Here is a 72,089-nt window from a genome sequence, read left to right as displayed (position 1 = left end):
GGAAAAGGGATTATCTGTACTAAGGAGCAGAGGAAGAAGGGCTACCACTACCAGGGAGCACTGGAAGAGGGACTATCACTATTGGGGAGCACAGGAAGAGGGACTACCACTATCAGGAAGCACAGGAAGAGGGACTTTAACTACTTGGGATCTCAGGAAGAGGGACTACCACTATCAGGGAGCACAGGAAGAGGGATTATCTGTACTAAGGAGCACAGGAATAGGGACAACCACTACCAGGGAGCACAGGAAGAGAGACTATCACTACTGGGGAGCACAGGAAGAGGGACTATCACTATCGGGGAGCACAGGAAGAGGAATTCTCTGTACTGGGGAGCAAAGGAAGTTGGATTATCTGTACTGGTAAGCACAGGAAGGGAGATTATCTGTACTAAGGAGCAAAGGAAGAGGGACTACCACTACCAGGGAGCACAGGAAGAGGGATTATCTGTGCTAAGGAGCACAGGAAGAGGGACTACCACTACCAGGGAGCACAGGAAGAGGGATTATCACTACCAGGGAGCACAGGAAGAGGAATTATCTGTACTGGGAGCAAAGAAAGTAGGATTATCTGTACTGGGGAGCACAGAAAGGGGGATTGTAACTACTGAGGAGCACAGGAAAAGGGAATATCACTACTTGGGAGCACAGGTAGAGGGGATTATCACATACTAGGGAGCATAGGAGTAGGGATTATTGCTATTTTTGGGCACAGAAGGGGGGTTATTACTACTTGGAGGCACAGGAGAGGGGATTGTCAGTACTTGGAGGAGGGGCCTGGAAACATGTGAAGCCTAAAATGCTTGTCTAATAGATGCTGTGGGGACAAGTCATGGCTGAAAGAAGTCTTGATGATGGCCTTGACTTAATGGAGAAGAAACGAGAACAACTGATGAGAGAAAACATCTCCTGTGAGTCATTGGATGTAACTGTAATGTAATCACTGTAGATACCTTGCCCAGCCTTCTATGAGATTCCGGCCGGAGTGTAAACACACAGTATACGCTCCGGCCAGGATCCCTCACGGCGCCGCAAATAACTGACATGTCAGTTTTCTGCGGCCACTATTCAGTGAATAGCGGTCGTAAAAAAAAAACCTGTCAGTGCACACTATGGAGCAAGCAGCTCCAGCCGAAGGGCTTCATAGTGTGCAGTGGAGAGTTCTGATGCGGGCACGCAGGGATGTGCCCACATCAGAACTCTGTGGCGTGAAAGATCATCCGGCCAGTACTGCAGTACCGACCAGGATGATCTTTTTAAAGACCAGCCGGTCTCTTACGCCATGTGAACATGGCCTTCATGTGCATGAGAGCTATTGGTTGAACTTTTCTTCTATTTGCTCTGTCCCACTATAAGGCTAGGTTCACACTGTGTAAAAATGACATCCATCTTTTTGTTACCATTTAAGCACAACCTGACAGTCTTTGTTTTTTGTTCTATGGAATAATTATCGATCAATAATTTAGTTCTTGCTGTCTCCAATTCTGGCAGTGGGGAAACTGTTTGAATCTCTGCAGCACTGTAATGACAGAGCCGCAGAGATACAAATATTTTTCCCTGCCCCAAATGCATTTAGTTATTTAACCAGTACAAATTAGACCAATAAAATAAACTCTCATTTTTCATTCGTATCATAAAGAATTGTTTACATAGGGGTTATGTTGAAAGGTAGGATATAGTAAAAATTTGCTTTTACAAATTGCAGCCATTTTCTCCTTTTGTTCCCATATTTATTTTATTTTCACAGTTGTGTATATATATATATATATATATATATATATATTATTATTATTTTTTTTTTTTAAATTTTATTTTATTTACTGTGTGTGAACGAATGGAAGCATATCCTAGTTTACAAAATGTGAACAAAATGTATTAAATAAAAAAGTAGTTTAGTGATTTTTATTCGGTTGCTCTTTTTTGGCAGTAACTCAAGGGTTAATTTCTATAAGACTTTACTGACCTCAATGAATATATACCAAATGTAATTATTATCTTCATGATCTGTTAAGCCAAACTACATTTGAACCCATGGATACTTTGAAGCTAAACTCCAGATGTCTATACCCCCAGAGGTTAAACCTTTTCACACATGAATGTTCTATATTGCAAATCAGTGGCTCCCTGCAGTTATGATACTGAACAATTTCTCTTTGATTCCTCTTTCAGCTACACAATGTCATTTTTGTTATCTTTTCATAGGTGTTCAAAGAACACCTATAAAAAGGAACAAATGGATCAATTCTAAAAACAAATGACAACAGAAGTAAGAGTGTATAAGGTGGACGCCTTTTTCTGCTCATGGTAGTATATATATATTTTTTACAGTATATTTTTATGTAATATAAACACACATGAAAACACATTGTTTTATATCATAATTTCTCACAAAAAAATAAAAACAAAACTTTAAGGGGTTATCTAGGCTTAGAAAAATATGGTAGCTTTCTTTCAAAAACAACACCCCTCCTGACCTCAGTTTGGGTGTGGTTTTGCAACTCATCAAAGTGAATGGAGCTGAACTCTAGTACTACACACAACCTGGGAACAGGAGTGGTGCTGTTTTACAGGAATGTAGCTGTGATTTTTCTAATCCTAGATAGCCCCTTAAATTTTTTTGTGAGATAGACATTTATTATGATATAAAACAATGTATTTGTATGTGTGTTTATATTACATAAAAATTTAATGTAAATTAAATGAGAAGGAGTGTCCCACTTTGTCTCTATAGCTCCCATCTCCAGTTAGAGACCCAACGCCATAGAATTAAATTGTGCAGGGTCTCTTACCGGAGACAATGGAGAAAGAGCAGAAAACTCCCACTTACTGTATAAGGTTCCACTGCATGTGGCAAGGAGAACAGGGACCTGGAAGCCTATGTTGGCACCAAATTTAAAATGCATTTAATATAGACAAAAACACTAGAGGTACTGGGTTCACACTACGTATATTTCAGTCAGTATTGTGGTCCTCATATTGCAACCAAAACCAGGAGTGGATTGAAAACACAGAAAGGCTCTGTTCACACAATGTTGAAATTGAGTGGATGGCCGCCATATAACGGTAAATAACTGCCATTATTTCAATACAACAGCCGTTGTTTTAAAATAACAGCAAATATTTGCCATTAAATGGCGGCCATCCACTCAATTTCAACATTGTGTGAACAGATCCTTTCTGTATTTTTAATCCACTCCTGGTTTTGGTTGCAATATGAGGACCACAATACTGACTGAAATATACGTAGTGTGAACCCAGGGCTGGGTTCACACTACGTTTTTGCAATCCGTTTTTTTCATCTTTTTTTTTTGCAAAAAAAGGGATGCATGTGTGTGCATTCAATTTGATTAGGGATGGTACGAACCGAGTTCGGTTCGGGTTCATACAAACCTGAACCCTCGGTAATAATTCCTGCTGTCTGCCCGCTCCGTGCAGCAGGCGGATCCAGTGGGAGGACCGCCTGGAAAACTGGGATACAGCCAAAGCCATAGGCTGTATCCCAGTTTTCCAGGTGGTCCTCCCGCTGTATCCACCCACTGCACAGACCGGGCAGACAGCGGGAATCCGATGCCGAGCGTTCGGGTTCGTCCGAACCCGAACCTCGGCGGGTTCGGACCATCCCTAAATTTGATCCATTTTCCATTGAATTTCATTATAAAAAAAAATGGATCAAAACGTATTTTTTTAACGTAAAGAAAAACGTAGTCAACCTCATTTTTGCGTGTATTAAAAAGAAAAATGGATCCGTTTTGATCCGTTTTTTTTTTACAATTTAATTCAATGTAAAAACGAATCAAAATGGATGCACATGCATGCATCTGGTTTTTTCCATTCATTTTTTTTTTTTTTTTAAAGAAATGGATAATAAAAAATGGATTGCAAAAACGTAGTGTGAATCCAGTCTAAGTGAAAAAAATTGAGATTCGCAGGGTTGAGAAGGGGTTAAAATTGTTTTCATTTGTTGCATTCTTCCCATATCCTAAACACCAGGATATCGCAATTAACATATCTCTCAAAGTCAGGTGTTGGCAGCCAAGCTCTTTAATAGATTTTTAAAAATTAATTCCGTATTTTTTTCTTCGAAATTAAATTGTTACAGGTTGTTTTGAAATATCTTTTTTAAATCCACATTGGACTACTGTATTTAACATTACAATTGACATTGACACAGTGCATGGTCTTGATCTTTAAACCTGTGCCAAAACAAGTGTATGGTTCCTCAAAAATTGTAATGGTATAAAAAAATTGGGGCTATTTAACCATCATTTGTGAAGTATTGTCAGAAAGGGTCTGGTTGTTTGGAGATTTGAAACCAGTGACAGGACCAACATTCTGATGAAGCTGGTTCTAGCAGCCATAGACAAAGGAAGACTACACAATGTATTTACATTATTTATGTTTTTTTCTTTTCCATTACAGGCTAGGGCTATGTTCCCACAACAGGAAAATGACACCCATGTTTCTTGACAGCTGTCATTTTAGTGTGGAATAATGATCAAGAACATTATTTGTGTCTGTCATTACCAAGAGACGGACGTCTTTTTGCGCTAAAATGACAGCTGTTCAGAAAGACCGCCATCATTTTCGCATTGCAGGAATACAGCCTATGTTCCCACAATGTAAACATAAGGGCATACAGTAAATCGGCCGTTATTGCAAAACAATGGTTTTTATTAACCCCTTAAGGACATTGGATTTTGGCCTTAAGGACTAGGCCAATTTTTGCAGTTTTGCTTTTTCCTCCTCACCTTCTAAGAGCCATAACTCTTTGATTTTATAATTAGATTGCATAAACTGTTCAATGTTATATCATTGATCAGTGTTATCAGCAATTGTCACATAGAGCCTGCCTGTGGCAGACTCTATGAGAAGATCGCTGAGCTTAATGCAGGAAGGTGTTAAACTTCCAGTAGTCAGTTTAAATTATCAGGGCCACTGCAGTCACACTGTGGGGGTCCCAATAGGACAGTGACAGGAGCACAGGAGTGATTGTGGTGGCCTGACATTAAAGGTGAGGAGCTGGCTGCTGATAGCAGCCGGTCCTTATCCTGAGTGAAGTGAGCTCAGCTCCTAAACTCACATCATAGCTCTATGCCCTGGGAGGGCATACATTACATTAAAGCCAAGCCTACGAGGGTGTAAATGTATGTCCTTGATCGTTAAGGGGTCAATGATCATGATCATTAATAACAGCCATTATTTTGCAACATTACCCATTATTTCCCTTTGTTTTCACATTGTGGGAACATAGCCTTAAGTTGATGTTCAAATACTTAAAACTATCAGATCGTTTCAGTGCTGCCAGGTTTCCCAAAGTATATTTATCTGATTCATGTAAAGGTAAAGAGTTGAGTTATTCAAATTATAGCGAAAACAGCAAATGTTCTAGTTTCATCTTAAAGCCTAATTACTTTACTGGCAGATTGTTGTGTATTATCCAGAAATAGTATCAGCCCTATAGAGTTATATTTTTTCAGCTTTTAGATCTATGTCTATACTCTTTCATACCTTTTCTCCTTTTCATCCTCTCTGGCAAAGGTTCTAGTGAAATAACAAAAAGTGGGGAGACAACCCAGTCTAGTTCGTTTTGTTAAAAAATGGTTCAGATAATGTAACATTTAGTTCTACACATGCCACTTGGTTTTTATAGTATAAGCTAATACATTTTATATAATTCTCACACAATCCCACCTGCTTTATTACTGTTAATAAGTACCCTGTCCTATTCAAAATCTTTATGGCATCTAATGAAAGAGTAACATTTTCTCACGGTTCTCATTCCCCATTTTAAATATTAGTATATATTATTTATTATAATGTGTTGATCACCATGCATCAATGATATTATGAATTTGCCAATATTTTGCCACCAGTTTGATATCTATGAGTAACCATATGGATGTTTTGGACTCTGAGGTCCTCTTCTCTGCTTACAGAAATTGTCCAAGGAAAACTTTGCTTATAGCCCTGTTGTTTCAGTTCTGCGATCTTCTGATCTTGTCCATGTTCTGTCAGGAATGTTCCTGTTGGGACCTTGGTGCAGTCCTCGGTTCGTAATATACGACCGAGACTGCGCTTTTGGCCATAATTTTGCACTTTTGTGTTTATTTATGTCTGAACCTGGTATGAACACCAGGTCTTATTCCAGCCCTTGCTGGGTGGTGATTAGCAGGGTTCCACCATACCCGTGTCCACCTGTTTAGTTCACTGGCAGGTTCAGAGTTTAGCTTTGTTGCTTTGGTTTCTCTGTGACTGAGGGATCTTCCATCCAGTCAGTTTCTTTGTTGTCAGCTGTGTATGCTCTGCAGTCAGGAGGCTGCTCCAATAGAATTCTGGACTGGGCTGTGGTTTACTATAAGTTGTTCTCAGTATCCCAGTTCATTGCTGGTTATTCAGTATAGCTTCCCTGTCCTGCATTCCAGCTCTCCCTGCATTTATCTGTGTGTTGCCTCTGGTTTTCTGTCCCTTGCTTTGTATTCTGACCATCCTTGCCTGCCACCTGCCCTGACAATTTGCCTGACTTTTGACTTCTCTTTTGTTTGGTGATTCTGTACTGTAACGCCTGGAGTAGTGGATCCACTGGACCGTCACCAGCGATGGCACTAACCTCACCAGGGAGCAGAGTCTAAGGGGCCGCTGGTATTCACCAGAGCCCGCCGTAAGGCGGGATGGACTTGCTGCGGCAGGCGACCCCCAGGTCGCTACCCCTGGCTTGGTTGCTGGTGACGGCAGGCGAGGCGTGGCAGGAGCAGTAGGCAGGAGATGGAACTGGCAGAGGTCTGTAGGCATGACCGCAGGTGACAGGCTGAACACAGGAACTAAAGTGTAACAGGGAAGCAGGAACCAGGAACAAGGAGTAGGGACCAGGTAGCGGACAGGAATCAGGAACAAGGACTAGGGACCAGGTAGCGGACAGGAATCAGGAACAACAGGGGGCTGGGCCAAACGCTATGGGAAGCATGTAGAGGCTCCATTACAAGGGACAGGGCAAACTGGGATTTATAGGGAGTGATTGGTGCAACTAACCAATTAAGGGCGGACTGGCCCTCTAAATCTGAGACAGCCGGCGCGCGCGCGCCCTAGGATGCGGGGACGCGCGCGCCGGCCGGCACAGACGGAGACAGGAGCGGAGGAGAGGTGAGGCGCCCCCAGGGGCTGAACTAGCAGCAGCGCCGGGTCCCTGCCCAAGGACCCCGGCGGCTGCATGGGACAGGAGGAGGTCGCGGCGGTGGCCCGGAACACGGGACGCCGCCGCGGCCGTGACATGTACCTTTGCTGCCCCCCCGTTATTACCTGGACTGTTGACCTTGCCTTATTGTGTTTGTTCGTCTTGTTTTGTCTTCTTGTTTCACGTATACAGGCCAGGGACTGCCGCCCAGTTGCCCCCTGCCACTTTTAGGGCAGATACAGCCAAGTAGGCTGAGCTTAGGGCTCACTGTCTCTGTGTGTTTGGTGTAACTGGTCCTGACATGTTCTCTTTCTTCCAGTTTCTGCTGACATCCTGCTTCTTCCTTAGCTCTGTGATTGGTTGTGCAGGAAGTGGGTTGTCAGCAGAAGCAGGGGACTGTAGACAAAGTTTACGTTTTCTCTGAATGTTCTCTTTAAATATCATTATAATTTTTTCTAGCATAGATTCAAATGGTTCATTCCAGCACAATTCAAATTATTCATTCAATTTTTATAATAGCATCTCAATTTCAATGGGATTTCCCATATTTTTGAAAACCATCAAATTTTGGAGCCCTACTACCTAGCATCATTTTAGTGCCTCTTGAAGTTCTTTTTTAAGTATAGGGATCTCCCAAATTATTTTGTTCTTTTGTGTAAGTTCTCCTCTCCTATGGGTGACCTCTGGTGTGTGGATTTTCTTATGTTTCAAAAAAGCTTCCATAATCCTTTCTTTTTTTGTTTTAATTTAGCTTTGATGCTTTATTGATGTGATGTTTCATGAATCTCTGAGCTGTATTCAGTCTAGCTATTCAGTTTGCATTTTGTCTTCTCACTACATTTGAAAACAAAATAGCCAATACTAAAAGCAGTTTGTCATACGTGTTCCCACTCACATTTCACATTCCCACATATCCCATTGGGCAATAACAATCTGGTCTATATTCCCAATATCTCTGTACCAATTCATGCTCTCTGTTTACACTTAACAATTATACTATACTGTTTACTTGAACTTACTTGCCCTTATTTTTCTCAAAAATATTTTTCCCCCATTTTGCAAAACAACCAGCAGTATATGAATTCTTGTAAAACTCCAGAAAAACTTCTTTGAGGTCAAAACCCCCAACCAACCATTTTTAAATAACATTTACATCAGTCTGACGATCTACAACCCTCACAAAACCAACAAATGTAAGATTAGATCTGAAGGTTCTGTCACCCAAAAGCATAATTCTTTTTTTACGCTTGTCAAATTAAAAATTTTCGCCGTTTCCCGCTGCTGGATTTATCAGTAGGCGCACGCATAGCGGAGACTGCTGTGCAGCAGGCTTAAAAATCTATGCCAGCTCAGAGCCTGCCTAAATTAAGACTTGTTTATTTTTATTTTTTTTGGCTAATCTGTGCGCAAAAATATATAAATTTTGAGAATGGGGAGGACATTCGCCCTGTAGAGAAAAATTGACAAACTGATTTCTCAAGCTAAAAATGAACCTTGTGAACAGAGATTTTGTATTGACTGTACTGTGCCTTTTAGAACTGCTACAGTGAAATTATTTGTTCTGCAAATACCTCTGAATATCTGAGTCTCGTACTATCGCACTGCGGGAGTGGGTAATAGGAACACTTAAATAGGCATATGTTGAGTCCCAGGGAAAGCTAACTACCACCCGATCCCTGTGACATGTGCTGCAGTAGCGGTACCACAACATTTATCACCTGCAACCCCTGGGTTACCACACTACTGTATGTGATATAATTAAGATGCAGCAGCACCCTAACTTTATCAGGGAAATCCATGCACCATTTCCAGAGTCCTCTGTGAGGTTCTACACTATAGCCTGTCTCTGCATACTTGCACATTGTAGCCTGTTATCTGTCACACACAGATCCAGCAGACAGCCTCAGCTCTCCAGACGAGAGGGAATTGCTGAAGGAGGGAAAGCTCTGAGACTTCCAAGTTCCACAGTTCCAGGAAGCTCCCTCACCCCCTCAAGACAAACAGATGAGCGTGAGTAAACTGCCAAAAGAGCAATGGTAAAGCAACCTCTGTTCCCTCATCCTGCAATGTGCCCTCGTGTAATTTGCTGCGCGTCTCCTCTCTCCGCAGCGCTCCGCTCAAAGAATTTACATGTCAATTCTGTGAGCAAGAACGCACAACAGATTACATTGGGTGATTGAGGCAGGCTGGATTCCGAGCAGAGTCCACGGTGTGGGTTCTGCTCGGAATTGCCTGTTTTACTCAGTGTGAACATATCCTTACAGGTCCCAGGTTGTGCGTACATATTTGTGGTATACAGTATGGTGACATGAATACTTGTCATGCCTTCATAAGAAGGTGCATCACCCCAATGCACTTCAAATTGCAAACTTCAGAAATCAATTCAAACATCTTTTTCGTGTAGTTCATTTGCTTAGTTTATTCTTTTTTCTGCATGTTTCTCAATTGCTATAAAATGAAGTAGCTGATAAATGCCTATAATAAAATGTAATTCAATAATTATTAATCTGTTGCGCTTCAATTGACTTTTAAAATAAAATCTGTTTTTTGTTTCCTATAAAGTGGTAGATTATGCATACAATTACCATTCTTACTGAAAAAAAGGGGAGATGGGCTTTCGCTGTATAATGCAGACATTCACAGCAAGCAGTAAATTGATCCCCAATTATAGACTCTGCATCTGCAGTCATTGCGTTTAAAAGGTAGACGCAGTTGCCCTTTTGTAATTTGACAGAGAATGCTTGGCAGATTCACAGTTTCAAACCACATGTACTGTATGAAACCACAGGCACGCTTACATACTAGAGCTCAGTGATCATCCTTAACCCCTTAAGGTCAAAGCCAATTTTCGTTTTTGCACTTTTGCTTTTTCCACTTTATGTTTAAAAGGCCATAGCGCTTGCATTTTTTCACCTAGAGACCACATAAGCCCTTATTTTTTGCGAAACCAATTGTACTTTGCAATGACAGGCATTATTTTTCCATAACATATGCTGCGAAACCGGAAAAAAATCATTTGCGCTGTCAAATTGAAAAAAAAGGAATTTGTTTTGATTTCGGGGAGTTTTGCATTTACGCCGTTCACCCTATGGTAAAACTGACTTGTTATGCATGTTCCTCAAGTCGTTACTATTACAACGATATGTAACATGTATAACTTTTATATTATCTGATGGCTTGTAAAAAATTCAAACCATTGTTAACAAATATATGTTCCTTAAAATCGCTCTATTCCTATGCTTATAGTGCTTTTATCCTTTGGTCTATGGGGCTGTGTGAGGTGTCATTTTTTGCGCCATGACATGTACTTTCTATCGGTACCTTGATTGCGCATATATGGCTTTTTGATCACTTTTTATTACATTTTTTATGGATTTGATGCGACCAAAAATGCGCAATTTTGCACTTTGGAATTTTTTTTACGCTTACGCCATTTACCGTGCGAGATCAGGAATGTTATTAATTAATAGTTTGGGCGATTACGCGCGCGGCGATATAAATATGTTTATTTGTTTATTTATTTATATTTATAAAATGGGAAAAGGGGGGTGATTTGGTCTTGGAGGGGATTTTTTATTAATAAAAAAACATTTTTACTTTTATTTTTACTTTAACTAGAAGTCCCCCTGGGGGACTTGTATATAAACAGAACTGATCTCTCATAGAGATCAATGCTGTGTATATACACAGCAAAGATCGATCAGATCGGTGATAGATTGCTATGGCCTGCTGCAGGCCATAGCAATCTATTGCCGAGTCGGGATCAGCGTCATTCCGACGCTGAGGCCCGGCCCGGCAGAAGAATCGATCGCATCGCGTGGGGGAGATCCGTCCCACTAGACACCAGGGATGCGCGGATCAAAGCCTCTAAGTGCAGCTGTCAGGTTTCAGCTGTCAGATTAGCCGGCGCGGCAACGGGACCCGCGCCGGCTAATATGTCATCCGGGATCAGCGCTGTTCAGAGCAGGGTCTCGGCGGCACCATAACGTATCAGATACATCATGGGTCGCTAAGGGGTTAAAGCAAGTGCACCATCAGTAACATTTGCTTTAAGTCTGGGCCATGGATAAAACAGAACTGGAGTGAGAAGGCCGGTGCCGCGGTCCTTTTTCAAAACCACGACCCGGTTCCCATGTATGGCGCCATTGTAGAATCTTATTGATTCTAAGTGTGGCGCGTCATAGTGTGCTGGGGGGTGTTTATCCCACTTGGGGCAGGTCAGCCAGGCTCCAGTGCTTCACTCCCGATCCGGTGCCCATGACAGCACCTTATATGGGAATTGGGCTGCGGTTCTAAGAAAAGGATCCATGGGCAAAACTTAAAGTGAATGTACTTGATGGTGCATCCGCTTTACGCATGATACTTTTTTTAATGCACTCCATAAATATACTAAATTTGCTGTAGCATTTGGACTGTCAGAGGGTTTAGCCCACAGCCTTGCCTTTGTGACACTGTGAAAGGATAGGCAAATGCACTTTTATAAAAATAAAAAAAGCCTGTAGTTTTAGATGTGCATAAGAAGTTTCCCTTTTAGAATGTTTATTGTTTTTGTTTTTTTTTAAATAGAAAATAATGCATTTTGTAAAACATTTTTCCTACTGACTTTACTTGCTGGAAAAACATTTTTTAAGAACACTTTAATGTGTGAATCTCATAAACACATTAAATATTTGGCTTCATAAGTTGGCTGTATTTATATTTTATCACAGAATCACTGATTCATTAGAATAGAAGTGAGAGGCAAAAACAGAGGCCTCAAATGGACTGTACCAAAAACTTTTACCCATTACTTTCATGTATCTAATACTTAAGGCTCCACACCAGTGTGATGGCCTTTCAGTACAATACTGTAGAAAAAAAGGGAACATTTGGCAGCACATCTATGACTCTGTTCACACTGCAGGTTGCACACTGCTAGTGGCTTAAATACAGACAAAAAAACAAAAATTGCAGCAGCAACCTACAGGTGCAAGGTCTTACCGTATATACTCCTCCCAGCGTACACACGATAAACACCTGCTTTGTAGATATTAAAAAGTGAGGATCTTAGCAAACTATTTGATCAAACAGAGTGTACCATGTCACCAACGTTAAGGTGTCCTCAGAGACATGGTCCCTACTCTAGCATTTTCACACTAGCAATGGCCTTTCCTGGGCTTTAATAAGCCTACAACTGGGCAGATAGGAGACAAATGATCTCTTTTATAGCACCCTTAGGAAATGGGTGGAGTGCAAGCCATTAGGAGGTAGCCACACACCCCACATTCAGCAGAAAAAAAGGGAAAATTTGGCAGCACATCTATGAGTCTGTTCACACTGCAGGTTGCATGCTGCTAGTGGCTTAAGTACAGACTTTTTTTTTTTTGTCTGTACCCCCCCCTCGACTGACCACTAAGCTGTCAAGTGTAGTCATAATCAAAAAGTGCCCATCAGGAGCGCTTGCAGTTAAAGAGGAACCCAGGAGGCCTGCATAACCACCTGGTGCTGCAAATGATGACAGCTCTAGGGGCCCAGTTTATTGCCGAAACGGGCAATGGGGCCCCCAGATGCAGAGGGCCCTATAGCAGCTGCTATGGCTGCTACAGTGGTAGTTATGCCCCTCATAAGCAGTATTTTATACTAATACATTTACAAATTAATTGTGTATTCCTGCTGAGAAATCAGCCTATTAAAATATGTATCACTTATGATGTCATCTAAAAATCTTTGATACGTTTCGTAACAGTTTTACGGTATTTGGAGCTGTGTTCAGGAGCTACAAATCCCATGCATGAACATAAAATAACTGATAAAATTTGAGCTACTTGCTGCCAACACTAGGGGGAGGTTAATAATTTACTGCATACTGCTTTACTATGAATGTGCATTAATAAATAACATCCAGTGATTTTTATTTTTTTTAGTTTTAACAAAGTGACAGCAGAAGGCAGCCAGAATTCCTAATTTTGTATTTCAGCTTTACACAGTGAAAAGATATTACAGTACTGTTTAAACGAAAATGCAATGCGCCACTTCTTCTCTGAGCTAAATTTTTGGGGTACTTTCCACCATGCCATAAATATATCAAACATAAAGAAGATTCTAAGCACTGGAGCGATCATAAAAATCCACATTTATTTAGTTCATCTTAAAATAGGGCAAAATTTTGGCCACGCAGAGGCTTTTTTAGGATATATTTCTTCTGTTTTGGCTTGGAGAAGCCTCTGCACGGCTGAAGCGTTGCCAAATTCAAGGAAAGAGTAAGTAAACGTGGAATTTTTATTTATTTTATCTGAGCTCAGGATAAATCCAGCCAGCCTAGGCAAATCTAAAGTAAAACAAGGTTTTTATTTTATTTATGGCATGTGTATTATTACCACAGTATTCAAAGTGGCGACAAAGAAACTACACCCTACTGCAGCCTTCTTTTGTAGTCTCAAGTTATTTACTGGACTAGTGAACTGTTTGGGATAGTGGTAGCATACTTGCCTAGCCTTGGGCTTTGGTAACCCTTCTGTATGCTGCTGTTCATGTGACTTGCATAATACTGAGCAGGGTGATATAAAAAGGTTAAACTAGCACCTTCAGACTTTTTTTCAGTCATTTTGGAGCAGCTGTATTCACACAGCCCTAATACAGCGATGTCAGAGAACCATATATTTGGAGCCAAAAGTGGGATCAGATGTAATTTTGTGTAATCAGAAAAGTCTTTACCAAAAAGACTTTCATGATTACATATGACAGGATCTAATCCCACTTTTTAGCTCAATCTACAACTTCTGCACTGAACATATGGGTAGGCTGTGTGAATGTAACCTCACTGTTAAAAGGAAAAGTTCTACACTACTTCAAAATGTCTTAAATTACAGCCTGACTGACAGAGTGAATAAAATATCTAAAATATTTCTTTCTTTTTTTTTTTTTTTTTTTACACAATTCTATTCTTCTATCTGTTTTTATTGATCCCCCTATCTTTATCTATCCTTCTATCCCCCTCTATCTGTGTGTTATCTTCTGTGTTTCTCCGATAATAAGTCTTAAAAAAAGGACTAGGGCTTATTTTTCTGGGTAGATCTTAATTTTGTAGAAACACAGTTATGCCCCTACACTGTAGCCTAACTTTATACGATAGTTAGCCACCATACTGTATATCCCATTGTTGTTAGGCTCCTATACCGTAAGTTCCCCTGTGGTTCGGCCTCCATACTGTATACATGCCCCCTCTGCAGGTAGTGGCCATACTTTACATCTCCCCATACTGTATATACATCCCCCTCTGCAGTACACCCCCCCATACTGTATTCCCCCCCCCCCTTATTTTTGGAGTAGGGCTTAAATTTCAAGCCTACTCCAAAAAGCCTGCAAAACGACACTAGGTGACAGAGAAACATGGTATCTACAAATAAATTTATACGCTTCCATGTGCTTAGATTGAAGTAATTGAAAGTTATATTTTTCCCCCACCCCGCACAGATTCCATGTCAACAAACTACAGTTTTAGCAAATTGTTTTGGATATCTACTTTGTGATGATACAAATAATTGAGGGAAGTAGTCCCTTGGATAAAATATCTAGTGTGGTCGCAGATGGCTTTGTGGCTAGCTAACCTTGTATGACTCCCTGTGGAGCCATGCAACCTTTTGTAATTTTTAACCCTGGGGTACTCTTGGGTAAGATGTCTGGGGGGTGTACCCATAACTGAGGCTGGTAGGTGAAGCTTTCAGACAAAGGTGAAGTTCACTGTGCACAAGTTTTCCTGACATCACAGGGTTGCAAAGTTACAGACTATAGGATGGATGCTTAGAAATTTAGTTCCTTATTAATTGCTTTAAAATCAGTTAGAGGTTTAGTACTCGCCCATCGCTAGTTCACTTGGTACTACAATAAAACAAGCCCTACTATGGCTCTGTAAATGATAAAATGAATGCATTATGGCTCTTAGAATGTGGGAAGAAGAAGCAAAAATGCAAACATGAAAATGTTTCCTGTCCTGAAGGGGTTAATGGCAATGCTACAAACACTAACCATGTGAAATGTATGTAAACTTCTGAGCCAATGGGAACCCAATCAAAGGAATAAAAGCAGATCTAAATTGTTGTCTCTACTATTGTGACATTTTACATTCTTGAAATATAGTAGTTATCCTAAGTGACCTAAAAGAGGGGACGTCTACTAGGAATAAATGTCAAGGATTGTGAGAAACTGAGTTTTAATGAATAAGGATAAGGTGTATGGAAACTGATGACATCAACTCTATCTATCCAGCCATCTACTATATATGTACTGTGTTCTTTAGCTTTGCTTGTATATAGTCAAATTGTTTACTTGAAAATGATGTTTGATGTTGTAAAGCAGCTTGGGAAAGAGTATATATATATATATATATATATATATATATATATATATATATATATATATATATAAGTTTTTACAGAGTGATTTAATACCATGGAAAAACTAGGTCATTGTGATGGAGTGTTTATTTAGGATGTTAAGTTACATTTGTTTGCCAGCATTCTGTGAGACTGTGAGGAAGTTAGCCAGACTCCCTGACCTCAGCACCCTTACGCTTTTTCAAAGTTTATTTTTTTCAGTCCCAGCAGCACTACTAGGAAACTCATTCTCCCATTTTGGCACAAAAGGATATTTCCTACATATGGAAAATAATTTAATGTGACATATGTATGTGATCTGTCTGGCCTCTATGCACCCAGACACCCCAAAGAGAAATAGATTACACTCAAACAGATTTTATTTAAATGGTTCATATTCTGAAAAGTAAAGTTACATAGATAGATAGATAATAGATAGATAAATAAATAGATAATAGATAGTAGATTTCTTACTGGTACAAATATATGCTTGATTAATAGTACTTTTTACAGCACCTTAAATAGAATGCTTTGCCTCCAGCTGTGAAACTAAATAGTTACAATTATTCTACGCACATAATCATGAACAATGTAAATGACCTCTATACATCATACTTTACTCTAAGGAATGCTCTTAATATTTCTCTACTTTATGTACTTCCAACATTAAGTCTGCAAATAGCAGTAGTTGGAGGTAATAGACTTATGCATTTTTAGGCTTTCTATTAAAGTCATTGACTTGATATGACAAACTAGGTTTTTTTTCATGGTGTGCTACTTTTTGAATGAACAACCTATGTATTATTTAGGTTAAGTTTGGTTTCTTAGTGAACACCAGCAGTAAAGGCTAAGCCATGGCTTATTACTAGGTTACCTATCATCATTTTGAAAATAAAACAAAGCACCTTCACAGTAACCAACAGGTAGGATGTGCCATTGAATGGGAAATATACAACTCAATACATATTGTCCATCAGGGATTAAATTACAGATATATTTTTTGTGGTCCAAAAACTGAAATATTTTTTATAGTGGTTACAGACTGAAGAGACAACTAATAAATGAAGCTAGGAAAAGATCCTAACATGGAAGCAGTTATAACTATAGGCAATCTAATAAAAAGACTATATTTGGAAAGGTGATGATTGATGCATACATTTTATCAAGAGATTATCTAGAAACAAACCAAGTATCACTTATTCCCCAGCAGCTTACTTCTAGGTCTGTCTCATCTCAGCCTGCTACCTTCTTACCTGCCCTGAAGTAAGGTGGGATAAAATGGTGGGGCAGGTAGTATTGTATGCTGCAAGCGCAATATGTAGGCAAAATCACATCCCCATGCAGCACCCAAGGTATAAACACTGTTTCACTCACATGTGGCAATCGCAACATTGTACATGCTTTACCTTCTCATCCTTCAAGCCCGGTAAGAATTGGGGTATTAGGGTGAGACAAAACCAAACCAGTAGTGAGCTGCCAAGGAGCAAAGAAAAACCATACCATTCCAGCTCCCCAGAGCTGTTAATTGTCTAACAATGGATAAAACAACATACAATATATATATATATATATATATATATATATATATATATATATATATATACACTACCGTTCAAAAGTTTGGGGTCACCCAAACAATTTTGTGTTTTCCATGAAAAGTCACACTTTCACCATTCACCACCATACGTTGTGAAATGAATAGAAAATAGAGTCAAGACATTGACAAGGTTAGAAATAATGATTTGTATTTGAAATAACATTGTTTTTACATTAAACTTTGCTTACGTCAAAGAATCCACCTTTTGCAGCGATTACAGCATTGCACACCTTTGGCATTCTAGCTATTAATCTGTTGAGGTAAGCTAGAGAAATTGCACCCCACACTTCTAGAAGCAGCTCCCACAAGTTGGATTGGTTGGATGGGCACTTCTGGCGTACCATACGGTCAAGCTGCTCCCACAACAGCTCAATGGGGTTCAGATCTGGGGACTGCGCTGGCCACTCCATTACCTATGATAGAATACCAGCTGCCTGCTTCTGCTGTAAATAGTTGTGTTTAGGGTCATTGTCCTGTTGTAGGATGAAATTGGCTCCAATCAAGCGCTGTCCACTGGGTATGGTATGGCATGGCGTTGCAAAATTGAGTGATAGCCTTCCTTATTCAGAATCCCTTTTACCCTGTACAAATCTCCCACCTTACCAGCACCAAAGCAATGACAGACCATCACATTACCTCCATGCTTAACAGATGGTGTCAGTCATTCTTCCAGCATCTTTTCATTTGTCCTGCGTCACAAACGTTCTTTTTTGTGATCCAAACACCTCAAACTTGGATTCATCCGTCCACAACACTTTTTTCCAATCTTCCTCTGTCCAATGTCTGTGTTCTTTTGCCCATCTTAATCTTTTTCTTTTATTGGCCAGCCTCAGATATGGTTTTTTCTTTGCCACTCTACCCTGAAGCCCAAAATCGCGCATCCACCTCTTCACTGTAGATGTTGACACTGGTGTTTTGCGGGTACTATTAAATGAAGATGCCAGTTGGGGACCTGTGAGGCATCTGTTTCTCAAACTAGAGACTCTTATGTGCTTGTCTTCTTGCTTAGTTGTGCAACGCGGCCTCCCACTTCTTTTTCTACTCTGGTTAGAGCCTGTTTGTGCTGTCCTCTGAAGGGAGTAGTACACACCGTTGTAGGAAATCTTCAATTTCTTAGCAATTTCTCTCATGGAATAGCCTTCATTTCTAAGAACAAGAATAGACTGTCGAGTTTCAGATGAAAGTTATCTTTTTCTGGCCATTTTGAGCGTTTAATTGACCCCACAAATGTGATGCTCCAGAAACACAATCTGCTCAAAGGAAGGTCAGTTTTGTAGCTTCTGTAATGAGCTAGAATGTTTTCAGATGTGTGAACATGATTGCACAAGGGTTTTCTAATCATCAATTAGCCTTCTGAGCCAATGAGCAAACACATTGTACCATTAGAACACTGGAGTGATAGTTGCTGGAAATGGGCCTCTATACACCTATGTAGATATTGCACCAAAAACCAGACATTTGCAGCTAGAATAGTCATTTACCACATTAGCAATGTATAGAGTGTATTTGTTTAAATTTAGGACTAGTTTAAAGTTATCTTCATTGAAAAGTACAGTGCTTTTCCTTCAGAAATAAGCACATTTCAAATGGACCCCAAACTTTTAAATGGTAGTGTGTATGTGTATATATATATATTAACACAAGAATAGGGGTTGGACACATACTTACTAGAGATGAGCGTGTATTGAAATGAGCGGAAGTTCAAAATTCGATACAAATAGACCTTATATATACTTGACTATTCGATCAAATATCGAACCCCATTAAAGTTAATGAGAAAAAATACTTGTTTCTTGGAAACCTAAATTCCACCACTTGGAGGTCACCAAGTCCATAATGACACCTTTAGAAAGTGATGCCAACACCTCTGTAAAGCAACTAGGACAGCAGGAAAGCAGTATTACACCACTATCACCAGAAGCAGCATTAGCAGTCCCTGGCAGTAATACCGCTCCCCGTAACAGTTAATATTTAAGTAAAACAGCAAATTTTTATTCTAATATTGATAGTTTTTGTTTACAATAGGAAAACTGAAAAAAAAGCTGCATTAAATATACTGTTAATGTGTGTGTGTGTGTGTATATATATATATATATATATATATATATATATATATATATACTGTATATATATATATATATATATATATATATATACACACACAAGAAGAGGTTGCTAGACGGCACTGTGTTAGGCTCAAAGGCTTGGGTGGGTGCACGAACTCAGGTAGCCAGACCCAGGTTTCCAAATTCACAAGTAGTCGAACGAGGCAGCACTCCAATATAAAGTAAAGAAAAAGTGATTTTATTAACCCATCAATGTGCAACGTTTCAATCTCTCATTGAGATCTTTTTCAAGCAGCTTGAAAAAGATCTCAATGAGAGATCGAAACGTTGCACATTGATGGGTGAATAGAATCACTTTTTCTTCACTTTATATTGGAGTACTGCCTCGTTTGACTACATATATATATATATATATATATATATATATATATATATATATATATATTTACAGTATATTTAATTGAAAAAGCATTTTTCCGTTTCAGCTTTCCTATTGTAAACAAAAAATATCAATATTAGAACAAAAATTTGCTGTTTTAATTAAATATTAACTGTTACAGGGAGCGGTATTAGCTAATACCGCCTATACCGCTCCCAGTATTAGCTTAAATTTAAGTTGAACGTCGGGGGAACATGGACAGTTAACTATGGTATACTTCACTAAAACAGCTAAACAACTGTTTAGCTGGTTTAGTAAAGCTCGTTTAGATTTAAATTTTCAATCGGATACTCAATCGAAAACAAATCTTTCGAGTAGTGCAATACTCGATCGAATAGCTACTCGATCGAGTATTGCTCGCTCATCTCTAATAATTACTTATAGAAAGCAATGTATATTAACAATGATTATATGCTACTTGCTAACATTATGTTTTTGAAGTATCTGATTTTATATATTTCTGAAGTCAGGCCCCCTTGTCCAGCCAGTTTTTTGTCCCATCATGATAATGCCTATGTTTTTAAAATGGGGTATCTCACAAGACACATCATTCAACCTCTTCCACCATGCCTGTGTTAGATTCCTGTGCACAGTGTGTTTTTATGTGGTCACACCATGTTTAAAAAAGGTAATCACACCTGTCTAGTGTTTTATAGTTATATAGTAGTCCTCATATTATATATATATTTTTAGCTACATAGAGACATTTGAAGGATCATGGAGGCTCATGCTAGGACCCCCAATGGAGGGTCTCCAGGAGAGAAGCACTCAACTGCACACTCTCTCCTCATCCAGTAATGGTTGGCTTATGGACTTCCTATACAACCCATTTTCAATGAGCGATGTGAGACAGTGCTCTGCTGGGTACTTTTCCACATTCATTTAGCAAAACTCTACTGATGTCTCTATGACATTTTAAAAGTTGCTTGAATGTACTTTAATCATCCATTTTTGCTATTGTGTGCCTTTAAAGGCTTGTTTGGCAGGCTGGGCCTAGGAAGTTCCCATCACTCAGGCTGCCAATCAAACGTGAGTGGCTGGGAAGAGGGCGGAGGCAGCGTGACTACATGCCGCAGTGGCTCAGCCTTTATGCCTAGTAATTGGCAGCGAGAACCGAACATTAAAGATGGATATTTTAAATTTAAGACTAGTGTCCAGCAGCTATAAGCTACTGGGCCAGTTCCATCTCCATCAGGGAGTTGATTGGTTCCCTTTAAATAAGAAAAAAATATTACACACATATTTTCTGCCAATGTATTAAATCAGTTGTATGGTTATTATCTAATCTATTCAATACGTAAATACAAGTACAGAGGAATTGGGGTTACACATCAATGAAAGATGTTTAATAGATCACAGCTGCTGGTATGCTGCACATCCAAAAATGAATCCCACATGATACAACAGTTATTTTCAGAGTCAAATGGGTTTATTGTCTACCTTCATTTGGCATCTCATGAATAATGGTCTATGTTATGAACTGCCTAGTCCAAAATGGTGATGCAGAGAAAAATTATAAATGCTTGACATACAGTGTGAATGTACAAAGCAGAAATGTCTGCACATATTTAGAGTGAAAAGTACATTGCGCTGTCAGAACAGAACCACTTAATGTTCCAACTGCACAATGTGAGTATGTGCAGCCATCTCTAATTGCATCAAGATGTGTGTTTTATGCCTGACTGAATTAAAGACGTCGTTTTCTGAATTAGAAAGAAAACACCAGATATTTTGGTGGTTTTATAAAATCTTACTGTTTAAAAGATAAATCTAAAAAAAAAAAGCTTTATTTGGAAATGTACTATGGCAATTGGTGTTAAGAATCAGTTTGTTTGAAAGACTTGTGCATAGTAGTATTATGGCTCCTGTTCATGGTGGAAGCCATGTTACATTTCAGGATCCATAATAAATCATGTTACATAGATACAAAGTAACATTGTCGGCAGAAAAAGACCACATGGTCCATCTAGTCTGCCCTTTTAGTATTTCCTTTTTTAGGCTATGTTCACACTACGTAAAACTACGGCCGTGGTTCTCGCCGCAGAACTACCGCCGTATTTTTGCGGGGTGGGACATAGCTTTATTTGCAATGGGATCACGGCCGGAGTGTACACACATCGTATACGCTCCGGTCGGGATCCCATGCGGCGCCGGAAAAAAATGACAGGTCGGCTTTCTGCGGCTGGAATTCAGTGAATTCCGGCCGTAGAAAGACCTGTCAGTTCACACAGTGAAGCAAGCGGCTCCTGCATCAGAGCTCCGCGGCCGAAAAGATCACCCGGCCGGTACTTAAGTACCGGCCGGGATGATCCGGGCTAAGACCGGCCATTCCGTGACCCGGCCCGGCCGGGGTCACGGAACGGCCGGTTGTTCACATAGTGTGAACATAGCCTTAGGCTGCATTCACATGATCTGTGTTTGTTCCATAGAGCTGGAACGACACGGATGGTGAATCCCTGTACTGGACTGTCTCCCCACATGGCACGATGTATCAATATCATGCTGGGAGCAGAGAAACTATTTGAAACTCCCCAACACTGTAGTTACTGAGCCGCGCTGCTCTGTCATTATAAAGGTGAGGTCTCCAGAACTGTATTCAGTATTCAAGATGTATTCAAGTATTCAAGATGTGGTCTCACTAGAGCTCTGTACAGCGGGATCATCTTCCTCTTCCTACTGGTTATACCTCCAGCCCAGCATACGATTAGCTTTCCCTACAGCCTGGCTGCAGTGGTAACTTTTGGATGTCAGAAATCACTACCTTCTCTTCTTAGCTAACATAGAACTAGCAATATGATACGCAGACACTCGCACTTAGGGACAACCATGTCAATTGTTCTATCAGGCCAGTAGATGCGCTGATCACGCGAAACGGGCCGTCGCCTGTGGAATGCTCCTGCCTAGGTTATTGTCTCCCACTCTGTTTCGGTCACAATAAACAGACCTTGCATTTATGGGTGAGTGCCGTCTGACTCTTCTATACACTACATGTCAATTGTCATGTTACCCAAACAAAAAGATACAAACAAAAGTCAAATGGAAATTGCTTTTATATGCCCCTGAACTGAGGTTAAAAATTAAACCTTTGTATAGTACTGTATGTACTATGCAAGCAGTACAAACAAATGCACCGACCCACTGCATGGTTTACCTATTGGTTATTTGTTGCTGGATGTAATGTATTGAAAAAAGCACTTTGTTTGATGTACTTTATGGTTGTACTGTTGATATGGTGGTAATTAATCCATGTACCTGTGCAATGCTTCCATCTACTGGTTACATTGTGTCAAGACTGAAAATATGGTGGCTCTATGCTCTTTAAGTAGCCCAAAGACATACATTAAAGGGGTAGTGCGGCGCTAAAAAATTATTCACAGAATAACACACATTACAAAGTTATACAACTTTGTAATGTATGTTATGTCTGTGAATCGCCCCCTTCCCCATGTCCCACCACCCCCACCTGTGTACCCGGAAGTGTTGGTGCATTAAACATTACCTGATCCGTGTCGAGGGCCGTCCGCCATTTTGTGCCAAACGTCATCTTCGGACGGACGGCCAAGTCGCTGCTGCCCGTCCCCCCTCTGCCGCGTCACAACTGTGCTCAGCCGCAATTGGCTGAGCACAGTAATGCTCAGCCAATCGTGGCTGAGCATCGGAAGACGCTGCAGGGGGCGGCCGGCCGGCCGAAGAAGACGTCACTGAATGAAGATTGGAGACGGGGTTCGGCACGTGACAGGTGAGTATAGCGCACCACACTTCCGGGTACACGGGGGGGGGGGGGACACGGGGAAGGGGGCCATTCACAGACATAACATACATTACAAAGTAACATAGTCCACAGAAACCCGAATGTCAAGGCACTCACCACAGCTTCTTAATCAAGTTCGCTTGCTTTATTCACATATAACACGGATACATAGATGCAGACAGGTGAACGGGCCTGTTCACCTGTCTGCATCTATGTATCCGTGTTATATGTGAATAAAGCAAGCGAACTTGATTAAGAAGCTGTGGTGAGTGCCTTGACATTCGGGTTTCTGTGGACTATGTTATATGAAGAGTGTTGGGTCAATTGAGCACCACCAGCTGAACTGGGTCTGAGTACGTGGTGCGGTTGTTCCCTCCAACAGGTAGTGCCGTATGCCTATCTTACATTGATTCTACATTACAAAGTTGTATGCATTACAAAGTTGTAATGTGTGTTATTCTGTGAATAATTCTTTACCGCCGCACTACCCCTTTAAGGAAGAGCCCATTCTAGAAGAAGAAAATCCAATTAGTCTTTGCTAAGCTAGCTAAATGTAAGGAGGTGTGTGGCCAAGCCACTGTCAGTTTCAATAGGTTTACATACTCGCAGTTGAATTTTAATTGTGCTGCACGTATAGGAACGCCATCCCCCTTGACCCACTGCGGCTCTGTGAATACTTAATCTATTCAGGCTCCAGCTTGCTTCTGGGGCTCCCGTCTCCCTGACATCCAGCTGCAGCCATTGATTGGACATCAGGGAGCCAGGAGCCACAAAAGCAAGCCGGAGCGTGGACTGGCAAAGCATTCACTGGGCCGCGGCAGGTTAAGGGGAACATCACTTAAATTCTTGCTGTGGAATTAAAACTCCACTGCGAGTATGTAAACCTATTGAAACTAACAGTACAGGAATTGTAGCTGATTTTGCTGGGAACTCACAGCGTGAAATCTGCTGCGATTCCGCTATGTGTGAACCCACCCTAAGAATTTATGAAGTTCTGTGCCTGGCACAGAGCTAGAAGTAATCCAGAATGTGCAAACTCCCAGTGGGTGGGAAGTGGGTGTGGTTTTATGTGACAGTGGGTGTGGCCTCCCCATGCTCCAAATTCATTACAAATTCTGGCTGTACACTGACATAAACTCTAGTAAAATCTATGTCTGCTCCACACTGGCAAGATTTCTGAGGCTGCTGAACTGGCAACTTCAGGTGAACTACAGACACTGAGTTAAAGTGAATGAACTCAGTCTCTACTTAGTTCCAATAGAGCAAAGTCACAGGGGAAGATTTACTAAGAACTATTATATGCCGCTCTTGGAAAATCCCTCTTGTGTCTGCTGTAATATAATTAAGTGGTGCACATTTCTCAATGAAACCGGCACAAGCAGGATTTCACATTTTCACATAATAGCGGCATATGATATCCAGTTCTTAGTAAATCCTCACCTTTGACTGTCTTATTGGAACTAAATAAGGAGAGACTGACTTTATTTACTTCAGCCCTGTGTCTGTAGTTTAATCTCATCCAAAACACCAGGGCACTCTAACTCCCATAATTCCTTTCTTCTGCCTTAGCGGGGGTCTCCAGGGGATCTTCCATTGCACTAATAGTGCTTCTTCTAAGCAACTAAACAAGCTATTGATGGTAGGGCAGCAAAACCCAACCAGGGCTATGCAGCACACAAATATTGTACATGCATATTGTTAGAGTATAGCAACAGTTGTAGTTCATGCTATTGGGGCTATGTTAAAAGGACAAAAGCAAGTCTAAAACAAAGGCCTTTATTCACCACACTTTTGCGGCCGCCATTGTAATGTTGACCATTGGTTCATTATTCATGTTCAGGTTCAAGATGGATGCTTTTTAACATCCTTTTGGTGTTTGGTGAAGCTGAAGGGAAGGTAAAAAAAAATTGTGAAAACAATGGGCTTTATTTTAAATTAATTTCATGGACGGTATTTTACTTAAAAAATCTGGTGAAGCTTTGAATCTCCTCTTTTGTTACTCTTTCACAGCCCTAATGTATCTCCTGATTGCAATGTAGAGGGGCAATGTGCCACTTGTGGAGGACAGGAGCTCAGCTGATATGCTATGTGTTCTGTATGCTTTTTCTCTGAAATGAAAACCCCCATAAAAGACCAGTTTTTGTGTAATTTTGGGTAGCCGTCTCCGAAATGCTTTAGTCTAACTTTGCTTTAGTCCACAGAATTTTAAGTGAAAACGAATGTACCATCAAGTACACAGTTTTTTTTTTTTTTTCCTGAATAAATCAGCGCTGGCGCAGGGATTCCAGGGGCTCAGTCCTTTTTTTGAACTGGTGCACGGCGCCAGTCTATTCCCATGCACCAGCCTGGCATGAAGCACTGGAGGTGGGCCCGCCTGCCCCCATTGTGATGAAATCCCTCCCCTCTGTGATGTGGCTCTATTGATTCTAATGGAGCAGCATCACAGAGGGGAGGTCTGCATCCAGTTCTTCATGCTGGGCCAGGGCCCGGGAATACACTGGCACTGTGCGAGCACCAGCATCCCCGCGCCAGTGCCTATCCATTCATTTTATAAACACAAAGCGATGTACTTGATGTTACATTCACTTTAAAAGTCAGATAGAATTTTGAAGAAGTTCAATAACCAATAATATTTGGGGGAGGGGGGGAAATCATGTTGTATAGTGTGAGAATAAAGAGGCTTGAATATATATATATTTTACATTTTGTTGTTTGTCATGTGCCATGTGTCTTCTAATAAAAAAAGATAATAGATAGTTTACAAAGCCAGAAACAAGGTATGCATCTCTATATATAATTTTAATTAAAATTTGACACATTTAGGCTATGTTCACACTGCGTATGATTCCGGCCGTAGTGCGATCCGCGAATATACGCACATAGTTTTGAGGTTGATGCGTTCGCTTGAAAGTATACGATATACGGCCGCACAGTGCACACTACGTATAAGCTTACGGCCGGATCGTATGCGGCGCCGTGAAAAATGAACACGATCATTGTTTGAGGACGGAAATGTTCCAACTCACGGCCGTGGATTTCCATGCGGTCCCGTACGGAGTACTTATTTCAGCCAAATTGAACTTTATTTTTCGATCCAAAAGGTTCTGTGAGTTTTATTGGGCTGTTTAAGATTGCTTTGAAACAAGCTAGGGAAGCATAACTGTACTACGGGCGTATGTTCGCGGTTCGTACGCATCCGGCCGTATGTCTATTTTTCCCACGGCCGTAGTTTCAGCCGCACATGTCCGGGAAATGCGGCCGGACTCGTACGCAGTGTGAACATAACCTTAAATAGAGTTAAATACACAGTCTAGATAATATGAGCAATCAATGGCCCTGCCGATAGTATTTACTGCAGAAATCTGCTTCATATCCTCACTGCGCTTTATCAAACATGTTCTAATAAACTCTTATCTGTGTTTTGCTTTTACTACTGCCTGGACCTTCAGAATACATGGAGTGTACTGCACTCTATAAAGCTAAGTGCTGGTAATTCTCTCAAGTGTATGTTTTATCAGACATGGATTTACACAATATTCCTTCGACTAGTCTTTTACTTCCTTGCTGCTTTTTATAATCCCCAGTTATTGCTCATACTGCAGTCCTGACCTCTTAAGTATTTCAAGTCTATAAAATAAATGGATTATAATGATATAGGTCTTACAGATACATCGGTTCATTGTGCTTTTAAAAGAAGTTCTTAGATAAGTTCTTATTATAGAAAGAATACAGATATAATAAGAAGTTGAACAGAGTGTCACTACTGTGTGTCCTATGTATAACCATTCCATGAATCCATGCTGTGAAGGAAAAGATATCTTACTGTATTGCAGAGGGGCAGTTACAGTGCAAGCTAGCTGCAAGTATTAGTAATAGCTAACCTCATCATGTGTCCCTATGGGCCCAATTGTTCTTTTGTCCATTTACAGTAACTGTTCCAGTGATGGAAAGTTCTGGAATGAGACCTCTGGACACTAGGATTCCATGAGACAACTTGAAGACTTTTACTGACACTTCCAGATATAATACAACCCAATTTGAAATTGCACTTTTAGGCTATGTTCCCACATTGATCATTTTGCATCTGTAATTATTAAAAGACAATCGTCTGTTGCTTTCATAATGATGGTTGTCCAAAAAGAAGACTGCAAGATAACAGTGTGTGAACAAACCCTTATAACGGATGAATATTTGCTCACTATCCCTTTAAGATTCTGGAATATAGATTAGAAAGCCTCAAAGTCGCTTGGTTCAGGTTTACTGAGTTGCTAGTGTGAATATTGTTACTACCGCATACGGACAGAATATGTCCGTATGGACAGTCCTAGGGACGAAACCTGAAATTCCACCCCCCCCCCCCGGCCAACACCGCCCTATCAACTCCCCCTTCCCCCCACACGCACTCCAAGACTATTGAAAATCATAAGTAATGAGGCATCTGTGCTGCTTATAATAGGTGCATACGCAGTCTAGGTCCACCACAAATCAAGCATCCTTGGTGAGGACAAGACGGAAAAAAATTTAAGTTTCCAATTCCACCAGTGCGTAAACAATTCTTTAATCTTTATTGCATTTCCAAAAATAAAAGCCCCTGACATATAGGAGGCAATGCATTGTGATTACTCATGTTAATCATATTCATGGTCACACTAATATTACACGTTCTTCTCCATGTAAAGAGGCTGTAATCACTTGTAGTGTAGTGATGTCTAAAGTATATAACAATGCCTGCAGTGTTTGCAGTCCGGACTTCCTAGCATAGTCCTGATTTCCTAGCATTCTACATCTGTGTCCAGCTATCATTTGAAGGATATGGGGTCAATTAAGTCAGTGGTGTGTAGCAGACAGATTTTATGGAGTGGTCATAAATTATCCTGACTCCCCACAAAGCTGCCGCCTGAGCAATAAACTAATTTCGCCAAATAGTAGAAACTGCCCTAGGTACTTTTAATTTTACTCACATACTCTAGTTTTTCACACAATACTTTCAATGGTGTGGTAGCCATCCAGCACAGCTCTACCAACCCTTAGAAGAGATAAGTGTATTGCAGAGACACCCTTCAACTTTCTCCTCACTACATGTACTAGAACAGAACAGTGGCTTGCTTTAAGCATGCTTGACGTAGACAGGGTTGGGTTCAGAGGCAATAAGGAGGCTGCAACTTCTCTAAGGAGAGAACTAAACTAGGTTCATCCCTCCAAGGATAGTGGGTTGGACTAGGGATTCCTCCCATAGCTGTTCTAGAGAGTTTTGAATAGAAACCTGGGGAAAATTTACCATGTTAAAAGGCATCACAATGCAATGTCATACTTGGGGATGGTAAGCTTTAACACAGGTACTGAGACTCTGCAGTACAGTAGAGTGGTGGTTGGGCCCATATGTCACTATATTCTCAATATTACAGAACATTTATTTTGTTGATAGCAACCCTCTCAGATTCCTTTATAGACATACACACTGGAGCTAGCCATAAACATGGCATAGATGTTTAGCCAACAGTTATCTCTCCTGATCTCTCCTGAATGTTTGGCTCGGCCGAGTGTTCATGTATTCTACATGGAGAGAAGATGAGTAAGCCACTGCCAGACTCCCCTCTCAATGGGTTTTAAACGCGGCATGTCCGATCCTTCATTCTTCTGATGAAGAGTTAGAGACCACCAAAGTTTTTGCTAAAATGCCTTTGAATCAGTGTCTCTATATTGCCATAATAGAAAAAAAAACACGAGGCCCCTGTATATGTGGATAGCTGTTTGTTTTGTAGAACAAAAGGGATTGTGTAAGTTAAAATCCAATCTTAATACACATTAGTTTGTCACCAATCATGCTATGTAGCCAATTACCTAATGCCAATGGCTATAGGAAACAACCTGCTCACCTTTGATATTAATGTTCCATTTAAATTCTTGCATAAGACAGCTTAAATAGAAAACCTTTACATGAGCTGCACAGTGGGTTTATTAGGAAAAACTCAACAAGACTGCAAAAACAAATATATACTGTATGCTATAAAACTCAACACTTAAATTGCAGGACGGAAACATATTTCACAGAGGCAGGGCTGCTAAAAAATAAGGTCATACACTGAAGGTTATTAAAAATGATCCATAAACAAGGACTGTGGATAAAAAATTAATAGTATAAGAAGCAGACTTAAATGTATGTCAGTAATTCATTGGCTTGTGCTATACAGCAAGAATTACCAAGTGTTCATGGGAAATTTTGAAATAGAAAAAATTTCCTTTGACCCAAGTGACAGAAAAGTGAGATCAATGGAAAGATATGCATACAGGGTTAGACCTAGACTTAGCTTATTTATTGTGGACTAAGAGTACATTCACACTGGGATAAAAGCGCCAATTTGGACATTGAAACTATATTTTTCTGCACCCAAAACAGCATGGCATTACTGCCCAAAAAACTGCTCCCGTTGACTTAGGGAAAACATTTAAAAAAGACTGACATGTTGGTGAGTGTGTTTCAAGTCCATGAGGAACTATCTTTATATAATTTAAAAAAAATGTAAAAGGGATGCAACAAGTCTCCACAAACTAAGTAATCTTAGGGTCCTATTTAGTGAGCTTGGTACTCGTTGGAGTATTAGGGTACTTGATGGTTCTCCTTACTTGGACAAGCATCTTGCGATACTCGAGAAAATCTCATCATCCGTTTCCAGTTTCGGCACTTTTTCTCAGCCAATAAACATGCAGGAGACTCTTTGGTACATCCTGCGATCACGTGGGACCCATACATGTCCATAGCAGCGATTGATTGGCCAGATCAGATGACCCTGTCATATAAAAAGCGCAGCCGGCAGTGCTCGGTTAAAATGCATGCTGAAAGATATTAGGGACAGAGCTGCTGCTGGTCAGGGAGAGCGTTAGGGAGTGAATTAGCCTTCCAGTAGACAGGGAATACTAGCAAAACAACCAAACAGCCCTTGTAAGGGCTTCGAATAGTTTTTAAATTGTATTACTACAGACTGCTGGCTGGGACTTGCAGTGCAGCTACCACGATTTTAGCAACACACTGTGGTGATCGGCTGCTGGCAGAAAGGGGATGTTAGGTGTTGCATACAGACCCCTAAGAAGTGCTCAGTACTATTTTATTGGGCCCTCTACTATATTTTCTGATTTCTGTATTTCTTACGCAAGGCATGTCTAAGTTCACTACTGCTTGCACAGTGTAAAGGGGGTGTCACAGAGTGTATATACTGTAGGTGCAGCCACCACCAGATTGTATCCCACAGCCCCCCCAAAAAACTGTGGGTCCTCTACTATATTTTCTGATTTCTGTATTTCTTACGCAAGGCATATCTAAGTTCACTACTGCTTGCACAGTGTAAAGGGGGTGTCACAGAGTGTGTATAGGTGCAGCCACCAACAGATTGTATCCCACAGCTGTTGCCCAGAATTTGGCATAATGGTGCGATTAGGCAGCATCAGAGGCATCCATACATGCTGCCCCTGCTGTTTCCTGTGCATTTCCGTTGTGTGTCCATCATTTTCTGAGGTTGGCAGGTTTTCACACGACCTTCCCTCTACCGAACTTGGGTCCCCTGCAAAAATGCTTAAAGGGGTATTCCAGGGAAAATCAATAATTTAGCAAAGGAAAGGGTTAACCAAGGTTAACACTTTCCTAATATGCTTACCTGTTGTTTTTTGGCCCCCCAAGGAGATCTCCGGTCCGGTCACGTGATCTTGCAGCTTGTGGCTCGGATCCTCTTCTCCTTCCGGTTCGGTGACGTCACCACCCGGCCGGCGTCGCTCTCCGTCTCATTAGCAGCAGAGCACTGAACCCTGACTGGCTTGGTAGCGTGCAGCCAATCAGGGTTCAGTGCTCTGCATCCCCACACGCTTCAGAGTGGGGGTCACCTGAGGCTGCAGTAAATTATCAGGGGTCGTCGGGCTCAGTGCCGGTCACCAGTTACATGGGCCGGCACTGCACTACAGCAGGTGAATGCGGGGTCTGGTGTCAATCATCACTCCGCAGAACCCCCCCCCCCCCACCTGGAGAATGCGTCGGGCGGCATTACTTCATTCATAGCTACCAGACACCCGGCCGCCCGCCGCATCCCTTCCCCCCAGGGACTCAGGGTCGGCATCGGTGGGGAAGTAATGTGTATCGGCTGCTGATCCCCCCCGGCCCCCCCTCCCTGTGTCCTTGTCAGAGATCACTCACCCCCACCCCCGGAGCGTGCTGCTGGCCCCGATCTCTGCACTGGTCTGAAGCCCCTGTACTCAGCTGACAGGCGCTGTGTACGGAGCAAGAAATCTCTCCTGCCTCACTCACACAGAGCCTGTCAGCTGAGTACATGTGCTTGAGACCAGTGCAGAGATCGGGGCCAGCAGCACGCTCCGGGGGTGAGCGATCTGACAGGGACACAGGGAGAGGGGCCGGGGGGGATCAGCAGCAAATACATATTACTTTGCAGGACTTCCCCCCTCCTCCCTGTGTCCCTGTCAGAGATCGCTCACCCCCGGAGCGTGCTGCTGGCCCCGATCTCTGCACTGGTCTCAGGCACCTGTACTCAGCTGACAGGCTCTGTGTGAGTGAGGCAGGAGAGATTTCTTGCTCCGTACACAGAGCCTGTCAGCTGAGTACAGGGGCTTCAGACCAGTGCAGAGATCGGGGCCAGCAGCACGCTCCGGTGGTGGGGGAGAGTGATCTCTGACAGGGACACAGGGAGGGGGGGCCGGGGGGATCAGCAGCCGATACACATTACTTCCCCACCGATGCTGACCCTGAGTCCCTGGGGGGAAGGGATGTGGCAGGCAGCCGGGTGTCTGGTAGCTATGAATGAAGTAATGCCGCCCGCCGCATCCCCTCCCGGGACTCGGTCGGCATCGCTGACAAGGTGGGTGGGGGTGGGGGGGGGTTTGCGGAGTGATCACCTGCTGTAGTGCAGTGCCGGCCCATGTAACTGGTGACCGGCACTGAGCCCGACGACCCCTGATAATTTACTGCAGCCTCAGGGGACCCCCACTCTGAAGCGTGTGGGGATGCAGAGCACTGAACCCTGATTGGCTACACGCTACCAAGCCAGTCAGGGTTCAGTGCTCTGCTGCTAATGAGACGGAGAGCGACGCCGGCCAGGTGGTGACGTCACCGAATCGGAAGGAGAAGAGGATCCGAGCCACAAGCTGCAAGATAACGTGACCGGACCGGAGATCTCCTTGGGGGGCCAAAAAACAACAGATAAGTATATTAGGAAAGTGTTAACCTTGGTTAACCCTTTCCTTTGCTAAATTATTGATTTTCCCTGGAATACCCCTTTAAGTTTCCCATAGAATTCAATGGGGTTCGTTACTTGAAACAAGCACTCGAGTATCGGGAGATATTCGTCTCGAGTAACGAGCACCCGAGCATTTTAGTACTCGCTCATCACTAGTCCTATTACGAAAAACGATCGCAAACCAGATTGCTTACCGTTAACCTGAAATTGTTCACCATATTAAATAGAACGATAGTCGTTAGTTACGATCATTACTATGATCGCTTATGGTGCATTTACACAGAGAAATTTATCTGACAGATCTTTGAAACCAAAGAAAGAAAAAGACTATAAACAGGGAATTGGTCATAAAGGAAAGACTGGGATCTATTCTCTTTCGAAACCCATTCCTGGCTTTGGCTTAAAAAAAAAATCTGCCAGTTAAATCTCTCTTTGTATACACACCATTACTTGATCTGATCCAAGCAAAAGAATGAACGATGTGCAATTACACTGAACGGTTAGTGAACAATTATTGGTGATTTTAGGGTCAGATCTAAAGCAAAGACAAACAAATGATTTTTTGATTGTTGCCTGCAATTACACAGGACAATATTAATTTAAATTTGATAAATATAATGATTTTTCACACGATAATTGTCCTGTGTTAGAAGGCCCTTAGTTTACTGCCCCCATAATGGGAAAAGCTTATTTATAAAATGGTAGCCTTATTATATTAATTATTGGTAATTTGTAATGAAACAATGACAGCTGTATTGTTCTCTTGATAAGCCTAGATAAACATGACCTCGACAAGTGCAAATCATGAGTGTAAGGGTCCTATTACACGGGGTGACTTTTAACTATTACAGCCTAACGATAAACGATCACAAACAAGATTGTTTATCGTTAACCTGAAATCGTTCCCTATATTACACAAAACGATGGTTGTTAGTTACAATCGTTACTACGTTACTACTGATTACACAATTACACTGAACGATTAGTGAACAAATGCAGAACTTTAGCGAACGAATGTGGAATTACAGCGAACGATTGGACCTAATTTTAGGTCCAGATCTAAATCAACAATTAACGACATAGAAATGATTTTCCAGTTGTTGCCTGCAATTACACAGAACAATTATCATTTCAATTCAAATGATAACGATTTTTTTGCACGATAATCGTCCTGTGTAATAGGGCCCTACGATTTGCAAAGCAGATACCATCCTATTGCTTAAAAAAATAGCACTGCATGTCAACTATTGGTCAAAAGGAGCTATTTATAGGGCTGTGTGTAGACTGGAGTACATATAAAAACTAGTGACAAATACATGGGTTGACAGGATACAGAAGGCTGACACAGCAGTCTCCCCCAATCCTTAGCATGTGGAGCATAGTGGTGATCTGTTCTACAGCTAATTTACAGGTAAAAGTAAAAAAGACGTAAATTAGCTATAGAACAGATCACCAGGGAGAAGACGAGATTAGGACAGAAGGGCGCTTCACAATGAGCGTACGGTGAGCACAAGGTGCTGCAACAGGTGATGTAGTACAGAGCTAGCTGGGAGCAGTAGTACATTGTATAATCTGATCCCCAGTGAATCACACACAAACTCCTTCTCAATGAGCCGTTTAAGTAATACAAAGTGCAGACATACTGTATGGCTTCTGACGCTAGGATTTCATGAAACAACATTACTAGGTAGTTCTTGTTCAACATCTAATAAACATACTGACTCGTAAAGCACCAGGTAGAGATAGCGTAGACACTTAGGGGGCATTTATTAAGTCCGGCGTTTTTTACGCCGGACTTAAAAATGCCCCCGCAGCTCCGGCGCTATGGAGATTTATGTAGAGGCGGACTGCCTCTACATAAATCCCGTGCGCGCCGGTACGCACCGCCGAAAACCTACGCCAGCTGAGGACTGGAGTAGGTTTTCGGCGTATATTTGGGCGGAACGGATGGTAAATTGCGCGGACTCTGAGTCCGCACCCTCCGTTCCGCCCACTACACGCCCCCTTTCCGCCTCCCTGGCGTACTCGGTGGAAAGTGCCGATTTGCAAATATTTTATTCGCAAATCGCCCATTTGCGTATAAAAAAATACGCAAATCGGCACTTTCCTCCGAAAATCATCCGTTCGCAGGATGATGCATGTGGCCCTTGGAGTAAGAATATTTCATCACTTTTCCTTTAGGCTGCGTTCACACTACGTATATTTCAGTCAGTATATTTCAGTCAGTATTGCAACCAAAACCAAGAGTGGATTAAAAACACAGAAATGCTCTGTTCACACAATGTTGAAATTGAGTGGATGGCCGCCATTTAATGGCAAATATTTGCTGTTATTTTAGAACAACGGCTGTTATATTGAAATAATACAGTTATTTACTGTTATATGGCGGCCATCCACTCAATTTCAACATTGTGTGAACAGATCCTTTCTGTGTTTTTAATCCACTCCTGGTTTTGGTTGCAATACTGACTGAAACATACTGACTGAAATATACGTAGTGTGAACGCAGCCTAACTAAAAGTGTAAAGGAAAGCGTACTATCAGACCTATGTTAAAAAAAAATTTGCAGTACCTTATCCGCGCTAGAATGGGGATTTTGATGGCATGGTCCTTTAAAAAAATGCCGCCTGGAACTTTACTTTAAGTGGCTTTGGTAGGAATACGTAGCTTTATTGCTAAGGGCTATGGATCTACCTAAAGGGATCACAGTCCAGTTAGATTACACTCTGTTTACAAGGTCTTCACAATTTGGCTGCTTTGGTTAAAGGGGTTATCCAGCTCAACAAAAACATGGCCACTTTCTTCCTCTTTTGACTCTAGTTCAGGTGTGGTTTGCAACTAAGCTCCTTTTACTTCAATGGAACTGAGTTTGAAACCCCTCCCAATCTGGAGACAAGAGAGGGGAAAAAGTGGCCATGTTTTTGTAGCACTGGATAACCCTTTTAAGAAGAAAACATTTATACTCACAGAAGTAAATAGGCATTAAAATATATTTAGCATTGCATTATCATGTATTTTCTATTTGCATGGCTAGAAAAGACCCAGTTCTTCATAGTTAAATGACTGTTGCTGATAAAAAAAAAAAGGAGAAATCTTTAAATTTAGCTTCCCTGAGCCAATTAAAATAATATGTATATTCCTGTATTATAAAGCAGGATGTAGCTGAGGAGAGGGGGCCAATTGCAGTATATAGTGATGATTTATTTTGAGATAAGCTATGTAAATGGAGAAAACAAGATATACATATATTACTTGAATAAAACTATGAAATGTAAACATTTCGCAAATAGCTGGATTTGTTATGCTAGGTTTCCCCTATTTCCATAGGCTAATAATTAGTAATCACATACTATGTTTGCGTACTATAGGTATCTCATTAAAGTGAACCAATCACACTGAGTTTCCATGTAACACTACTTAGAGTGCACAAAAGACATGCTAAAATGCTGTCTTATCAAGTCTTCGGCGTCTTCTGTAGTGACTTTCGCTGCTGAAACTGTGCCTTTTATTCAGGTGCGGGAGACAAGCAGGGAGTTGGAAACTAGTCATATGGGCTCTCTGCCTGTCAGTGCACTCTGCAGGATGATTGACAGGAAAAGAGGCCTGTTAGAAGCCTGTCACTTCAGAGACTGGCTCTGCAGTTCTTACGGCAATTACGGGCAGCAAGCTGAAGCCAGGAAGATACCGGGGAACGTAGACAGGTTTATACTTTATTACTTTTCACCAAAGACAAGGGCTGCACAGACATCACTAACAATGTCCGTGCAGTCCTTGCACGATATTCTAGCCGTGTAATAGGCTGAGTAAAGCCCTTAATTACTCAGGACAATTGTGAGGAGCAAACGAGCGCTGTCAGCGCTCATTTGCTCCTCATTCCCTGCTTTCTGACGCCACCACCACACGCGGTGGCAGCAAGCTGGCAAGAGCCGCTCCTATTCCGCGTAGCGCTGGTATAAGATCTCTGCTATATGAGTCATTTGTCTTTCAACATGTTGAAAGACAAATGACTACAACGATCAGCCAACCTTGTTCATGTCGGTTGATCATTGTCTTCTAATACACAATACGATAATCAGCTGTAATGGCCGATAATCACTTTGTGTAATAGCGCCTTTATTGAGCGACGATCTAGCAGATGGACGCTCGTTTACACTGCTGATCGGGCTGTGTAATACAGCCCTTAGGCATTTATAGGTCTTTTCAATAAAAACCTAGATAACCTTAACTATCTTGATAACCTAAGATTGTTGGCAGAAAAAGCCACTTGGTCCATGAGTATATATGTATAGAGCAAAACATTGTGCCCAAACCAATATGTACCATACTCTTGCAAAGTAAATGATAAGCTCTTTCTTATCGTATTTTGTATTATTGCTGCCTAGCATCAATAGAACTGTATACAAGAGTATTGCTATTTCTACTAACATGTTAAATGTCTAGGACTTATCAAGTTAAATATTTTAGCAAATACATTAATTGAGCATAATTTCCTCTCCCTCTTGATATCCTACTCTTTGTTGACTTGGTTACTGACCACTGCTCTGCTCTGCTCTGTTCTAAATGCAGTGGCCTGGCTGGTGTTTATACTGTAACTATCTATGTATCTATACTGTATATTATATTATATTTCTATAGATCTGCACTAAAGATTGAGCAAACCTCGAGCATGCTCGAGTCCATCCGAACCCGATCGGGTTCGGATGGACTCGAGCATGCTCGAGGTTTGCTCATCTCTAATCTACACTATATGGCTATGTTCACACAAAGTCAATTTTGCTATTTAAAAAAAAGTTTGTTATTGCCGCAATTGAACTGACTGCAATGGAAATGCATTGAGGTTAATGAAAAGATGTACATCCAATGCACACAGTGTATTGAATAACGGACATTTTTAGCGTGGACGTCAAAATAATGAACATGAACATTATTTTGGACTTTTTAATTACATCACACACAAAGGGCAATTAGTAACCCCAAACTAGAATAATGTACCAACAGCCGTCGTTGCACTAAGGAAAGCCTAGTCAGCTAAATGACGTCCGTTATTTTAGATTTAAAATGACAGACGTCATCTTAAACGGAGCTGAAAAAATGTTGTGTGAACATAGCCTATCTATAGATATATCAGTCCGACCACTATTTTAGAGAAAAGTGGTGGTCGACACCTCAGACAATGAGCTGTCAATAATTGATGGGAAAGAGAAGACATCAGGAGAGAGAGAGGCAAGTTTCCTAAATGAAAGTATTTGCAAAAATATTTAACTTGACGAGTCCTACAAGTATAACTATATTAGTTGAGATAAGAATATCCCTTTAATGAAAATAAAAGTAAAGTATGTTATAAACTTTTTACATACTTGAAATAATTCTTTTTATTTGACGATATAGCAGAATTACTCTAATTCTGGACAGCCAATGGTCAATTGTTCTCTGGACAGCCAATGGTCAATTGTTTTCTGCGGCCACTATTCATTGAATTCATTGACATGTCAGTTTCTTGTGGCGCCGCTAGGGATCCAGTATACAGTATACAGTAATGATTAGGTAAACTTCTATTGTTCTTCTTTTTTTTTAAAAAAAAACACTTCTTAAACTACTCCAAAAATGGCTTTAACTAGAGATGAGCGAACGGCATTCGGCATTTGATTAGCGGTGGCTGCTGAAGTTGGATAAAGCCCTAAGGCTATGTGGAAAACATGGATATAGTCATTGGCTGTATCCATGTTTTCCAGACAACCTTAGAGCTTTATCCAAGTTCTGCAGCCCCAGCTAATCAAATGCCGATCATTCGGGTTCAGATAGACTCGAACCCGAACCCGGTTTGCTCATCTCTAGCTTTAACGCTTATTGACCTCTAAAGGGTTATAGACAGGTTGAACTAGGGCTGAGTTTCTGATTATCCACCTGGCAGTAAGACAATGATCCTACATTGGAAAATGATCTCTCCGTGTCAGCATATCGTCTGCCTGTGGAATACAACTCATTTACTCATGAGTGCCAAAAAACAGCTGTAAAAGCTAGTATAGTATGACAGCTCATAGGAAGGTAATCTTCTCCAGCTGTTTCTCTGAGAAGACTCCCCCGAACTCACTCCTTACATCTTTCTATCTCTTTCACCGAAAATTGTAAGTAATCCACAATCTGGTAAATATGAATGGTTTTAATAACTGAAAACACAAAAGACATAAACTTTTTTTTTCTACGTTCAAAAGCAATATATTTTCCTAGTCATCTGGTTTCGGTAACTTATTTACTTATTTATGCACTTTATAATCTGTAGTTTCTAAACATGCAGGGTGAGTTCACAAGTATGGGATCTACAGCAGATTTAATGGCGCAGATTTGAAGTTGCAGATTCAAAGCAAATCTGCAGCTTCAACTCCGCACCATCAAATCTGCTGCAGATCCTATATGTTTGAACGCACTCTAAGGCTATTTTTCCACACAGTATTTTTGCTCAGTATTTTGGTTAGTATTTTTAAACCAAAACCAGGAGTGAATTGAAAAAAACAGAGAGGCTTTGTTCACTTTAATGGCCATTGTTTCAAAATAATGTCCATTATTTGCCATTAAATGACAGCCATTTAATACATTTCAACAGTGTGTGAACATAGCCTTTCTGTGTTTTCAAATCACTCCTGGTTTTGGATGAAAAATACTGACCAAAATACTAAGCCAAAATACTGTGTGGGAACATAGCTTCTAAGTGAATCTGTGAACCCCTGACTACCTATGAAGCTGGCTGCACTGCTGGATAGATATCAGTAAAAAAAAAAAAAAAAAAACACTCAGAACATAACAGTACCTTTTGTATGTTCTTAATACGTTTATTGATATGTATCTGGTGGTGTCATCAGCTGGAGAGGCAGTAAGGGGGTGACAGTGTCACTTTAAGAAAACAAATTCACTGCCAATGGAGGTAAAAAGTTTGCAGTTTTCGTATTTTCTTATTTTTCTTTAAGAAAATGTAATTTTCTTCTATTGTAAGATAGTAAAGTCACTTTACATAAAATGAGTGGTGTACAGAACTGCCAGAAGTGCCATAGGCTGCATTATGAGTGTATAACAATGCAGTCTATGGTGCTTACGGCAATTCCATACATCAGTGGCTTCAGGAGTGGACTGTGTACCTGTCAGAGCTTTGAAAGATTATTCTGCTATGCGAGTGCAATGATAGGTACCTTTTAAAGCCAACTCACTGTGTTAGGTTATATCATGTGTACTTTAATTGTTTAGTGTATACTGTACATCATTAAAATCCAATAACCTACCCATCATAATGCTGATGAATGCCTATCCTTTTTTAATGGGGATCAATAGGCATATAGCTGATCATTTCATGTATGCATATGTATGTTAAACCAACCTAAATGGTCCCCCCAAACATGGTGCGACCCTAGTCCTTCCTTCACTATTTTCCACCCTTTAGAATACACTCCTGGCTTTGATTAGAAAAAACACAAAAAAACTAACGTGTCCTTTGTTGATCTACTCAGACTTGTTGGGAACAGTTTATTTTTCGAAAGACTATAATAAGGTTATGTGTACACTACAGAAAAGATGCAGAATTTCTGCATCAAAATGCACATGGAATCCGCTTGAAATTCTGCCTCTAAAGTTTGAACATTGGTCCTTTCTATAGGTTTTAAATTTCCATTCATTGGTGCACTCGGCAGAATTTTTATATCAATTCTTTGGGCAGGTTCTGCTAGAGGAATCCTAAAAAAGGCAATGCGGCTTAAATTCTGCTTCCATTCCGCTCAAATTCAGCTACAGCTGAATATGCAAGGAAATGTAAGCAGAAAACTTTCCTCTTCAATTCCTTGCTTCGGGTGGATTCACACTGAGGAATCTGCGCAGAGTTCCCGCGGATTCTGTCGTTTTCCCCCGCTTGCAGCAGCACGCATTTCCGCCAGTCTTAAAGACTCCGTCCTATGGTTAGGTGAATTTCGCCGAAAGAACTGACATGTCAATTCTTTCGGTGGACAGTGCAATCCGCCTGTGCATAGAATGAAGTCTACGGACGGAGATGTGCATGGCCGTGAGCGGGGGCGAGTGACGGAATCTGCGGGAACTTCTCCTTGCAGATTCCTCAGTGTGAACCCACACCTATTCCTCAGTGTGCACATACTCTTAGATGTAAACATTACTATACAAATGCCTCCACCAAAACACGACACCATCTACAGGATCTGAAATTCTGCAGGATCAGGCTATGTTTTTACTACTGGATTTTATCTGGAAAAGACAGGTGTCAGGATGGTATCTTTGCGGAGCGTTATGCGTCCCTCTGCTCGTGCTGTGCGGCCGAGAAGGCGCTGATATTCTCTTATTCTGTTCTGTGTTTTGTTTTGCTGTGAAAGAAAGGCCTTTCGAATCTTCAGAGAGGGATGTAAGTTGTTTTTCAGACTTTGTCCCCGGTCCTCTGGGGATGAGAGCCAGAGAGTGGGCATCATTATGTCACTCTTACAAGGACCTCCGCAGGAGTGGGCCTTTTCTTTGCCTCCAGATGCCACTGAGTTATCTTCTGTGGATCAGTTTTTCTCCGCATTGGAGTTACTCTATGATGACCCTGACAGGGCAGCAGCAGCTGAGAGGCGGTTGACTACTTTGAGACAGGGCAAGCGACCGGTGGAGGAGTATTGTGCTGAGTTCCGCCAGTGGTGCGTTCCATCCGGATGGAATGATCCTGCACTTAGATGCAAGTTTAAGCAGGGGTTGTCTGAAGGCATTAAGGATGCCTGGACAGGACATCCAGATCCTTCCACCCTTAAGCAGGCCATGAATTTGGCTATTCGTATAGACCGCAGGCTCCGTGACAGACATAGGGAGAGAGTAGACTCTGACTCTTCTAAACAATCTGTCTCCTATTCTGTCAAAACCCCTCTTGTTACCCCTACTATTCCTGAGGACGGGCCCATGCAGCTGGGACTATTAGACGCCAAGACCAGACGAGAACACCGGAGACACAATGGTCTATGTTACTACTGTGGTGACAGTGGCCATTTCATCAGTTTCTGCCACAAGCGTCCCAAGCGGCAAGAAAACCTGCACCCAGATCATCGGCGTCCAGGTAACTCCCAGGAAGGTCACTTGGGCGCACAGGTACCCTCCGGCGAAATTAATATTTCTAGTTCTGTTGTACCTTATTTGCCTGTATCTGATGCGAATTTAACATGTTGTTCTGCTCGTCCTGTCAGTAAGCCTGTTCTCCATGCCATGGACTCGTCTTCTGATGAATGGGAGTCAGATGGCAATCTTCTAAGTGAGGTTGAGTCCTGTGAGGGTCCTGAGGCCCCTCATAAAAGGGGGGGTACTGTCAGGATGGTATCTTTGCGGAGCGTTATGCGTCCCTCTGCTCGTGCTGTGCGGCCGAGAAGGCGCTGATATTCTCTTATTCTGTTCTGTGTTTTGTTTTGCTGTGTCTGAACACTGGTTTATTTGCTCTCTTTGGGAGACACACCCGACTTCACCTGCTGAGTTCTGTCTGGCCATGTCAGGGTTATCTGTGTTTTGGTTCTGTTGTGACTGACAGGTCTTCCTGCCAGTGGATCTGTTTTGTTCTCAGGTGTCTGTGCTTGGAGATCAGGGGGATGGTCCAATGATGTTCTGGATCAGAACCCTGGCCTCCTATATAACTACCTCAGTCTGGGATATCATTGCTGGTTATTGACTTAGTCTCTGCCTGCTTGTATCTTCTGTGTATTTGCTATTCCTGATCTTTGCCTTATTCCTTGACTTCCCTTGCTTGCCGCCTACCCTTGACCATATTGCCTGGATTTTGACTACGTTTATTGGATATTGATTTTGTACTTTTGCTGCCAGTTTGTCTTGTCTTTGTGTCCCACCTAGCCAGTGCAGGGACCGCCGCCAAGTTGCTCGCCGCCATCTTAGGGCGGATTGTGGCAAGTAGGTAGAGGTCAGTGGGGGGGGGCTGAGCTTAGGGCTCACTGTCTTGTCTTGTCCTGCTGTCCGGATCCTAACAACAGGTGTCTATTGATAATGATGGTGTCTAATAATGATCATTGTTAATAGATGGCCGCCTTTTGCCGTTATATGACGTCCCATTTCCGTAATGGGAACATAGCCGTATCCTGACTGAAAATTGGAAATGTTTTCAAAATTCTGCAGCTGAAATGTTTGCAATAGTCTTAATATTAAGCAATTTTTTCTCATGCAGATAAACTGAAGTTGCATCGTAGTCACAGAGATCCTGTCATTTTACCTCAGATGTTTGTGTCACTGTAGAACTTGAACCTAAAAGACCAATTATAGAATCTTCTTAGAGATCGATCACAGGAATTAAAGTTTTCCCTTGCAGATACCTTTCCTGTTTCTAACAAAACAAGTAAAGTCATAGTTAAGTATCAAAATAAAAAAATAACCTGATTCACAAAACGCCGATTTCAATGACTTCTCCCTGTAATAAAAGGAAGATTTAGTTCATTCTCTGAAAAGCACTTTACTCTGAAGAGGAAATTGGGTAGGTGGGAGCCTGCAGGGGATGTAAGGTGTTGAGTGAAATAGCACAAAACAACTTCATCAGAAGAGGTGTCTGGAGTCTTGTGATCAGAGAAAGGTGAGGAACAGTGCTAGAGTAACACCTCATCATGACTGCAAATAGGCAGAAATAAAATGTATTCATCAAGGGCAGCGTTATTGTATCCAGCTGATCTCCTTGTTTCACCATAGAAAAGCTTTTTTAGCCATCTTTTGAAGTGGTCTTTAATTGATGCCCTTTGTTTTGTACCATTGTTTTAGGGGGTCTATAATGATATCATTAGCGGTAATGGCATCTGAATGTAGTGAGCAGATTTATGATGTTGGGAATGTCGAATAGAAGTGGCATTGTTATTATAGTCTGTGTAGCTTTGTAGCTTCTGTGGATAAATTAGGGAACGGGCTGCTAATTCATTCAAGATTCCAATAAGCAATTCATAATTGTGAAAAAGGACATTTATTAGTCTTTAGGGAAGATGTTAGCGGCTTCCATCTTCAACAAGTATTTATATGTAAAATAGATGTGGAAAAGTCAACAAGTGGATTTTTCATTTGTGTTTATTGAGTTAAAGAAGTTGTTTGTTTTTAAAAAAAACATGATTTATTATCCAGAGTATTTCACTCTAATGGACCCAACATGTTCATGTATTACACTGGCAAAGTATTGCTTTCTAAGGGAATTGTGCAAAGTATAATTTACCATAATTTACCTTGTGGTGACACTGCAGCTCACTAGGGGGTACCAGTAGCAGGATATTACATATGATCCCTGGGGGTACCAATATCAGGATATTACATCAGGCCACTGGGGGTACCAGTAACAGGATATTACATATAATCCCTGGGGGTACCAGTATCAGGATATTACATCAAATCATTGGGGGCACCAGTAACAGGACATTACATCAGACCACTGGGGGTACCAGTAACAGGATATTACATCAGACCACTGGGGGTGCCAGTAACAGCATATTACATCAGACACTGGGGGTACCAGTAACAGGATATTACATATAATCCCTGGGGGTACCAGTATCAGGATATTACATCAAATCATTGGGGGCACCAGTAACAGGACATTACATCAGACCACTGGGGGTACCAGTAACAGGATATTACATCAGACCACTGGGGGTGCCAGTAACAGCATATTACATCAGACACTGGGGGTACCAGTAACAGGATATTACATATAATCCCTGGGGGTACCAGTATCAGGATATTACATCAAATCATTGGGGGCACCAGTAACAGGACATTACATCAGACCACTGGGGGTACCAGTAACAGGATATTACATCAGACCACTGGGGGTGCCAGTAACAGCATATTACATCAGACACTGGGGGTACCAGTAACAGGATATTACATATAATCCCTGGGGTACCAGGATCAGGATATTACATTAGACCACTGGGGGTACCAGTAACAGGATATTACATTAGATCATTGGGGGTACCAGTAACAGGATATTACATCAGATTATTGGGGGTACTAGTAACACAATATAGCATCTTATCACTGGGGGTACCAGTAACAAGATATAACATCTTATCACTGGGGGTACCAGTATAAGAATATATTGTAATCAACAAATCCTTGTTTAACTTTTTGATCAAAAAGGGAATTATCCACTGTTTTCCTGTCTTCATATCCTCAATTTCAGTTATTCAGGTATTCCCAACTCATAAAATGATGGCATGTTACTAGGGTATAGGGGTCTCATTTCTATTGCCCCCACTAATCGTTGGAGTAAAGTGTTTCCAGCCACCTAACTGTACAGAAAAATTAGCTAGCAATGTGTTGTAGTTCTCTGTACTACCAAGTGATTGATAATCTGTGAATCACCTATAGTAGGGACTGATCCACTGGTTTCTAAACCCAAAGTCACTGACTAGACTGGATGCATTGTCAAGGGATTATGCAAACTTCCCCTTTAAATTCCCTGATGGGGAATATCAGATTTGTGCCATCTGGAACAGCCCGGATTATCAAAATACAGAGCATAGACAAAGTGTTGACAACAGACAGAGGTCTGCAACGGTACACTGGCACCATGGAAAAGTTTGTGTCCAAGTCCTGTATACAAGCCAGTAGTTTGAAATTTGATGAGCTGTAGCTAAAAGATTCCCTAAGGCTATCTGGAAAACATGGATATAGTCATTGGCTGTATTCATGTTTTCCAGACAACCTTAGAGCTTTATCCAAGTTCAGCCGCCCCCGCTAATCAAATACCGAACGTTCAGGTTCGGATCGACACAAACCCGAACCTGGTTCGCTCATCTCTATTCCCTTGACATGAGATTAGCTGGGTAAAATTGAAAAGACAGGACTTTTTGAAGGACTCTCCCAGAACCCAGATATATGCTTAATAAAATCCTAGTGATATGCTATCACTTCAAGAAAAAAAAAAACAAAAAACTATTTTTAAAGGGGTTGTCTGGGAAGACAGCTAAAGCCTTCGGCCCCTCAGCCCTTAAATTATGGGTGTGATTTGTCCAAACGCAATGGTCGAGACTTAAGGCCTTATTACAAGAAACTTTTATCGGCCGTTATGACCGATAATCGTCTTGTGTGATAGAAGACAACGATCGGCCGACATGAACAATGTCAGCTGATCGTTGCTGTCGTTTGTCTTTCAACATGTTTAACCCCTAGGCGACCTAGGACGTACCGGTACGTCCTGAAAGTCTGTCCCGAGACGACCCTGGACGTACCGGTTCGTCCAGAGCTATGAAGCTCCGGAGCGCGCTTCATAGCAGGTGGGGGCTGGCTGCAATCAGCAGCCGTCACCTCACCGTTAATGACACGCTGCAGCGATCACGCTGCAGCGATCACGCTGCAGCGTGACATTAACTCCTTAAATGCCGCGGCCGCGGTGTTTAGGTGTAAGTGACAGGGGGAGTCCCCTGTCACTTACCGATCGGGTCCCCCGATCGGGGGTCCCAATCGTTAAAACGGACCGCCGGAGGTCTCTCACCTGCCTCCGTGCGGTACTATCGGAGCTCTGGTCACTGAGCCTGCACAGGCAGGCTCAATCAGCAGAGCGCCGATAACACTGATCAATGCTATGCCTATGGCATAGCAGTGATCAGTGTAAAAATCTAACTAATGTGTGTACAAGTCCCCCAAAGGGACTTAAAATGTGTAAAAAAAAAAAAGTTAAAAATCACTAACACACTACCCCAAAACCCCTCCCCCAGTAAAAGTTTAAATCACCCCCCTTTCCCATTATATAAATAAAACATATAAAAATAAATAAATAAACATATAATATACCGTAGCGTGCATAATTGTCCGATCTATTAAAATATAACAAGCGTCATTGCGAACGGTGAACGGCGTACACGAAAAGAGGGAAAAAAGTGCGCGGATTACCGATTTTATGTTACATTATATATTTAAAAAAAATGACACCCCATACAGCCCCGTAGGTGAAAAAATAAAACCGTTATAAGCGTCACAATAGGCCAATTTTATTAATATTTAATTGCCAAAAAAAAGATTTCATTAAAAAAAATATATATATAACATTAGAGAATCTGTGTAAACCTGCATATGGTTGTGTTCGGGCTGACCAATAGAGTAATAGTATCACTTCGCTTTTACCATATAGTGCATTACGTAGACACAGGAACCCCCCAAACGTTACCATATTGCATTCTTTTTTACGATTTCACCTATTTATATCTTCATAAATAATATATTTGGGATTCCGTCATACATGTTATGGTAAAATGAAAGATGCCATTACAAAGTACAACTATTCCTGTAACAAACAAGGCCTCACATGGCCTTGTAGATAGAAAACTGAAAGTGTTAGAGCTCTTAGAAGGGGAGGAGGGAAAAACGGAAGCGCAAAGATCAAAATTTGCGCGGTCCACTGGGTCATTTTGGGCCTGGTCCTCAAAGGGTTAAAGACAAATGACCAGGATAGCAACGATCTGCTGCCATCAGGCCGCGGAACAGGAGCAGCGGCAGCATGCCGACGGTATATTTTATGGGCTGCCCGGACGATATAGCAATTTATAGCAGGCTTTTGGGCGATATACACAGGATGTTACATAAAGATCAAGTTGTTGAGGGAACTTTTATCTAATTCCATACACACCATCAGTTTTTTTTATGTACCGTAAGATGGAATAATAGTCGGACACTTCTATTCTCCAATTCAGTAGGGGGATCAGCAGTTGGAATTCAACCATCTGTCTTATATAACAAAAGCGAAGTAACTTTCTAACCACTACTTGTAACATACCCTTCGGTCACACTAGACCACCAAAGATTTATCCTGTTTTCAGCAAGTGCCAGACAACATCATTATTGTCTCATTAAACAGTAGTATCCATGGTCTAATCACTACTAACAACCCGGTGATATACTGTAAAAAACTGTCCTTTAGAATAGTTAGTGACGGTATTACAAATCTTTGTATGGGATATACCATTCATCCAAAATAAAGCTTGTTTTATAGCCACTATTGTTTAACCTACTCTGTTTAACTTTAAAAAGCTCAGATTTTTTATGTCAAAATATCATGTATCCTTGGATTAGAGAATTCATTTTTTAAATAATATAAAAATCTTTCAGAAAAGATGCACTTTAGACATAATAGGTAAAGAAACACTATAGTCTACATCTCTCAATACATCTGTCTTTTCATAGCGGCCAATTTAACGTACTCGCAGAATGTTTTGTAAAGAAATAAATGATAGCATTTATTAAAGTCTAAATGGCTCCCAGTGTTTTGCTGACAGAATTCTGGACACGGTTTTCTCTATTTCTGGAGTTCAAAGTTAATTTGTTTTCCAAACTTAGACATAACAAGTGCAGTAGTTAAAGTGAGAGCACTGCTGTCCATTACACAGCCTGTATAAGGGGAAGCAGTGCGGAAGAAACCCAATTACACAGAGCAGGGCTGCAATTTTTAACCATTGTTTCAGTTATTGTAACAAACAATGAGGCTATGTTCTTACACTGCTTTTTGGGGGGGAGTATTATATAACGTAAAAAAACTGCCATAATTTATAATCACGAAATATGGCCATTTTTTCAACTACTTTCATTTATTATATCTATATTTTTGCCTTATTTTTGTTTGAGTTTGCTACTTTTCATTGAGTGATTTATCTGTTGGGAGAGGCAATTCATTTTTGTAATTGATCTGCTTTTTAACATTAGAGGCTATGTTCACACAACGTCTTTTTTTGGCTTCTTCAAGGCATTTTTTTGGACGACCATCATTTTGGTGCCAAAACACTGTTAATTTATGCAAATTACGCTGTTCTTTGCATAAAATGGACGCATTTAGCGCCAAAATAACGTCCGGCCAAAAATAAACGTTGTATAAACATAGCTTATAGAGTTCAAATTAAAACAATTTGTGAACAGATTAAATTTTTTTTTTTTGTAAAGGCAGGTATGAGCATGTCATTATTGTTGTGCACTCATTGTGCACTAATAAAGATTCCCAATAGATTTCAGTTGAGCACAACTGTCATGACAATGCCTCAATGCCTGATAAACCTAGTTTTCATGTTTGCATTTCACTGGGGTGAACATGGTTGGATGTTGCCCGGCTTTATTGGTTAATGCCCTGCATCTTCTGGAGTGAGTTCTACCAGCACCTTAGCTGGTCAGGGATTGACAACCATCTCCCCCTGTCTTAGTTCTTGTCTGTCTGCCCCAATCACAGAGCTGTGCAGGAGGACAGTGACAGAAACTTTTCTATACAGCAGTGTGGATGAAGGTGTGTAAGTGCAGGCACATTATAGCAGCAGTGTGTATAGCTGAGTCTGATTACAGGCACATTATAGGAGGAATAGAGAGGATGGGAAACATGATAAATCCAGTGGCACAAACCTAGTAAAATAAAAAATAAGTGCAGCGTAAAAAAACTTGTGCCCCTTGGTCTATTATAAAGTAGGTTATAGATAGATCCATATACCTCAGAGCCTAAGAGTTTCTTCTACACATAGTACTTTGGTCAGTATTTTTAGCCATTTGGCTATATATACTGACATGCAAACACTAAAGAGGCAGAAATTGATTCATAAAACATTCTCTACTTAATCCAAATGTTTCATGAAGCCATATCATCTTGACAATTACATTTTTGTAATTTTATTCTTTTAATTACATTAATTAATTAATTAATTAATTATTTTAATTACATTAATTTTGTAATTACATCTTTTAATGAACATAAGATTTTCCGATGATCTCCTTCAATACAAATGTGCGGCCTGTATGTAGTCATTGTTGTGAATCATACTTCCAATAGTTTCTTAAAGTCAGCAATTACTTTCAAAATAAACCAAATCTATGGACTGTTCCCTACATTAATCATAACCAGTGGTTGATATATCTTCAGTTCCCTGAATGTAGCTTTACATAGATTGCTGCAGACCTGAAAATATATTTAGACTTTATGTACCATTAATCAAATATGTCTCATGCATGACGGGCCAGGGATATAGCAGCTTAATGTCTGATGCCGAATGGCTCGCCTAATAAATGCAAACTGTACTACTCAGAATAATAATATTCTCTTTACTCTCTCACTGGAAAAATATCATTTCTTCTGTAAACGGCAAAATGACTACTTATAATTTTTAATTCCTGCATTACATTAGGCAAAGATGAACATTTTGCCTAAAATCTGCAGGTGAATTTAGTGTTCATTCTTGTATTGTTTTATAGACACATAGTAGCCACGTCTCTGTATTACAGAGTTAGAAACACTTTGCATATTAAACCTTGGGAGGCAATATATTCTCCCCTTAGGTTATGTTCCCACACTGGAGAAACTACGGCCGTTTCCCGTGAATGGCCGTTGTTTAATGCTACCTACAGCCGGAATTAATGATCATTATCATAATTAATTCCAGCTGTAGATAGTGTTAAAAAAAATGGACGTTCATTTGGAACGGATGTTGTTTCTTTCCCCCTGCCAATAAATGCTGTGTAAAATTCATTAATTAATTTCGTCTTGGTTTTTAGATTTCTTTGCCACCCATCGAGTATGGTGAGTTAATGAAATTTTGTGAAGTCTTAAAAAGTCAGAAATAATTAAAAAAATAATCTAAAAAAACTCCAGCAAAGCTATTCCCACTACAAAAACAAAATGTGTAAAACACAAATACACCATAATCACACAAATATGGTAAAAAAAAACAAAAAAGGTAAATCAACTTATCACCCATACAAACAGTGCTGCAGGCCCAATTCTAAGCCTTCATATCCAAAAATGTTTCAACAGGAATCTGCTCTTAATCATGCCATGATTAAGGACAGATTCCTGTTCAAAACATGTAGACGTCTGTAATACAGTTTTACATTGTGCATCAATGTATTTAATGAATTCCAAATTAAAGTCAAGTTTTACAGATATTTTCTAAGCCAATGGATCTAATATTTTTTCAGCAAAATAAATTTGCCAATGTAACATGGCTATGACAAATTGTTTGGCAATTGTTGGCAAATTGATGACAATGACAGTAATTCTGGGTGTCAAATGGCCTTATGAAGGAACTTATGAAGCCTTATGAAGACCCATCATGCAATGTATTTTATGTTCAATAATAATAATAATGTTCAATATGTATTTATATAAAATTTTTCTACAGTTTTTCAGGAAAGACAGAGGGGGAAATTTAATTTCATTTATTTAAGGGCTTTGCGTCTATTTTTAGGTGAATAATTAGATTTTTTCTATTTATGAACCAGTATTTGACTGGCTAATATTATTTAGATTCAACTTTTTTTTAATATGCCTGTTTTAGGTGTTTACCCAAAAATTCACATAATCCGTGATATACGCCCAATTTATCAATTGCGACTTTTTAAAAATGTGCAAAAACAGGGGCAGGCCTACTGTACATCTGGTCAGTACTAGGTGAACCTGTCTGCGACTTTTTTTGCAACTTTTAAACTTTTTTACACATTTATGAGGCTAGGTTCACACTATGAATCTGTGCGGCTGTATTGCGGGCGGTAAATCATTGGCCGTATTTTTCCGGTTAATGCATACGCTGGAAAGTATACGATATACGGCTGCACAGTGCACACTATGTATGAGCCTACGGCCTGATCGTAAACAGACCCGTAAAAAATTAACAAGACCATTGTTTGCGGCTGGAACTGTGCAAATTCACGGCTGTGGATTGACAGGCGGTCCGTACGGAGTACTTCAAAAATAGCCGGCAATAATGCCGAATGCAGATTCCTCTAATAGTTAATATATTAAATAAATAAAACACATTTTCTTTGTAATACAGTCCCTTTCGTTGTTCAATAATTTAATTCTAATGAATCCATCATTGTGCAATTAAATATACTGTTAAAATAAATATAGATATATATAAATAAATGTATATTTATATATATATTTATTTTTTTACAGTATATTTAATTGCACAATGATGGATTCGTTAGAATTAAATTATTGAACAACGAAAGGGACTGTATTACAAAGAAAATGTGTTTTAATAATTAAATATTAATTAGTACAGGAAGCTCCATTAAGCCGTTAATTCATATTTCTGGTAATAGAGCAAACTGTACTAATCAACACTTTACTTTAATTAAAACATCAAATGTTTCTTCTAATTATGTTATCACAATAGCATTATTTATTTATTTAAAAAAAAACGCATAGGGTCCCCCCTATTTTTATAACCAGCCGGGTTAAAAACCAAGCGACAGCAGCCTGGTAACACAAGGGTGGGAAGAGCCATTGGTTTAGGCCCTCCCCAGCCTAAATCTTACCAGCCTGCTGCCGCCCAGTCCAGGAGTGCCAATTTTGACGCTTTGGGACCACTGGCACCCGGCTCTTTCCAGTACCCCTGGTGGCATTGGGTACTGGAGTAATAATGGGGGGTCAGTGTTAGCCATTTTATACCGGCTAACACTAGGCCCAGACTTAGTAATGGATTCCGTCTATTAGACGGCTTCCACTACTAAGTCTATAAAGTAAAGAAATAAAGACAACACACAAGTGAAAAAATGTTTTTATTCAAATAAAAACACCCCCACACCCCTCATTGACCATTTTATTAAAAAAAACACCAAGCAACCGCTGGTCATCGACGTAGTCCACCGAATCCGACGTAATCCACAGGATACCGATATCTGAAAAACAAAAAGGGAGAAACACACAAAAAACACACAAACAGGAGCACAACACCCATCATTGTGAGCGGTGTTGTGCTCCTTACAGTATGCAGCATCTTTACAGATCGCTGCTTACAGTCTGGCCCCCAAGGGGTTAAGGGAGGATGTATTGCATCCCACTTAACCCCTTGGGGGCCAGACTGATGTTAGACTGCACCCATCCCAGCAAGGAAGGGGCTAAGTGATCCCCCTTCCTTACTGGGATGGCTGCAGTGCTGGGGAGGGGGTGGGGAGAGCTTTATACTCACCCCGATGTGTCCTCTTCGCTGGTCCGCAGCACAATGAAGTCACTGTACTGCAGACCGGCTCTTTATACGTGCGCTCAGCCGATCAGCCAATCAGCTGAGCGCACATATAATTCTAAATGTTTCTTCTAATAATGCTATTGTGATAACATAATTAAAAGAAACATTTGATGTTTTCATTAAAGTAAAGTGATGATTAGTACAGAATGCTCTATTACCGGGAATATGAATTAACGGCTTAAAGGAGCTTCCTGTACTAATTAATATTTAATTAATAAAACACATTTTTGTTGTAATAAAATCAGTTTCGTTGTTCACTTATTTAATTCTAACGAATCCATCATTGTGCAATTAAATATACTGTCAAAAAATAAATATATATATATAAATATACATTTATTTATATATATATTTATTTTAACAGTATATTTAATTGCAAAATGATGGATTCGTTTAAATGTAATTATTGAACAACGAAAGGGACTTTATTACAACGAAAATGTGTTTTATTAATTAAATATATTAACCATGAGAGGCATCGGCATTACTGCAAAGGATCGCAAACCCCGGTAATAGCGATTCATGTAAACTGTGTTCTCTGCTTTCCCAGATGCATCCAGAGGTGTTTGCATCACTTTCTAAAGATTTTATTTGTTATTTTTAGTTGAACCAGATTTCCAAGTAAATGACCGTATGTTTTCAGCCGCATGTCTATTTTTTCCCACGGCCGTAGTTTCAGCCGCACATTTCCAGCCGCATAAAAAATACAGCCGCACAGATACATAGTGTGAACATAGTCAAGTAGTGTAAGGAAAAGCCAGCTTACCCTCTCCTCTGTACCTCCTAGCCCGGACTCTCACTACAACAGGTGCTAAAACGCTGAAACGCGTAGGCATCTTGTCGGGGGCATGCTGCAGTGTGTGTACGGGGACGAAGGTTTTGAATAAATCCATTTTTGCAACCACTTGCTGGAAGCTGGACTTAGAGTTTTGTTGGATGTATCATAGTGTGAACATAGCCTAACTATGAAAGTGCGACTTTTACATAAATCACACACAATATATTGGAACAAAACACCAACCCACATTCAAAAAGTCACACACATTAGACTCCTTGATAAATGTTCCCCAGAGTTCTTTCCCTATATTTAGAGATTTTTTTTTGTTTGTCGATCTGACAATGTCCCAATAAGCCCGATCTGTGTAGTGAGAAAATTGTTAGATAAACAGTGCCAGTCAGCCTAAATTCTCAGACAGTTCAAGAAAAAACTGTTAATTCACAAGACGTTGAATGTTTGCATTTAAAATTCATTGTCCATGATGGAATATTCAGTTATGCAGATACCTTCGAGAAGGCAGTAGTCCTTGCAAATTATGCTTTATTTTACCATGCATCCTTTCAACTCAACTCACAAGAGCATTTCTTAAGCACTACAACTCTGCGTACATCATATACTTATACAAACAGTGATTGCATCCATAATTACTTTAATCAATTAACATGTATCAAACATCCATCAATTAACGTGTATATATCATACATATATATAATAGACAGCAATGCATTAAATAAATTACCCACAGGTATACAGGTATAAATAATGTGTACCATAATATATCAGTTAAAGCCTTTTTACCCCTGATATAACTCCTAGCATAGGCCATAGTTTATTACACATGTGTAAAGAAAAAAACATGTGCAGGCACCAATCAATGAAGCTAAACATAACTACCTACTAAGTCCCCATCTGTGTGCAGTGCATTAAAAGCTACAGTAGTGTCACCTGTCATCCTAATATGCTTACCGCGGAAAAGTCTGCAAGAATATGACAGCCTACCAATGTCTTCAGACCATAGTAAGGATATGTGCACACTATGGAATCCCAACAGAACACCCGCCGCAGATTCTGCAGCTCGCACATGCTCCAGGACTCTGGCTGCCGTGAGCTCCCGGTTTGCCAGATTCCACTGTCTGCCCGAAGAATGAACCCGCCCATTAAACCATAGAATGAAATCCTATGAACAAAAAAAGAGACCTATTGTGTAATGATTCACTTGAGTAAACAAGAACTAAACGTTGAAAACCATAACTTTATTGATTAAAAATTGTGAAAACAGAATAGCAGTAAAAAATCAGAAAACCACACATGGAAAACGGCACCACAGGTATGAGCAGGTCAGGGTAACCTAATGATAAAGGCTGCAGCACGCTGTGAAATACTGAAAGATAGTCACACCATATACTACTGGCGTATGTAACAAGTTATATAGCTATTAAGCCCAGAGAGTAACCTTGATTAGCCATCTATGGTAAGGTGACTAATGCCCCTATTACACGAGTCGTTTGGAGGAGCAAACGAGCGCTATTAGCGCTCGTTTGCTCCTCGTTCCCCGCTCGCTGCCGCCGCTATTCAACGCGGCGTCAGCGAGCGGGTGAGTGCGGGAGGGGCGGCGGGGAGCTGCTGGGGGGGCTGCCCGGGGGATCGCTGATCGTCCGGGCAGCCCATAGGATACAGCAGCGCCTGCTGCCGATACTCCTATTCAACGGAGCGACGGCAGCAGATCGCTGCTATATCAGTCGCTTGTTTTTCAACATGTTGAAAAACAAGCGACTGCAACGATCAGCCGACATGAACGATGTCGGCTGATCGTTGCACTCTATTCCACGGGACGAATATCGTTCGTAGCGGCCAATATCGGCCGAATACGAACGATATTGCTCCTCTAAACGACCCGTGGAATAGGGCCTTAAGTGCTGTAATAGATCAAGCAAGGTGCAGAGCATGCCCATTCACAGTTCACTGCCCGTCCTATGTATACATAGATACATATGTATTCATTCTATGTATGATGGTAATTTATTTCCCATCATATTATCATTATATCATATTATACGCTTCCTCACTTTGTCATTATATTATACTATACTATATTAATACATCTCAGTATTACATGCCATTATTAATCCTTCTGATCCAGCCAGTGGTAGAGCGCATGCGGTGTGTAGAAAGGAGCTGTCCTCGCCTGGTGGGCATCTTTACTGGATGCGCTGCAGCGGGGAGGACGGGTCATGGTGACAGAGTTTGCCGTGGCCGGCCTTCCCCCCGGCGTGCGCGTCTGGTGACCTCACATATGGCGTAGCGGACCTGGACTGCACACTACACGCCGCTGATTATGGTCCAATCAAAAGTTTGTTATGGGGCCCAGTTGTCTAGTTACGCTACTGGTGTTAACCTTACCTTTGCGCATAATCTAGACTATTGATCAACATTCTCACACTGCTCCCCAAAAATGATGCTCTGGGAAAATAATATGTCTGCAAAGAAATAGTAATTTATTCTCACATCTTTCGCTAATTAGCCCTTGGCTCCCTAAAAATCTCACTTGAGAAATGAGTGGGACATTGTTAGGTCATATGTAATCATTGGGGCACATTTGTCGCCATTTATCCTGTCCGTGCTTTGTAGCTAAATCGAACTCCAGTTAGGTCTTACATCATCGACTTATTAAACAATTTTTAGTATCCAGTTAGGGCACGCTGCATTTATAAAGAATATTGAGTGTACAGCAGGGGGAGCATTATTGTTAGTAACTTTATTATTATCCAGTTCCAGAAATATATAGGTCCCCCTGCAGGAAGCTCGATGTATATAATCTCTGTCTACGTAACACATGTCTATGTCTGCACACATAACAGACTGAACTAATACTGACATCATCTGATCCTAGCATGGACAGATGCAATTAAGACACACACTTACTGGCGCCATCTCCTGGCATTCAAAATGAAACACAGCATTGGGGCAAAACGCAAAGAGCCTAACAAATATAAATGTATAGTGCGATTTAGAGCTAACCCTTATGGGCAAGCCATAGGAATTACACACATTCGTAGGGACGTGAACTACTATCAGCAATGTATGGTGACCAATGTAGTCACATAGGGCAATGGGTGGGGGCAAAAATCCATAATAAACATTTAGCTTCGTCATAAATAAAGATCATTCATGACTAACTTGTAATTGAGAAATTAGGAAGGAAAGAGCCTTTAACAACACATATATAAAATGAAGCAATGTAAAGTACCGGGACAGAATGTAAGCATTATTGAGAACAGATATCTGATATATTCGAAGACCAGACCTGTACATTTAATTTTGACACTAACTCTAAAAAATACATCAAGTGACTGTCACACACATCGCTTCTCGGTAAGCTGTTAGAACTCCACCTATGTCAACATTTATTAACTCATTAATAGCAAGGCGTTATCAAATACTCACTTCTAAGATTAGTCCATAAATGTCGATGAGTGATTTATCGATAACCATATCTGTCTCCATCGATTTGCCTTCACAGTTCTAAATAAGCTAATTGAGTGAATTCCTTTCACTCTTCAGATGTGAACATACACAAAATGCAGAAATAACCTTGGCATATACACATAGGAACAAAAGAATGATACATTTGTTATTTTGTTTCTCAAAAGAATCATGTGACCCCCTAGATGCAATTATATCATGGCCAGTGAACCTGCTTCGTAGCAGTAAGTAGATTTAGTTTGTCAGAACTTTGTAAGCCGAGGAACAAAAATAGAAATATAATCATCACTAGCAGTAGTGGATTATAATAGGGGCGTTTTGGGCAGCATCCCATGGCCCTGAGCTCCTGGGGGGCCCGTGACCACCCAAAAAGACTTATACTTTTAATGGTGTACTGTCTCCTGGCTACACTTCTGCCATGATTTGCAAAAAATCACAGTTTTTTTATGGCAATTTTGCACAAATCAGGACATCATAAAATTATCTATCCTTTATTATAAACACCAGGCTAGTGCTTCCATAGTTACAGTGGGGGAGGGGCCAGGCTTGGTGAACAGCCCGGGGCCTATGGTAAAGTTAATCCGCCCCTGATCACTAGTAGTCTGTTTTTAATTATACTGGCCTGGAATCAATCAACTGCTGCCTCCTCCTCAAGTAGCCTCTCCTCAATAATACTGGACTGGAATCAATCAACTGCTGCCTCCTCCTGCTGCTCAACTTGTCTCTTCTCAACAATACTGGACTGAGAGGCGAACAATCTACTGCTGCCTCCTCCTGGTTCTCGACTTGTCTCTTCTCAACAATACTGGCCTGGGTGCAATCAAGTGCTGCCGCATCCTCCTTGTAAACTTTTTTTCCAATATTTTTTTTCACTATTTTGGCACTTTCACTATATTATTATTAATTTTATTCCTATTATTATTATTTTTTATTTATTTATTTATTTATTTTTTTCTCGTTATTTTTGGACATTTTTTTCCCCACTTTTTTTCATTGTAATATCAACTGTAACTAAACGAAACTATACCCTATCACATTCCCACTATTGTAGCTGCAATTATTCAGCTGTTAGAGCAAGGTTTGTTTTCGGTTCGGTTCGGACCGATCCGAAATTTACGAAAGTTCGCCGGATCGAACCGAACCGAACTTTTCAAAAGTTCGCTCATCCCTAATTATTTGTATGTACTGCTACTTTACTTGTCACACTGTTACACACTGCTCACACTGCTTAAAGTGGTATTCCAATTGCAACACTGTTAGAAAGTTGTCTCTTACCATCATATCTTATCGCTCAGTGTTTCAGTCTGCCCTCTCCCCCTCAGTAATTAATTAAAATTGCAGTAACCCCATTATTGGTTGATGTCTGCCTTGATCTGTGACCTGGACTGTGTTTTTTTACTGATGGGGTACACAGATGTCATTTGGCATAAATGACTTACAATTGCCTGCAAAGGCACTGTCCAACAACCCAGAAAAAAAATCTCATCTTCATTGTTCATGTATAAAATGAGCAACAAGTCAGCTAGTAAAATTGTATAAATCACTCTGTTTGGCCATCTGTAATATTTTATCTAGTTTATAGAAAGATGTTTTTAAAGCCATCGTAATTAAGTACTCAAAATACTATAAACTAATAGAGTGACTCTATCATCCGCTTTAGAAATGTTTATGTTAATGTTAGCATGTTTATTGCTGTCGTGAATTATTTTTTTTTTTTTCAGAAATCAATAGTCCAGGCGATTTTAAGAAACTTTATTAGGCAAATATGCCATTATCTGCATGTAAAAAGCCTTTTCCCAGGTCCCCCCCTCCTCTCCTTTCTGTCATCCACTGCTCAGAATCAGGAAATCTCAATTAGACACGTCCTGTCTGTTCTATGAAGAGGGGAGGGGGGAAAGAGACGGAGCAGAAATGTCAGCAGCAGAAAACAGAGAACAAAGGATTATTCAGCAGGGGAGCTATTCAGAGTGCTATTCAGAGGTCAGATAGCTCAGTCAGATAGCTCGTACCCCTCACGAAGTCCACGTGACGGAACGCTTGGGGTTAATCTGCCTGATCCATCCGTGAGACAGCAATTGTGATTGTATATATTATCTGTTTATTTATTTTTTGATTTGTGTTTTCTCACTTCATTGTATATTTATTTCCTCTTTTTCAGGATATTGCTTTGTTTCACATTTTTTTCATATGCACTTGCACTTTGTGGCACTTAACAATAGGGTCAGATAGTTTACATACAATTTTTTGCACGTCATAATCATATTTGTTCATTAATTGTTGCTGTCTCTGTATTATCATGTGGGGTGGACCAGTTTTTCACTGTGCCTTATTGGGGCCAGTGGTAAAATCATGTGTGTGTTTTTAAAGGTTTTTAATCTTGTGTCTTTTTTGGATTGGATTAAACTAAAGAATACTTACTATATTGTGGAGGTGCAGACCTTGTTTTTCTAGATCTATTTCTTTTCTTGTATACCAAGATAGCTCAGTGGTGACATCAGAGGAGAGAGGACAAAGGGTAACGTAGCTTTTAATTAACTCTTTGTTGTCCTGTTTTGGTGTCTCATTTCCCTCTCTCCATAGGAGAACAATGAAGACGGGGGGAGAGCTTCAAACTGCTTTTCCATGATAAAAATTCATTTTTCGGCTAATAAACTCAATTACAAAATTTCTTAAAATCACCTGTACTATAGATTTCTGCAAAAAAAACATTTCACAACAGTGACTCTTTAACCATTTACTGGAGCCACTGGGGAGCCTTATAGTCAATAAATAGAAATTAATCAGCAACAACTGAAATGTAAAACAAAATAAAAATTCAAGTGGTTTATAGGACAATAATCAATTTTTCTCAGTTTAATAAAGACAAATGAAAGCGGATCGTGTTTCAGCCTGGCTCATTGAAGTACCTGCGCTGTATGAATATGTCACCTTTTGCATTTATTTACATAAATACCTGTCAAATAGATATTTGCGTAAAGCCTTAATCATTGTTGGAAAGATGTCCACAGTTGTGCCTGTATTTGCTGATCTGTCACCTTGTGGTATTTGGGAATTAAACCCTTGTTGTCAAGACATGCTACACAAAGGAAATTGTAGCTAGTTCTATTTACAGCATCTTTATACTGTCATTAGGCCAACCACACGTAAACAAACAAATCTTGCAATGGGAAAACGGTTAGTGACAAAATAAGCTATTGAAACGTTAAAGGATATTTTGCCATTTTGTATACTGGGGAATAAACAGCTTCCAATGATTGGCTCTACATTGAAAATCTAAAGACTCTGCAAGGTGACCTAAGAACCTATATGCTTACAAGTCATTCTATCTTGAATATAATTTGTGTCATTACTGTTATCTTTCTGTTTTGACAAAACAAAGTATTTCCATAATGCTCCTGCTGGGTTCAATCTGCATTTTTATAAGCAGAAACACAGTAGAAAATACAAAGCTGAGACAGTCTTGGGTGAGGAGGCTCTTGGGCACTATGAAGTCTGATCTTTCAGTTGTGGAGGACTAGAACAATATATATTTTAGTGTGTTTACCTACAGACAACACGCCACTTGATTTTGGCACTTTTATAAAACTCTTCTGGGTTGTGGATTTGAATTGAATGACAAATCCAAAAGAGGACGATCAATAGGACCTGCACAACTTTATTTTTGTTCCTTATGTACTTAATAATGCTCAGAGGTAGGATGATACATAATTGTAATACTTTACATAAAAAAGAACTAATATTAACAAAAGCTATATATAAATTATCAACAAAACATTTAAAAATACGACTATAATATAAAAGAATATGAAAAGCACAATAGAAAAAAAAAAAAGTTGAAAGCGTACCTGGCACATGTGTACAGCTGCTGTGCGTCCACATTCAGACTGGCTGACATTAGACTGGCTAAATTGTTGAATAACAAAGAGCATTGTCTGCAGTAAGAATTCATAGTTGATAATATAATTAGCTAAAGTTATTAATATAATTAGCCTCTGTTTGGCTGTGTTCACACATGGCATTTATTTTGTGTTAATTATGTGTTTTTACAGCAATTTTGATTGAATATTAGGCACAATTTAATGCCACGATTCCATCAAAATTGCTTAAAAATGTAGCAAAAGCACATCATTAATGCAAAATAAACGCCATGTGTGAATACAGTCTAAACTGCTCTTAGTTAATATACAACATGTAGGATGAACAAGTGCCTTTCCTTGCAGGAACACACAAAGGACTGGGACTTCCTCAATTTGGCCTCTTTTCTCAAACAGAGAAAAGCATTGACAGCATATTGGGAGCATGGACCACAGTTTGACCGTATGTACTGTACAGTATAATGTTGATTTAAACATAGAAGGCACGGCATAGAGGCACGGCCTCCTGGCTGGCATACACTCCTCTCTGCGATCAGCCTCTTTCTCCAGTACAATAGGACCTATTAGGTTGTTCACAACAAGATATCTCATAAGAAGCCAACAGCTCCAAACTATCAATACATGGAGACTCAATGCAAGTGATCATGCTTATATACTACATGAGCCTGGCAAAGGTCTTGTTTAGACCGAAACATTACACATTCTGTTGAATACTAGTTTTTACTATAAAATAAAACAGCATAACTATAATTTTCTCCAGGGTACCTTCCTCTATAGTATCTTTAGTAGAGATGATCAAACATTAGAAAATCTTAGGTTCTATCGAACTCGAACCTTGTCGAACTTTCCACATTTGATTCCCAATGCCTTCCCAGTCAGGGGGAAAGGAGCATACAGCCAGGGTACCTCCTTCTCCCAAGGCATCAAGAATCAAATGCGGAAGGTTCAACAAGGTTTAAGTTCGATAGAACCTAAGATTTTCCGATGTTTGATCATCTCTAATCTTTGGGTGCTACCCTCCTGCGACGTCTTAATATTATTGTAACGTCTTAATATTATCACAACGTGGATCCATGACACAGTATTGTTTCGTATATAATACTTTTGTGCAGACAAGGAAATGGGCTCGCTTGTTATTTTTTGATCTGTATTTACTTTAAGATATGGTCTTATGTATAATTCTGGTACCCTGGGTCCTTTTCTGAAATTTGTACTTATTTGGGGAATCTTTTAAGTGGTCTGTATTTATTGAAGGAACCTGGACTGGAGACTGAAGTTTTGGGTTATTTTAGGGACTGTACTTATTTTAATGCACAGCTTGCCTTAATAGGGTATTAAAATGCCTAGTTCTGGCCCTGAAAATTTCAGATGACAGTTTCTTTTATGGTTAATTGGATTGCTGTCTATTTTCCTGCTGCTTATATGGTGATAGTCGCCTTGCTTTGTCTTTGTTAACATTGCTACAATGATTACGTGTCTGTGGCCACATGTTGAAACAACATCAGTGTAGCAGTGATGGCAGGCTTTTAGATGAAAGACAGTTCATGTAATACATGGACTGTTTGAGTCAACCAGAGTGGCTATTCATTTTGGCACAGAGAGTGTGTTGAGTGTGCCCTACATTTTTATAGTTAAAAATTTGTTTTAATCATGCCATTTTTGCTGACGTTTCATCACATTTAAATGAAGACTAAGAAACAAAACTGCACCATCTCCATTGGGTTATTCAGTGAACTAATGCAGCCTGTTAACTGCAATAATAAATTTCCAAAATAAACACAGGTGTACATATCAGTAATGTATTATGTACATATACATTATATAAGATATATAAAGTAAAGGTTTTTATAATTAGAAAATATGCTGAATTTTTTTTAACACTATTATAGAGGATGTCCAGAGGTCAATTTAATTATATATCCCTGGGGTTGCTTAAAAAAATAGTAAAGAAGTAATAATCATCTATCCTGATCCTCCACAGCTGCCATGCTAGTACCTCCAGTTCCTGCACATCACCACTACTTCCTTGCAATGTATCAGGAAGTAGCGGTGATGAGGGGCAAAGCTTTAGAGATTCAGAGGCTTGGGATGTTCAGGTAATTATTACTAGAGTTATTATTATTACTAATAATAATACTATCATTATTTTTATACTACCAACAGCTATATATGCGGGTACTATAAACTTTTACCACTGGACAACCTATATCAGCTAAGGGTCTAATGCAAAAATGCATATAAGTATTAAAGTGACTCTGTACCCACAATCTGACCACCCCAAACCGCTTGTACCTTTGGATAGCTGCTTTTAATCCAAGATCTGTCCTGGGGTCTGTTTGGCAGGTGATGCAGTTAATGTCCTAAAGAACAACTTTCAAACTTGCAGCCCTGTGTCAAATTGGCATGGCCTAGAGTACCCATGCCCTAGGATTGCAATACCCCTCCATCCCTCCTCCCCGCCCTTCATCATTAGGAATGCCCCTAGAACATTTTCTCCTATTCATCACCTGTGTGAACACTGCACATGAGTGAGATCGTTAAGGCACCTATGCAGTGTTCAGACAGGTGATGAATAGGAAAAATCCTGCAAGTGGTATTCCTAATGATGAAGAGGGCAGGGAGGAGGGACGGATTGCAGCGTTGCAATCCTAGGGCGGCTTACTCTAGGCCATGCCAATTTGACACAGGGCTGCAAGTTTAAAAGTTGCTTTTCAGGACAATAACTGCATTACCTGCCGAACGGACCCCAAGACAGATCTTGGATTAAAAGCAGCTGACGGTACAAGTGGTTTGGGGCCAGCAGATTGTGGGTACCGAGTCACAGTCACAGTACAGGTCGATTGTTTTCCTTAATAAAGACTTGGATATAGTTATAACTTCCCCCATAGTTTGTCTCCAGATCACAATCACTATTAACAAATGAGGAGTAACCGTCAAGTCATGAAACAAAGGTAAAGGGCAGGTTTGAAGTTTCCCTTTCATCTGTTCTAGCTTATTTTTTGGCCTTGTGTGCCAAAATGTGCTAGTACAACAGCAAAAAGAGGTATTGATGTTTTACTCTCTGTAAATATTCTGTAAATGTTCTTATAGGTTAGAGCACAAGCATTATTTTAATTTACAACGATTTCCTTAGATGCAACATTGTGATTAGTATGAAATTGATACAAATGTGCTACCAAAATAACACGCCTTAGCGCCATGCAGCTTGTTCCTCTTTATTCTAATTAAATTCAGACATGTAGAATTTTTTCGCTGGCCTTTACACCTCTCATATCACTTTTTAAAATTCCCAAGTGGGTAGATATAGTCCATCAAGCAACCAGCGAATTATGTTTATATAGAAATATGTAAGTTTTACATCCACAATTTATTTAATACTGTATTTTCTGGTGTCGTCTTATAGGGCAGGTGCCTATAACTGGACTGGACTAGAGAATCTGCAGTCGCCACATACAGTGGGGGGAGCTAAAAGATGGCTGCATCTTTGCCAAATGCGGCAACCGAATGAAGGGCAGAGACAGCTGCAGGTCTGGTATGGAAAAAAGAGTTACGGTAGAGTGGCGCTGTGCCCAGAAAAACACACCTCTTTAACCCGTCTGGCCTGCCCTTGTATCCTTCCGGTATTACTGTACATCCCCCTCTGCCTCTCAGATCTCATTGATGGTTTTTTCATTAATTTTTATTTGGTGTGTGTTGCAAGAGGGGCAGTCTTATACGGGGAGTATATCCCAAACTCTATATTTTAACTGGAAAAGTTGGGGATCATCTTATGTGCCCAAACGTCTTATACTCCGGAAAATATGGTAAATACTTAAAATCACATACATTACGTGGGTCAAGCAAGATAAACTCACCCCTCTCTCCCACCAAAATAGTCGCTATACAATAGTAGTGAATGGACCAGTGTATAATGGCCAAGATAAAAAAAGATCAAGAAAATTTCAAACAATCCTTTTCTTGATATATTTTATTTCTAATCCTACATATTTTCTGTTCCCATTTTATAGGATTTACCCAACTAAATTATTAGGATTAGTACTGCTTCTATTTCCTTTCTGCATTTCGGTAAAGTCTTTCTTCTTCACCCCTGCTTATCACTCACCCACAGTTCACTAGTAACACTGGAGATTAGGATGACCTATTAGCTAAATAAGGGGCTTGGGTTATATCTGCAGTTCATTGAAGTCTACAGAAAGAGGAGAGAAGAGCATCTTCAGAGAAAATGAAAGAGAGAAAGAGAGATGCTTCTAGTAGGTGCCTATGGAGGTGCAAGTGGAACCTGCAATAGGGAGAACTGCAGAAAAAAAAATGAAAAATGCAAGTTAAAAGTAATATAATGGCCAGAAATAGTATTATCCATGTACACACACCAGCTTATTCTGTGAAAAGATTACTTTAAAATTATTCTTTAAAGGGGTTGTCCAGGAAGTAGAAAATGTCTTACCTGTTCTGCTTCCCGACACTTACCTACTCTCTCTGCTTGTCTTGGAAATATACCATTTTGCGACTAGAGGGGCTCTGGTGCATGTCATGAGCATTGTGTGCAGGCAAAACCACACAAACAAACTTATGTTGCTACAACATTGGACAGCTTGCAGTTGTGGACACTATGGGGGATATTTACTAAGGAGTCTAATATGTGCAACTATTCTAATGAGGATTGGTGTGTATTTTGTTCCAATAGCTTGTGACTGATTCATTAAAATGTAGCACTGCCATAGTTAATGTAGCACTGCCATAGTGAAAGTAAAAAGTCGCAAAAAAAGTTGCAAGATTGCAAAAATTGTGCAGGCATATTCACCTGGTACTGACTGACTGTAAGCCTGCACCTGATTGCGATTAAAAAGTTGCAAAGGAAAAATTAGGTGCTAATCCTGGATAATTTGAACTTTTAAGTGAATACTCAAAACAGGCAGATTTTTTTTTAAAAAGTCACATCTAAAAAATATTTGCCAGTCGAATACTGGTTCATAAATAGAACTTAGACCAAAAATGGGCTAAAAATCCAATTATTCACCTAAAAATAGGCGCAAAGCCCTTGATAAATTTCCCCCCTATATGCTTAATTTTGAATACATTTTTTAGTGTTACCTAAACTTCTCAAACACTAGTACTAACTAAAGAATTGAACATTTTCTACTTCAAAGTCCTGTTCTTTCCAACTAATGATAGCTGTTCCAAGAACAGTGAAACCTCTCCAAAAGACCACCTTGTAACACTTGCCTAACTTTTCAGGTTCGCCAAAGTTCTCTGAAACTGATTGCCCGTCATTTGACTCCCAACAGCTGTAAAAATTGCATGCCACCCTAGGGGGTCAAACGCCAAAATTCGGGTTCAGAAAACATTGCCGATCCTGAACAGTTCAGCAGGTCTGCTCAACACTACACATGACCCCTAAGGCCAGTGACTGGAAACAAAGATTAGCAGGGTAATGAGGGGAACAGTTATGCTGGATCAGTATGTAGTGTCTTTCAATTAATGAATTAATAAATGCACACCATATAAACCACCCAGGTGTTGTGTGTGAGTTAGGAGGGACACCTTCTTCCCAGTTAAACAATTCAAAAATGAAGATACTGACACAAAAGTTGTGTTTCAGCTTGTATTCAATTTCTTAATTACAAATAACGTATGCAAACTGTCACATAGTCCATAACATCAACACCCGTATGCAAAGTTACTGTCAGGGTAGCTTCACACGTATAGGATCCGCAGCAGTTTTGACAGTGCCGATTTAATGCTGTGTTCATTCATTTAGTCAAATCTGCTGCGGATCTGCAGCAGATAATCCGCTGTGATACAGTACATGTGAAGCTGCCCTTAATGAAGCTTCGTCTTTGCGTCCAGCTTAGGGCGCTGCTGAAGTCCAAGAAACAGCTAGATGGCAGTGACCTCCACTGCAGCTGGGAGGCCAGGTGGTAGCGTCATCAACAGTAACTTTGCACACGGGTGTTGATGTTATGGACTATGTTAAAGTTTGAATACGTTATTTGTAATGCATTGAAGTCAATGGGAAGATGGACGTCCAATGCGCACAATGTATTGAATACCGGACGTTTTTACCTCGTATGTCAAAATAATGAACATGATCATTATTTTCGGACGTTTCTTGAAAACAGCGGACATTTTTTATTAGTTGTTCACACACAGTTTTTCTTTTGTCACCGTTCTATCTCCGTTTTTACTATTAAATTCAACAGACTTTTCAAATAAGCCACACCCGAAGGCCAATTAGTAACCCAAACTAGAATAATGTACCAACAGCCGCCATTGCACTAAAGGAAGGCCAGACAGCTGAATAATGTCCGTTATTTTAGACTCAAAATGACAGATATCATTTTAACCTGGCAGAAAAAACCTTGTGTGAACATAGCCTAATTAAGAAATTGAATACAAGCTGAAACGCAACTTTTGTGTCCGTATCTTCATTTTTGTAGTGCTTTTTTAGTAGTTTTTTGTAATTTTAGAACATTCATTTACTTATTTATTTATCTATCTAGTTCATTCCTATTGTTTCCCTAGGAAATAACCCACATGGGCACAATTCTTTTTTCAGCCTTCTGTCAAAATAATTTATATCAGAAGAATAAGTAAGGAGTATCTTCTAGGTCAGGTGCGTAAAGCCTTTTCATATCTGTTTTGGACTGAGATCAAGGAACAATATATTTATATTTTATGTGCTCCTTCATATAGATATATACCAGCATAAACATAACATACAGAGTTTGGTTACCCTTGGAATGTTCATAAAATATCCACATGAGCTACAAAGGCAAGCTCAGTTCCCTGTAACTACATCAATCATGTGGTTACCAAACAAAGAGCCGAATCCCCCGGGATAAAGGAATCAGTGGCATCTGTAGTCTCTGTCTTTTATCTTTGTACCTACAGTATGTTTGGGATGGAAAGCAGCAGCCAGGGAACTTTCCTTCCTATTATCTTGTAGTAATTGAATTGTGAAGAGATTCTTGTTTGGCTATCAGCAGCAGCCAGCACTCTCAGGCCCCCAGCTAAGAACTGCAGGTTTATTGATTAACCTATAGACTAAATATAAATAAGACATGAACACCAAGAAACTGATGGAAATACAAGGTTACTAAGCAACAAAAATCTAGATGAGACCCCATGCCGCAGCAGCACTAGTCTGGTGTCTGAGACAATAGGTGATATATGAGGTGGTGAACTCCTGTGATCATTTTATTATGAATATCATTTATTTATAACATTCCGGCAAACTCTGCAGCATTGTTCACACAGTAAGAAAACAGTAAAAATGGACACAATGTTTTCAGCAAAAAAAGTCATCGGACATTCTTGCAATTAATGCTATACAAAGAGAGGCAGAATTTTATTTTCTATATGTCATTTTATAGTTTATTAGGGTATCAAGTCCTGTCATTCTAGTTGTAAATCCATTGTTCTGTTATTGCATAGTAATGCGAGACCTTGCACCTTGCTTGTGGGCATTTACCAGTTAATCAATCAGATGCCTCCTCCAGTCCTAATATAAATTTTTTCTTGTCACGCCATACCTTCCAACTTTCCTCCATTTTTGAGGATACACCTGTCGTAAATGCTGAGAGGGTTTGTGGATGCTTCTAGTTGATTTGGGGCAGTGCAGTAAATTGGGATTTAAAGTGTCCTTGTCATTAGAAAAAAGTTTTGTAATGTTGCAAAGACCTATTAAAAGTTTTGATCAGTTGCGATCTAATTGTTCATACCTTCACTGTCCCCAAAAAATAGCTAGTAGAAGCACTGGTTTGTGTATTTCTTTCCTTGTCCCCCTGCAATTTCCTTATCATAGCACAAGACAAGCTTCATTATAAGTCTTTGGAGCTCATCTTCTGCAGTGAGACACAGAGAGCCAGGGAGAGAGGGATCATCTACCTACATCTCTCAACTGTATCTAGAGCACAGTGGGGGATGAACACTCAAACCTTGACTTTGCAACATGTCAAAACTTTTTGTCTTATCTAAAAAAAAGACACTTTTATTATATGAAGGTACATATTACTGACCCATCTGTCTGTACACACAAATGGCACAGTATCTGTGGTCAACAGCAGTGGCAGGTGGAGTATGTTTATGTCATCAGTATTTCTCATTTGACATGGTTAGCCTAGGTTTGAGCTATTTCATTAGAGATGATAAGCAAATTGTGAAATATTCGAAAGTTCGAAATTCGATTAGAATAGACCGGGATGTTTGATCGAATATCAAACCCCATTAAAGTCTATGAGAGAAAAATGCTTGACACTTGGAAATCAAAATTCGACAAATTGGAGGTCACCAAGTCCATAAAGACATTTTTAGAAAATAATGCAAACACCTCTGGAATGCAACTGGGAAAGCAGGGAAGCGATATTACACCACCATTGACCGGTCCCCGTCAATAATACTGATGCCTGTGATAGTTAATATTTCATTAACAAAGCAAATTTTCATTCTAATAAAGCTATTTTTTGTTTACAATAGCATAAATGAAACAAATAAATGTTTTTTCAATAAATATACTGGTAATAAAAAAAATAAATATAAATAAATGTGTATATATATTTATGTCTTTACAGTACATTTAATTAAAAAACATTTATTTGTTTAAATTATGCTATTGTAAATGAAAAATAGCTTTATTAGGACGAAAACCCTAACCTTATCCCCTGGGAGCCAGATTGTTCAGTATGGCACCCAAAGGGTTAAGGGGGATGCAGTGCATCCTCCCTTAACCCCTTGGGTGCCACCCTGTAAGCAGCGATCTGTAAAGATGCTGCATACTGTAAGTAGAGACAAGCGAACCTGACGGATTTCTGGTTCGTGCCATAGGCTGTATCCCAGTTTTCTAGGTGTTCCTTACACTGTATCCACTGTATCCAACAATTGTTTAGCTGTTTTAGTAAAGTTAATTTAGATTAGAATATTCGAGCACATATTCGATCGAACTCAAATCTTTCTAGCAGTGCAATATTTGATCGAAAAGCTATTCGTTTGAGTACTGTTCGCTCATCTCTATATTTCATAGCACACAATAGATGGGCAATTGTACTTTTTAAATACATAGTTACTTAATTAACACAGAAAAAAATCCCCAACACAATAAAAAAATTCCAACGCACAATTCAATATATACAAACAAAAGGGGAAGCGTTTATAGGGAAAATATGAATATTCTTTATTTATTGTTTAAAAGATATAAAAAAAAACACTAAATGGGGTCTGTGTGATGTCACATGAAAAGAAGTTGTTTCCAAAAGGACACTTATGACCACACAAATTCAAAAAAAGGGATACGAAGACACTGCTAAATGAATATATCTGGTATAGTGATGTTGCCATTAAACAATGTTCCCCCCTACACATGGAGTAAAAATTAATAAGTATATACACAGTGAAAGTGCAAGTGCTCAAACTATGTAACACAGCTCAAATGGTTAATACAACCAATAGGCAGTAACATGAGGGGGAAAAATACACATAAGTTATGCAACATCACAAGGACGGGGTGGGGGGAGGCAGGGTTTGACAGTAAGGCACCAGTACGCCTGTCACACACCCCCTGCCACAAATCTGTGAACCAGCAATGGGGGGTCTCAGGTTCACAACCGGATGCACGTTTCGCTACAATAGCTTAACGTGCTACAATAAAGAATAAAGAATATTCATATTTTCCCTATAAACGCTTCCCTTTTGTTTGTATATACATAGTTACATAGTTAAAAGTTTGAAAAAAGACAAGAGTCCTTCAAATTTATCCTATATTCTACTTTGTTGTTCCAGAGGAAAGCAAAAATCCTGATGCCAATTGCCCCATCAAAGGAAGAAAAATTCCTGAATACAATATGGCAATCAGAATAAATCCCTCGATCAACATCCTATCACTTGTAATCTAGTGCCCAAATATTTAATTAAATGTTGGATGTCTTTAACAGTTAAGGATTCCTTTATATCATGTACCAGAAAATGACAATGCCTCAAGCATCCTTAAAAAATTATTCTTTTTTTATTTACAAAATTGCATATAGAATACAACAATATTTTGAACCATATTGTTATGGCGTCTTGTCCTGCTACTGCATAAGTCGAAATGTTGCTCGAGTCTATTCTGTATGCACTTTTGAAAATAAAAGAGAACTTCATAAAATAAAACAAGCTGGTACTTGGAAACTTCAACTCATAGTCACATAAATTCTCTTACCTCAAGAGTCCTCCAGTAAAATATGGAAGAGCATTCTGATAACACACTCACATGTTCCTGTTCATAGCTAGTTATTAGATTCCTTGCATAATGGAAATGTTGACTAGTTTTCCGGCAATGCTTAACGCTTTGCTAGAAAGGATACCTCATTTGTGATGGGTAAACATTAGATTATGGTCCAAAAGTTCAATATGAAACATTTGAACCCCACGTTTACCCCTCCCCCTCCGGTACTTGTGTTCTTGCTCTCTTTGCACCCCCCATATGATCTTCACTGTTATGATTGTATACATTCTTTAGTGACTTGATGACTATTTCTTTGACTGCTTGGGCTACTCATATACTCTATTAGATTTTTGTAAATGGAGCCCACTACTGTCCTGCTCATCTCTACCTGATCGAGAGTTATCTCTGTATGCACACTTACACGGGGAAGGCTGTCAGTCACTCAGAGGGCCACCCACTGGACTTCTAATAAAAGTAAGCAGGATTTTAAATAACTGAATGATGAGTTGTATGGATACTTTTCCCAAGAAACTTTTTGTCAATCTCCTTATAGCCTCTCCGGCCCTATAACATGATGCCAGCAGCTTAAAGCGTCTCCGTACCCATAATCTGACCCCCCTAAACCACTTTTGATAGCTGCTTTTAAATCAAGATCTGTCCTGGGGTCCATTTGGCAGGTGATGCAGTAATTGTCCTAAAAAACAACTTTTAAACTTGCAGCCCTGTGTCAAATTGGCGTGGCCTAGAGTACCCATGCCTTAGGATTGCGACACCCCTCCATCCCTCCTCCCCGCCCTCTTCATCATTAGAAATGGCCCTAAAACAATTTCTCCCATTCATCACCTGTCTGAACCTGTTCAGACAGATGATGAATAGGAAAAATCCTGCCTGGGGTATTCCTAATGATGAAAAGGCTCCAATTTTAAAAGTTGTTTCTTAGGACAATAACTGCATCACCCGCTGAACAAAACCCAGGACAGATCTTGGATTAAAAGCAGCTATCCGAAGGTACAAGTGGTTTGGGGGTTCAAATTGTGTGTACATAGGGGCACGTCAACGGAAGTTCTGAAATCATTGACAGCATGGGAAGCGGGCAGCCAAGGACCTGGCAGCGGTGGTGAAGCAGGAAAGGTAAGTATATGTATTACTGATATATCCCCTGCTGCCTTGG

Source organism: Dendropsophus ebraccatus, chromosome 1, assembly GCF_027789765.1.
Source record: "Dendropsophus ebraccatus isolate aDenEbr1 chromosome 1, aDenEbr1.pat, whole genome shotgun sequence".
Classification (NCBI taxonomy): Eukaryota; Metazoa; Chordata; class Amphibia; order Anura; family Hylidae; genus Dendropsophus; species Dendropsophus ebraccatus.
This window is presented reverse-complemented; position numbering follows the sequence as displayed.